Source organism: Lacerta agilis, chromosome 7 (genome assembly GCF_009819535.1).
Source record: "Lacerta agilis isolate rLacAgi1 chromosome 7, rLacAgi1.pri, whole genome shotgun sequence".
NCBI lineage: Eukaryota > Metazoa > Chordata > Lepidosauria > Squamata > Lacertidae > Lacerta > Lacerta agilis.
In genome coordinates this window covers 21,391,588-21,457,379 of record NC_046318.1, presented here as the reverse complement: position 1 = coordinate 21,457,379, position 65,792 = coordinate 21,391,588, and the positions used below count along the sequence as shown (strand labels likewise).

Below are 65,792 nucleotides of genomic sequence, written 5' to 3'. Positions count from 1 at the left end.
GGCATTTCCAGATGAATCCACCCCCCACCCCCCAGTTGTAACAGGGAATCCAAGCATCTCTTAGACAGCTAGCATGTATCTTGCAGGAAAGTCACATTTTCACAGCTGGAAAGTTTCATGAGGCTGAAAATGTTCACACACACACACACACACACACACGTATTGTATTGTATTGTATTGTATTGTATTGTATTGTATTGTATTGTATTGTATTGTATTGTATTGTTTCTTATGGTTCTGCAAATAATACCACGGAGCAAGGATGGGCAGGTGGCAGATCAGGATTTACCCATTGATCTCTGGATTGTATGTAGTAGATTTGCAAGTGATCCTGAGTGGTGCCCAATGCTAGTCCTACTCAGAGTAGATCTATTGAATTTAGTGGACATGGTTAAGGTAGGTTCATTAGTTTCAGTGGGTCTGCTCTGAGTGGGACTTAGTTGAATCCAACCACAGGCTCCCATATGTCACCCTTTTCTCTCCACCACCTCGGATTAGACTGCCAAGCATGGGGTAACGAGAGATTAACTATTATGAGATAGGACTGTGAGTTGAGTTTAAATTCCTCAGAATTCACTCAGAGGCATCCAGTTCTGTAGTTCTACCTGTGTGCTTTTTTTTCTTCAATAAATCATTTTTATTAGATTTTCCAATTCAACAGCCAATCATATTACATTCCATATTATTTATACAAATACCAAATTCTACCAAATTATTCATTTTAAATTTAATTTTTGTTTTCGGACTTCCCATGCTTCAAATGCGAGGAGTGCTAGTCTAATCAACCATTTCGTCGCCATCCAATCCAATCGGATGTTTTCGCAACAAGCGAGATAAAACAGATCAAACAAGGTTACTGTGTGGATTTGAGTCCATAGTCCGCTTCCATAAAATCACATCGCCCCCTGGCTCACTGGCGTTCTTATTAAATCCAAAAGTCTGATCGCAGGCCGCCGCCATCTTCACTCAGTCACAATAAAGTCCAAACATCATTTTTATAGCTTTCCCCTTCCCAGCTACTTTGCACTTGAACCTTTTCAGGAAAGAATTGCCAGTCATATTAAACGTTCGTAAATTGTAAATCATTTTAAAGGCTCATCTCTCCCTTTGATCCAGTGTTACGCAGCACGGGTTTTTATCTTGCAACATGGCGGATCCCAATTAGCAACATCAATCCTCACAGCCAAAGGTTTTCTGGGGAGCCGTCCAACTTTCGATAAGATGTTAAATTCTTCTTCTTCTTTGTCTTCTTAGCTTCTCAATGGCTGAATTATTTAGTGAAATACTTTTCCTCCTTTTGTTTGAAGCATGCCCAAGACTTATCATTAGTTTTCATTTTTTAAGTGTTGGGACTTGTGCGTGGATGGGTGGCTTCAGGGAGTGCCTTGCCTCGAGGGGGCTAAGCACCCAGGCCCTCCCTTCTCCTCCTTCCTCGGAATTCGGATAAAGTTTAATGGGCATCTGCGGGTGAGGCAGTTCTTCCCACCTCCCCTGGGAAGAATTTGGGAGGCTGCTTACTCCCATCACAGCCCCTAATTGCCCCGCGAGGGTCAGAGAGATGTTATCAGTCTGCCATTTTCCCAACGCACACAAGCGGAAGTCCTCTACCTGTGTGCTTTTTGTGCCTGGCTCTGGTTTGTAAATTTTGGAGTTCTTAAACAAAGTAGACCTGAGAAGCTCGAGGTCTGCCCACTGTTGCCATGGGCCATTTATTGGCCAGTTCCCATGACAGCACCGTCAGATCTTCTTCCTGTTATTGTCCTTGCACTTAATGAATGTTTACTTGAAAATATGCTTGGTCTTGCCTTCAACTGGTCTTCAACTGCAGTTCTTTACCTGTTCCCATAATGTAGAAAGGCAACCATATGTGAGAAAGTAGAGACCTTCTGATGTGCGTGTTAAGAAGAACATGTTTCTGCCTTGCATGCTTAGATTTGAGGTGCATCCACTCCCATTTTTACATACTGTTCTTTAGTTTGTTTGTTTTTATTCTAAAAGGAAGCTCATTCTCTGAATGTGGATTCATATGTAGCCAAAATGGTGCTGTACCCAAACAATAGGGAGAAATCATACATGCATAATACATCATTTTTATTTGTATGCCGTCTTTCTGTACTTCAAATCATGCTCAAGGCAGCTTATAACATGAGAAAATACATAATTACAGCATGACAAAAGTAGTCATAAACAATCAGTAAAACATCGAAGAATACGCAACCAAATCGAACACGTTGCACATAAATTATAAGATCTAAAATAAAGGTACAACAAATCAAGATCAGCAACAACCTCCTGCAACAAAAACCCCTAAACAACACACCAGCCCAAGAGTCAGTTTTTGTAGCTGGAGTCAACCAAGACCCCACCCTCCCAAGCCAGGTGGGAATGACCTGCAAGGCAGGAGACAGATCTCCCAGGACTCAGCAGGTTTGGGGAAAACCAAAGATTTGCCTAAGGACCAGAAGAAAAAAAGAAAAGCGTGGCTGGTCTTCCTTGATAGGCATCAGCATGTTTGACTGAGTGAAACATACATCTTTGAAGACAAAAAGACAACTATGTTTTATTTGAATGCTTGCTTTTATTAAGAATCAGGGGTACAGAAAAAATGTCACTCGCACTGAACACAGTGACAATGCTTCTTTTGGGTAGGGGGGGGATTTATGAGAAAAGTCTTGCACAAGCAACAATTCTAATCTAGCTGACAAAGGTCACCCTAAAAGATTAGCAAAACTTCCAGCAGTTTCCAAGAGCTTTTTGCCAGCAGAGCGCTGCAATCCCAGAGTCTGACACGACTGGACCTAGTGATCAGGGGTCCCTTTACCTTTACCTTTTTATGTAAATATTAGCATATAAAAAGGGTTAAGGGCTGGGGGGGGAGAAGGAGATTTAGGATTTAGATGTTTTATTCTGGATTAAACTCTGCTAGGTTTCAAGCACTGTTATTGTTGTAACGTGGGGATCGTGATTCAGCAAGTGATTTCAGCTCTAACATTGCAGGCAGGAGACAGCTTCTTCATGTAACACTCTTTATTCAGACAAACAAGACTTGGGAACTGAGGACAGAAAGACTGGCTAGAAAGGATACATTTTGGAGGGAACAATCTCAAGCAATCGCAAAGCTGCCTTTTGGTGGGAACCAATAAGACTGAGGATCCAAATTCAGCAACTTGAATGAACCAATGGTAGCTATTCCTTCTGGAACAGGAAGGCAGTTACTTTCCCCTAATGTGAATACAGACAATAGCAATACAGATATGATAACCCTTGAATCAATACACAACAGCTATAAAAGAAATTCCTGGCACCAAATGTCTCATGTTGTCTACCTCTCACTGTACTGTAGCTGTGTTATGCTTATCTCAGTTTTATTTCCAGCCACTAGAGTGCTACTTATTCTGGTCTAGCAAATTTGCCAAGGGCAATAAGGCTTTGGGTGCCTTTGTGCAGGACAAAATACAAGAAAGGGTGGTTCGCCAGAAATGCCTTTGGTTCCTGACGTGGACGCCTATCCCCTGGGCAAATGGGGGCCTCTGCTTCTTCACCGCCCTCCTCGTCAATCTCGATAAAAGTATCGTGGACAAGCTGAGTCAGAGCCACACCTTCTGTTGTGGTTGCGCTGGATAAATCTGCTTTCTCGGGATCAGTCAGAGGTGACAGGTCTAGGTATGCATTAACTTCGACGCTCTTTTCTACTCTGAACTTAGGGATAACCACTTCAACTTCTTCTGGCTTCAGAATGCAGGACCAGTTGAGCAGTTGGTCGTAGCTAAGTCCGTCTTCCAGCTGGAGGTACAAACAAATGACAGTGAAGTGATTGATACACTGACCAATAGAAGAAACCAGATTCAGAAATCATTGTAAAAATGAGCTTTTTGATAGGAAATAACCGCATGACATAAATTTGGCAACAAACATTGACACAAGAATATTTTCCTAGCACATCGTACCTCTAAATATTGTTTCAGAAATGTCATACTGACATTTGAGATTCAGTGCATGCACAATTTGTAACATGGCATGACATCACCCAGGCGGGGGCTGCTCATACAAGGGTAAAATTTATAAACAGTCAAATGGTGCCTTGTGACATTTCTAGAGTCTCAAAGTTGGTGGGACCAGTTTGCGATTTCCTGGTTGTGCTCTGTCCATTTACCTCAGACCACAGCAAAAATTGGTCCAGAAGAGAGACTGTGTATTGGAGTTGGGATCAGGGGTGGCACACCAGGGGTACCTCAGTCATAGGGTGGCAAAAGTAAAAGAATTTGATAACTGAGCAGCAGCTAACTTGGGAGGGTTCACACTGACTGCAGTTGGTAGTGTAGGAAATGTGTAACAGGAACTCAGTGACCACAGCTCAGTGACAGAGCTTGCCCTTTGAGTGTAGAAGCTCTCAAGTTCAATCGTTGGCATCTCCAGTATAGTATATGATGCATTTGAAACACTGCTACACCAGAGTAGGCAATGCTGGAATATTCACCTGGCCTAGTTGAAGGCAATTTTACATGGGTGAGGTCCAATGAAGTGCTTCTGCTAGTGCAAGGACTTCTGTTTCTGCAACTTAACTTCTCCTCCCTCTCCTCCTTTGTGCAGTCCAAAGTCCTTGCACTAGTGGAAGCACTTCACTGATGCCAAACTATGTTCCTAACTCTCAAAGATGAACCATAAACTGTGAACTGGCTTAGTGAGCTACAATGAATGTGTGTGCTCAGGCCCCAGAGCCCTCTTCAGGTGTGGACAACAACAGGGGAAGACAACAAATCCTACAGCTGGCAAGCAATAGGAATCCTCTGGATTGCCAAACCTGGCACAAAAATGAGGGGCTTTGCTTTTTGGTTTTGTCAGCACTACAAGCAACTTCAGTTTCAGAACCTGTTTGCAAAGGAGATATTAGTCCTATGAGAAGAGGGGAGAATCATCAGAATGTTACCTGTTGAAGAGATTCGGGGTCACAGTCTCTGGGCAGCAATATGAACAAACTCAGCTCATTGTTTCTGTAGGGAATCTCAAGCACCTGCACATCACATCCCTCAATTGTGCCGATATTATACTGGCCCTTCCGGTACATCAGCTGCACATTTGTGCAGACGTCCTGCGAGAAATATGAAGGAAAACAGAAAGCCAACTCATCTTTGTGCTCTGTGGATTAGTTTTGTTTTTGTCAGTAACGGATCTGCAGAAAACTCTGAAACGACATATTCAAGCTAATCAATTCAGACACATCTAAAATCCTTTTAGAGTTTCAAAACACCTGTTTGGCTCAATATGCTGACAAATTCAAATCATGGGCACCCATGAAAATTTCAAAACACCAGTCACATAATAACCTATAATCACAAGCAACAATATGCATGTTTTCGTTCTTAGTTTAGTGGGGTGGGGGGAAACAACAAGTGAAATGTTTTTAAATGATGACTTGTATGGTCATAATGAATACATTCCCTCTCTATTATAAAATTCTAGAACAGGGGTTCCCAAATTGTGGCTCATAGACCACCAGTGGCCCACAAGCTTCATTCAGGTGGTCTGCATAATATCTGTAAAAATACAATTAAAATTGCACAGCACTGAGCACAGACCAATGCAATAGATACAACAGACAGAAAAATCAATAAGTGGCCCACCAAGACCCTCTGCAATTTTCAAGTGGTCTGTGGGAGAAAAAGTTCAGGAACCACTCTTCTAGAACATAGACCCATCCAATTAAGTTGATTATCAGTAGGATCAGGAGAAATTTCTTAAATATTTATTCATATACCACATTACTAAATTCACAGACATCATTGTCACACAATGATAGGACAGTCACTATTTTATATGGTGTTTTAAAAGAAGTGGACCAATATCATGGAAGATAGGTCTACCTGTGGCTTTTAGCCATCATAACTAAACATGTAAACCTCATGTTCAGAAGCAATGGAGATTTGAGTAATGTTGAATAGAACCAGTGTTCCCCTCTAGATGTTGTGGACTACAACTCCTATTATCCCTGACTATCTGAGGTCACTGGGAGTTGAGAATCAAACAGAATCTGGAAGGCGCCATGTTGGCTACCCCTGTACTAGAGATAAAGAACAGAGGCCGACTGTTATTAAGAAAAGGCCACACAGATGTTGTGCAACCAACAAGAAGTTTACAAGAGCCGTATAGAGAAAAAGGGTCACACAAAAGGGAGTTGTTGGTAATAAAAACTGAAGAAGAAGAAGAGGAGGAGGAGGAGGAGTTTGGATTTGATATCTTGCTTTATCACTACCCGAAGGAGTCTCAAAGCGGCTAACATTCTCCTTTCCCTTCCTCCCCCACAACAAACACTCTGTGAGGTGAGTGGGTCTGAGAGACTTCAGAGAAGTGTGACCAGCCCAAGGTCACCCAGCAGCTGCATGTGGAAGAGCAGAGACACGAACCCGGCTTCCTAGATTACGAGTCTACCGCTCTTAACCACCACACCACACTGGCTCTCGAGTGCAGCTTAGGAGATGACACAGGCACTTTCTAAAATGGCGGGCAAGGGTGGTTAATACACTGTAGCCTTCACCACCAAGGTCTGCTTGTGAGTTTGTCTAGAAACAAGGAAATTTTAAAGTTCTTGCACCCTCCTTTGTTCACTTGTTCTCTTATTTAAAAACAAGAGAATTCTGCAGCGCTAGAAAATCCCAGAAAACAATATAGAACCAGTTTTATATTCTCCTTCCCAACTCATATGATCAACAAAGAAAGTGGTGGTTGAATCTTCTTTGAAACCAGGTTGAGCACTTTAAGTTCCATTATTCCTGTGTAGTTCATAAAGATCCCGTTGTTCCAGCAGAGCTTGAGTAACCTTTGAAACGTACCTGAAACCAGCAATTGTGCCACATAGACACAATTTCTTAGAGTCCTCTTCTTGCTCTGAAAACATTTAGAGCATAAGGAAATACAAAGCTCTAGGTATATTTCCGGAATGGGTATATTTCTGGAACCTACCTCAGTCAAGTAGAATCTATCTACTTTGGTGAGTTCTTTGTCAAATTTCACATCCCATTGCCCTTTAAAGTAGAGAGCGTTCACGTGCAGAAGTTGAGCAAGACAATCAAAGCTGTTCTTCGGGAGAAGATCCTGGATTTTACCTTTAAAACAACATTGGGGGTAAGGCCTTCTGTAGTTTATTTGTAGTACAGGAAGGAAGACTCACATTCATCCATCGTTACCAAGGGTGAGTCACCCTTGTCTGTTGTCTCCTTCACAGATGTTTACATTGGGATCACATCCATACCATACATTTAAGCATATTGCAGATTTAAAGGAGATTTGGAAAGGGCACAAGGGCACATGGCAGGGGGAGAGGGGGAAAGTCCTATTGCATCACAGGAAACATTGTGCTGGCTTCTGCCGGCACAACCATTTAGTCGAATATGGATGTGACCTTGCACTGTGACCTCTTTGAGGCAAGGACATATCTATTTTCTTACATCACCCTGTAAAGTGTCCTGCACATTGATGGTGCTGCATAAATATTACATACGAGAAGGCTTCTGGATCTTTAGGCATATGGACCCATTAATAATTAAAAGAAGGTTTCAGTCTGGAAAAGACATCATGCCCAGCCATATACCAATGGGATTGCGGAAATATTAATGTCTTCAGGAAGAGACAATCATTTATTTGCTTAAGGGAAATAAAACCTGCAAACTTGAATTTCTTTTTATTGCTAATATACGAAGTATACTAACTAAGAAAATGGTTGCTGCTACATTAATAGTAGTGTGTACTAATACACTTAGCTTCAAATAGATGGCATCAGATCACAAGCTATTCATACTATTGCATGCCACCCCAGTGTCCGAATGGTGCAAGATTCCATGGGTTCCAGGCACTTATCCAGGGTTCGAGTTTTCTCAGAATGAGGGACAGCGGAGACTGTGGTGCCTTTATGATCTATGGTTTATTTACATACATACACACACATATATATATATACACATACACACACACCCACACACACACAACCTGAGCCTGTGATGGAGGGGTTGATAGCATTGACACCTCAAGGGGGCCTTACTTCCCTCATAGTAGCAGTCTTGGATTAAAACAGAAATCAGGCATGTCTCTGTCTCTGTGGCTTCCCAGCCACCTGCTTCTAACTTCTAGCTAACATAACTCCCCTCTCAACTCTGGCCTTTGTCTTTCTAACACCCATTTGCTGTCTGGCACAGAGTCACTTCCTTTGTTATTTTAGCAGTCCATACTTTGGCTATTACTTCACCAGGAAGCTAGTCTAGCTATTCCACGAGTTTGAATCCTTGCTTAGATGTTAGCACTTGCTGGATCCAGGAATGAGAAGGGTCTTGCGGGCTTACAGCTTACTCCTCCCCCCCCCAAAAAAAGCCCCTTCATAATAATACCATGTGTCTGGACTTCAACCCAAAGGTTTATCAGCCTCCGGACTTCTTCTGGGGCATTGTGAATGTCAGCTCCATACACCTCGGTCAAGTACAGTTTCAGAGCACAGTACAGGAATTTCTGTATGAAAACAGGAATAATTATTTAACACATTACTGAAAGTTCTCTCTCTGTGTGTCTAGAATTAAGCAGCTAACAAGAAGCATTACCAATTTATCCAGGTTTAGCAAACCAGCTAAAGCATTTGTAACAAACAGTTTTGGAGATACGACGCTACTCTTTGAAAGTTGGACCGCATAATGAGCCATTCAGAAATTACCTGAAGGAAAGCAATGGACTGGTCTCCATAGAGCCGGTTGGCGAAGCTCAGCTCATAGTTGGTGCTGGGCTTATTGAGTTCTGCAAGGATTCTGTGGAAAGCAGTATGGACTGCTGCGGGTTTCTCACACTCATAATCAGGCACCTTCAAGGAACAAAACTAATGTCATTATATCATACATCTAAACATCTGAGCTCTGTGTGTTCATCACGTGATTAATTGCACATGTGACTGAGCCCTAAATGTAGTTATGTGATCTTATTTTATGATTTTGATCATTTGTGCTTTTTATAATTGTGATATTTTTGTAACCTGCCCTGGGACCATTTTGTGAAAGCAGGGCAGGTTACAAAAAATGATCAAAATCATAAAATAAAACCACAAAACTATAAAACCAGAAAGTTATAAGTAGTTATAAAAAAATTAAGTAAAAATAGCCTTGCAAGGGTATACTCTGTATTGCTGATGGGAAAGAGTGGTTTGCTTAAGGCTATCTGGTGGGTTCATAGCCATCCTTTGAAATTCACACTTATTTGAATTTTGTGGTGCATTTCTCCAATTAAAGATTGTTTACAAAAATGCATATATTAGGGGAAATTGTGCATAAAAATGAACATATAGGTGAATATAGCATATAAATGCATTGTAATAGGAGAAATTGCTTGCAAAGATGCATATACAGTATCAGTCAGAACTGCATGCAAAGATAACAAACTTTTTATAAAAGAATGGAAATGGTTTATTGAATATTTACAGATAAATTGTAGTAGTAGTAGTAGTAGTAGTAGTAGTAGTAATAATAATAATAATAATAATAATTTATTTGTACCCCGCCCATCTGGCTGAGTTTCCCCAGCCACTCTGGGCGGCTCCCAAACGAATGTTAAAACAATACAGCAGATTGTAAACAGATAAAAACATTAGCAGGATTAATGTAATAACCTGCAAATTTACAAGAGTATATATTTACAGTAGATAAATAAATGAGCAAGTTAAATGAACCTGGATATGCAGAAGATATTTAAAAAAATAATTTAAGCAACTGCAGAAAGAGGGGGAAGGAAGTCAAAATTTGGAAATGTTAAATTGATTGTAAAACTAATGAAATGTATAAATTTGAAAAATATAAATAAAAAACTTTAAAAAACTGCACGCAAAGATGTGTTTATTAGGAGAAATTTGCACTAAAATGTTGAAGAATTTTTATGAACATTTTTTAATGTATAAAATGCATTTATTTATTTACTTTGCAGAAATGTGGAGAACTGAATTTAAGATTGGAAAAATGAGAAGCTGGGAGAACTGAAACTGACACACCCTTCCACCCCTACTTCTGTGTAAACATGCTAGGATTGCGCTGTTAGAAGCTACACACAATATCAAGTCTCACTAGCTCTTACTGCTTAACTAATTCGCTTACATTTCCCAATTCAGGTCCATTACCTCTTGATGAGGACAACATGGAGATTCGGGTCTCTGCCTGCTGTCTGTAGGACTGCCACGTGGAGCTGCTCCTAGACGCAACCCCTCTTTAATATCTTGAGAGCGAAGGCCCTAAAATGAAACCGATGAACTGCTGTGTTCAGTGGAATGTCAAACGCCGTCCATTTAATGTAGTGTGGCAAAACAAACTATTAAGCAGTGTGCAGAGGCCCTTCCCAAGAAAACACAGAGCCAGTTGATGCATTGCAGTTGATGCATTCTCCCCTTCATAAGAATAATCTCTTCTCAATAGATCCCTTGACACATTCTAATTAATGCATGCTCCACCCCAACACACACAATTGGAATTGTTTGAGAGAGAGTGGAGAAGAGCATGTTAGACCAACCCCTGTCACTGCCCTCCATAAATCAGATAAATAGCTTCAGAAATGTGTGAACCTGCAACTTACAGATTTCAACAGCACCATAGCTTTTCCTACCACTATCTTTCCATTTTCCTTTTCCACATAGCAGAACATCCCCATCCTTATCTTGTTGTAAAGTTGTAGAGAACTTCCTTCTCTGGTCAACCTCTTCTTGCCACAGTTCCCTTTCTCCTGTGCCCTTTGCTTTTTCTGTGTCCACTTTTCTTTTAAATATCTCTTTCTCCATCTATTGCCTTCAGTTTTCCTGACTGTAGGCTGTCTGCACTTCCCCAGCTCCTCAGATGTATCCCCAGTCTTAACCATCTGCTGCGTGTGATTTTACCCCCAACTAAACTGGCAACATTCCCTTCTCTCCTATATTTGATATAATATTTGTATACTGCTTTTCCAACAACCGGTATAGCTCAAAGCGACTCGCAATAATCACAATAGCATTAAAAACAATAAACATTGCAATCACTGTATCTAGCAAGATAGCACAAAAATAAAGCAAACAGCAGCAAAAAGTTCATCAAAACAATTATATAATTGTTAGTCAATTGACTATGCATTGCTTGTTTCCCAAACTACTGAATACTTTGAGCTACTGGTCTAATTCAGCCAGTGTGAGGCTCCACGGCCACAAGCAAAATACAAGAAAGTTAAATAAAGAAATACCACTGTTGGAGAGGTACGAAAATATAAAGGAGTTCTTAGTCTGTCTTCCAAGCGACCATAGCTTCTTCTTGTTCTGAAATATCTTCTCCATACTGGAGCTCCACAGTCTTCAAGTTCATCCCAGTGAAGTATCTGGAATGGAATTGTAAGAAAACTTCAGTCATGAAAGTAAACACTGAGACAATACTAATTACTTTATTAATTGTGGGAAAGATAAAATGTGAACCCAAATCTTTACAGAGGAGATATTGTTCTTTCCCCTAAATAAGGATTCTTCCAAACAAACATACACATGGGTGCTTTTCTTTGAGACTATGGAAGAATTGGCTCATGCTACAAGGAGATACAGGTCAATCTCCCTGCTTTTGCTCCTTAGGAACTTTATTGACCCCCCCCCGCACCCCATTCCCAATGACACCCTATATATGGCTGATGTTTTGTATGTGGCTCAGGCTTACCTACAAATATACCTGTATTTTGCCTCACTCTTTCCAGGCACAAAGTCTGTGTCCTAGCTCCACCCTGTCCCATTACCTAGGGGTGATGGGAATTGTAGTCGCAAACATCTGGAGGGCCGGAGTTTGCCTATGCCTGCTCCAGAGCTTTCCCTGTGAAAACCTGCTCTTTAAAGCTGAATCAGAGCAAACAACTATTTGGGTTTTCTGTGTATTGCTGCTTGCTCCAATTCAGTGGTAAAGAGCGGGAATTCACAGGAAAAGCTCTGGAGCAAAAAAAAAAAAAAAAGTGGGGGCGCTCAGATGGAGCTTTAAGGTATGGGCCATGTATGGAAAGTGTGGAGGAAAAGTAAGTGTGGTTGAGCCCTCAGTGTGGGGACAGTCAATACAGTCCTACAGCTGTTGTTATATTATAGCTCACATCATCCCTGACCATTGGCCATGTTGACTAGGTCTGATGCAAGTTGGAGTTCAACAATATTGGCTATCCTTGATTTAGTGGCTTGCACATTTTTCAAGCCTGGCTTAGACCATTCATAATAAGATTCTTTGTTGTTGTTCTTTTAGACAATGAAGCCGTTAAACAAAACAACAATATAATGTGTTTTTTATGGCTATCCCTCCCCCATTAAAGAGTTATATCTTTCTTCTAATATCTTCATTTTCTAACTGATATCCCTATCCCCACCACCTTGCAGCCTGAAGCAGTACAATCCAGGAGGTCTGTCCCATTGTGCCGAATATTTTGATCTCCTCTTCCTTGGATTTCAATTAATCTTCTAACAGTAGAAGCTGTAAAGCATACTGTTTCATAAGAACTCAGAGTGATTAACATATATGGTTCTCCTAAGCAGAGTACAGGTCCAAACTAGCTTGGCTTACTAGTGGGGTTGTCTCATGTGTATTCAGACCAGTTGCTGACTTGCTCTACTTGGAATTATGCAATTGCTCATTCACGTCAACAATACACTTGAATGTAGCAAGACTAGGAATGTAGGAAGATGCCTTGTTCTGAGTCAAGATTGTCCATCTATCCCAGTGTTGTCTACCCTGGCTGACAGTTGTTCTCCAGGGTCTCAAGCAGACCTCTTACTTTAACCTTCCACCTTATCCTTTTAAAATGGAGATGCTAGGTATATAACAAGAGACTTTCTATGTGCAAGGCATGTACTCTACCACTTAGCTATGGCTATGGCTATGGCTACTCTCCAAAGACTGAATATAATGGGCAAATATTACAAACAGGATGAGGATGTTATTGTTGTTGTGAAATCTTCCCTGGCCTGTTTTTCTCCAGATGTTTTGGAAGACAAAAACATGGCTGGGGTCTGATGGGAGTTGAAGTCCAAAATATCTGGAGGGTGCAAGGTTGCTGACAGTTGGCTTAGAGTGCTGGGAAACGTACCTCTAGTGCATAATCTAAGGTGAAATTGCTTGTGCATATATAGAATCATAAAATTGTAGAGTTGGAAGTGACCACCAGGGCCATGCAGTCCAGCCCCTTTTAAAATGTATTTTTTTAAAAAAAATTGTGTATATGACCTGGAGCAATATTTGTGGAAGGCAATTAAGAAATAAATAGCTACTACTGCTGAATAACTACTACTAGAAATCTGGTGCACCTACTCATTCACTTTTTCAGATATTGTTAGGTTGTGGATTGTTGTTTTTAATGTAATAATATATATTGGGAAGGAAAAGATGTACAACTTACAAGGCAATTAATGCGCTAAAGTTGCACATGTAAGACTTCCTATAGACTTCCTAAGGTTGTAGCGGTGCAATTTGTTGTCGTTTTTATTGAGTTTATTTACAACACATGCACACACACTTGTCAAACTAAGCATGAAAATAATAATACAGCAGTGCAATTTGATACCTACCTTTTCCAAATGAGCTGCTGTATCACAACCAGATGCATAGAGGAGCAGGCCAACTGCCGCTGTGAGATTCATAGGAGAAAACAGGACATTTTCGCACGGGTGCTCATGGACCATTTGGAGGTAAAAGTCTATGGCAAACTTAGCATTTGCTTCACTGAGGGTGGTCATTGTGAAATCTGAATGTTCGGGGGGGGGGGAGAGAAGAGAAATAAGAAGAATAGGAACCACAAAAAGAGCATCTGTGGCTTCTGAATTGCATCATTTTGTAAGGTTCCACTGCATGAAGATTTGAAAAAAAGGAACCCCACTGCATTTCTTACAAGTTACACAAACCCACTGACAAATTACAGATTACCATATGCAGCCAAGCACCAGGTTATGCAATCAACCAGAATCAAGAGGTGCAGCATTTCCTGAACTCAGAATGCAGATGTGGGAATTGAATGGCTGGGTGCAGACATCCAAGAAACACTCTCCCAGCATGTAGGAAATCAGCAGGATGGGGAGAAAATCCTAACATATTTGTTTGCTTTCTGTCCAAGGGGAGACTTTAACAGGAAGTAGTAGTACCGTTAAGGAATAGCTCTACCATTTGAGAGTTGGTGTAGCATGGAGCATGGATAAAGAACATTTTTTTCAGCCCCCAAGAGTCACTTTCTCCCATGGGCAACCTTCCAGGGGCCACATACCACCAGCAGCCAGCGCCAGGCATTTCAACCAGGCAAGAGCAGATCTATGAAACCATGTGGCCTAGGAAGGTTTGTGGTCTGGGAAAGACAGACCTAGAGATCATGGGGGATGCAGTAAAAGCAGTACTAGAGTTAGCATAATCTCCTTCTCCAAAATGCCAGACACAAGGCATGTTAGCAATAATCATCTCCCCCACGCATTTCTTTAGCAACTTCTGTTTTTGCAAAGCCCCTTAACTTAATCCAGCATTTCAATAACCCTCAAAAAGCATAGACGTTTACCTTGCCTTCAAGGAGCCTAATGGAGAGTGATGTGTGTTCCTATGGACCAGGGTCATTTATAATGATCCTCTTCCACCTCCACTGGCACAGATCTAGCTTGCATCTACAAATCTTTAAGGAAGTATAGAAATTTAAACTGACTAATTATGCTGGTGTAAGAGGCATAAAATAAGTTTTGTTCACTGATGGTAATACTTGGTAATAATCACCATCACTGAATCTTATTTAGAGTACGGAGCAGACAGGTATGAAGTTAACAATCATGCACAGTGCATCTATAACTCGCCCACAGAAGCTTTACACTCCAACAATTTGAAAGCATTAAAACACACACACATACACAAATCAATATTATGAAACTATTCTTTAATGTCTGCAAGTGATTCAGTGTTGGCATTCACAATTAATGTGGCTGATGTAGTGATTGTCACATTTTTGATCTTCCGGTCATTCTTTCCTCATTGCCTTTATTCCATGGAACTCCTATAGAGAAGGGATGGGGAAACTGTAGCCCTCCTGATGTTGTTGGATTACATCTCCCATCATTCTTGATCATCGTCCATGCTGAGAGTTCAACAACCTCTTCCTCACGCCTTTTCTAGGGGGCTAGGGAAGTCGATCAAGCGGTTATCTGGATCCTCATTTCCTGCCTCCACTTGGGCCAAGTTCGAGATGTAGGTGGGGCTTCTCACTTGTCAATCCCCTGATGTCACAATGATATCAGGTAACCTGTTTTTCATAGTGCTGTGCACTGGGTTTTGCAAAGCTCAATGACCAGTTGATCAATGGTGCTTGCAAAAAAGTTCACCTGACTTCATTCAAATTTGGCATGGGACGGACGGACAGGGGACATAAGGAACGAGCCTACCTTTGTCTTGCAAGCCCTGAAAATCAGCTGGTTGTCAGTGCTTCAAAGAACTGGGTACTACACTATGGAAGGCCAAACAACTAATCATTGTGCTTGCAAAATGCTGTGCACACAAGCCTTTGCAGGAGCTGATGATCAGAGATGTCTGCAAACCCCCTTTCTGTGTGCCCCACACCTGACCTCATATAGCATTGTATGTGATGTTAGGTGCAAGACAGGTGCACATGGCTTGGCCAAAATAGCTTGGGGAGATACGGTGGGCCTAATTAGGCCCACAAGCCAAAGATTAATAATAATAATAATAATAATAATAATAATAATAATAATAATAATAATAATTTATTTATACCCCGCCCATCTGGCCGGGTCTCCCCAGCCACTCTGGGCGGCCTCCAACAAATACCAAAATACAATACAGAGTCACAAATTAAAAACTTCCCTAAACAGGACTGCCTTCAGGTATTTTCTAAATGACAGGTAGTTGTTTATCTCTCTAACTCCTGATGGGAGGGCATTCCACAGGGCGGGCGCCACTACCGAAAAGGCCCTCTGTCTGGTTTCCCTGTAGCTTTGCTTCTCGCGGTGAGGGAACTGCCAGAAGGCCCTCGGTGCTGGATCTCAGTGTCCGGGCTGAATGATGGGGGTGGAGACGCTCCTTCAGGTATACAGGACCAAGGCCGTTTAGGGCTTTAAAGGTCAACACCAACACTTTGAACTGTGCTCGGAAACGTACTGGGAGCCAATGCAGATCTCTCAGGACCAGTGATATTCACATGGAGCACTGTTGGAGCACTGTTGGACCTCATAATTGCCCTGTGTGAACTGGCAATGCATCCGATTCTGGAATACTCTCAATGCTCTCCAGGGGCGGCATAATGCAGTGGAAGATTAGTAATAGCAGAGATTGGTTAACTCATCTTCCAGATAGCCTGCCTGCCAAGATCCCTGAAAATCCAAAGAACACTGTTCAAAACCCTCTGTATCATCATCATCAGTGTTTCACTGAAAGTGCATAGCATTGTGTAAAAAGCAGTTTCTGGAGCTTTCTAGGAACTATTGCAGGGTGTCTTGTGACTGCTGTTGTTTTACGTTGTTACGCAACGTGACGGCTTGGTGTTTCGCGCAGCATCACCCTTGCGTGAAAAAGATGTAAGTGAAGATTGAGACTCAAGCACATTCATCACCTTCCCTAGATATTTCTGACTCACATCTGAGGATTTGGAATAAGGGCAAGGCGTTGCCAACCCTCAAAACAAACAAACAAACAAGGTAAAAAAAAAAAAAAAACACTCACCTTCTCTGAAAATTCATTAGAATTTTAGCAGCCTAGTCTTGATCTCTCCTAATGTGTCCTACGCTGATACATTAACAATAGAAGTCAGGTGCTCCCTCAAAGGTTTTTCCGGAACCAAAATTGCCTGCTGAGTGGGAATATATATGCAAGCCATGAACCGGGTGGTCCCTGGTTCAAATCCCACTGGAGTCAAGAACCCTTTGCATTTGGCAAACCACTATTGTCTCATCTGCACCCCTCCCCCCACTCACACACCTCTGATGTTGTTATAGCAATAATTGCCTGTTGCCTGCAAGGTTATTGTAATGACTGATAAGTCAATGTATGCAAAGTGCTTTCACAACCTGAAATTTGCTGTATAAATGCTTGATATTATTATCCTCAGAGTAGTTCTGTCTCCCCATTATGGGTGCAGTGCTACAGTGGCAACATGTACTAATAAGAGTACTGTATAAAGGTTGATGGGTGGTGTAAGTGCCATGTGCGGGTGCCCCTTTGCAACAGCCCTAAACGGCCTCGGTCCTGTATACCTGAAGGAGCGTCTCCACCCCCATCATTAAGCCCGGACACTGAGATCCAGCGCCGAGGGCCTTCTGTCGGTTCCCTCACTGCGAGAAGCAAAACTACAGGGAACCAGGCAGAGGGCCTTCTCGGTAGTGGCGCCCGCCCTGTGGAACGCCCTCCCATCAGAAGTCAAGGGAATAAACAACTACCTGACATTCAGAAAATACCTAAAGGCAGCCCTGTTTAGGGAAGTTTTTAAACTGTGACTTTGTATTGTATTTTGGTATTTGTTGGAGGCCGCCCAGAGTGGCTAGGGAGACCCTGCCAGATGGGCGGGGTATAAATAAATTATTATTATTATTATTATTATTATTATTATTATTATTATTATTATTATTATTATGTGGTAAAATGTTTGCCTTGCACAGATAATTAAAGGAGCTATTGGAAGTTTAGCGTTTAGCCTGCTGGTTGGCTGATATAACACAAACTTGGAAGACAAAAGTGGTGTGCATGTAGGGCCATGTAACTAAGCACTCAAAGATAACTAGGCATGGAGAGAGAGAAACACGTCTGCTGGCAGAAGAGAAATGGAGAGCTCTGTCCTTCTGCCAGCTTTTCTATTATTATGAAATGGGGGGCAGACTCCCCATAATCTCTGCATTCAGTGAAGTGTCCAAATTGGAGAAAATTTATATATTCCTGAATTTAGCAAAGACTGGGATTTAACACCAGCTAACTTCCTCATGAAGGGACGTGGGTGGCACTGTGGTGTAAACCACTGAGCCTTGGGCTTGCCGATAGGGGTGAGCTCCCGTTGCTCGGTCCCAGCTCCTGCCAACCTAGCAGTTTGAAAGCATGCCAAAAAGTGCAGTAGATAAATAGGTACCACTCCGGCGGGAAGGTAAACAGTGTTTCTGTGAGCTGCTCTGGTTTCGGTGTTCCGTTGCACCAGAAGCGGCTTAGTCATGCTGGCCACATGACCTGGAAAAACTGTCTGCAGACAAACGCCGGCTCCCTCAGCCTGTAAAGCGAGATGAGCGCTGCGACCCCAGAGTCGTCTACAACTGGATTTAACTGCCAGGGGTCCTTTACCTTTACCTTTTTAACTTCCTCATGAGGCCAACTTGGTGGTGGTGGGTCATTGGAGAAACAATTGTGCTGCTGGGCAGCCATTAGCCCCTCAATGGAAGTCATCAACCAGGCAGAAGCCAGGGACAGGGGGAGGTTGCCAGGGTTAAAAGGAGGGAGTGATGTCACCGCAATAAATGAGAGTGTCCCTTTGCAACAGATGTTTCAGGAGCAGGGGGTTTCTGGGAAGAAGGAACAGGAAGTGGGTGGAATTCCATGTGGGGACTGAAGGGCAGCAGACATGCTGGGTGCCTGAAGCAGGCTGTCATAGAGAGACACAGAGATCCCTCCAAATCCAATGCTTTGCTGCTGGAAAGACCAAGCCCCTCTTGGTATGTAGATCCTGTGAACTCTGCCTCCTCCACAATTCTCAGGTGGAAATTTGTGTGGATAAACCATGTTTCTTAAAGACACTAGTCTCTGCTCTGTGCCTCATTTCCCCCAAGGAATCTCAAACCCAAGACCCCTGGAATCTCTTGTGACCTCTCAGCAGAGATTGGGCTGGCCTGTAACTGTTTGTTTGTTAGCTTGTTAGTTAGTTAGTTAGTTAGTTAGTAAGTTGCATTTGTAGCACTCCTATTTCCCCAATGAGCTTAAGGTGGCATAAATGGTTCTCCCCCTTTTCAGTTAACCCCCCCCCACAACAACCCCATGAGGTAGGATAGGCTGAGAGGCAGCGACCAGCCCAAGGTCACCCAGTGGCCCAAGGTCACCCAAGGTCATAGCCAAATGGGAATTTCAAAATGGCAAGGAATGGCATGCATGTGATCACATGGAATTCTGTACAAGCAAATGTGTGGGGCTAGCAGAGGAAGGACACAGTAGAGGGTCACAGTTTAAAATACGAAACCATAGGGATGGGCAAATCTGTCGATTTTGGCTTTTCTCATTTTTCCAATATTAAATTCTGTTCTCCACATTTCCACATCGGTGTGATATTTTCGCCGCCCCCCCTCCATACAAATAAATAATCCTCCTAATAATTTCCTAATTCAGTGTGTCTTTGTATGCTGGTTTCACTAATATATGCATTTATGTGCACACTTTACCCAAGTATGTGCAATTTTGTGCACATCGCTCAGCCAGAGAACTGCACTGCAAAATTCAGGAAACTGCGAATTTTGAAGGACAGCTGGGTTCCACTTTGCGGAAGTGAAGTAGGTTTGTCTTTAAATGTGAACTGAGTTGAATTTCTCCCCCATCCCTAATGCAGGGTGATGATGCACAAAATAGGAAGGGCAGGCAGCTGTAAGAAAAATGAAGAAGACCAAAGCTGAAACAGGGACACTTTTAAGGAGATGCAATTCGTTGTGCATCTGTTACAAATTGACCTACAGTACACTTAAAGTATTAGTCAATGTCTGAGCAGTTTATAATAATTAAAGTCAAGCTTCTCCGAACAGACACATGTGCTCCTTTGTGAGTTCAGTGATTGTGATAAGAGATACGATTCTGTCCCTATTTCACAATGTATGCATTATAGCTAATGAGTTAAAGATGTACCTTCTCTCCCGACAATCTGGAGACGTAGAGGTAAGCACATTTCAAAACGCAGGATCAGGAGCCATCAGCAGAAAATAGCACAGCTAAATAACAAAGCAGGCACTACGCCGCCTTGGTGGCATCGTTGGAGGGTTTTTTGAAGTAATTAGCTCAACGGCAACCTCACTATCTTACAGGTGTTTCTACAACATCGGGGTACATCTGAGGCTGAAGTGACTACAAAAAGAAGATATAAATATTGTCTTCCTCACGCAAGTCCCGCTCATGCATGCATGCAGCTAGCAATGTTCCTTTGACCCATCCTCTTTAGAATCCAAGTGCCGTAGGAGCCAACTCCTAGGGACCGATGTCCCTTTGCTGCCCCCACCATAAAATATTTGAGGGGGCCTGCCCCCCTCCAAAGTTGATGGGCATTGCCATTCAAAGGGTTTGCGTGCGGCGAGTATTGCGATCAATTATGTGAAGCAGGGCTTACCTGCCCTCCCTCCCCCCCCAAAAAAAGATTGACACCTCTGCCTAGAACCAAAGGCAAGTCTCTTCAGGCAGAAATCAAGATCAGAAAGCGAAGGTGCAACAAACTGAAGCAGCTTACACACAAGCCAAGTTCATTAGCAAACCTAATGTTTCGGAGACTTCAAAGCTTCAGAATCTTTGATATGCTGAGGATGTGCTGTTATGCCACTGCTTGCCGAAACATTGCCACTGCTTGCAGGACATTTAGCAGCAGCAGCAGCATATTAAAGCCCTGAAAAACTCTAAGGTGTTGCGCTGGAGGAACAAAACAAGGATTCCCGAAACCTAAAAGTTAAAGCACTTTAATGGATGATATGTGCACATGCTAGTCTGGTTAGCCTACACCCAGCACTAGCTATTGTTGCTGGGTGTAGTTAAAAAACAGGGCTGTATAATGGACCAGCCGCTGAGCACAAGAGTGTCTCCATCATTAGGTCAACCAGGTCACAGGGTGCCCACTGGAAGGACAGATCCTGAAGTTGAGGCTCCAGTACTTTGGCCACCTTATGAGAAGAGAAGACTCCCTAGAAAAGACCCTGGTGTTGGGAAAGATGGAGGGCACAAGGAGAAGGGGACGACAGAGGATGAGATGGTTGGACAGTGTTCTCGAAGCTACCAACATAAGTTTGGCCAAACTGCGGGAGGCAGTGAAGGATAGGCGTGCCTGGCGTGCTCTGGTCCATGGGGTCACGAAGAGTTGGACACGACTGAACGACTGAACAACAACAACAGGTCACAGGAGCCAGTGTGGTGTAGCGGTAGACTCGTAATCTGGTGAACCAAGTTCGAGTCCCCGCTCCTCCACATGCAGCTGCTGGGTGACCTTGGGCTAGTCACACTTCTTTGAAGTCTCTCAGCCTCACTCACCTCACAGAGTGTTTGTTGTGGGGGAGGAAGGGAAAGGAGAATGTTAGCCGCTTTGAGACTCCTTAGGGTAGTGATAAAGTGGGATATCAAATCCAAACTCTTCTCTTTCTTCTACTGTACCAACTGCATTGTTGGAGGAGGTGGTGAAGGGGGTGGGAGTAGGCACATCTCTCCTAGAACATGCACTACAATGCCATGCCTAGACATTGGCCAACAGCAACCACCATGGAGATCATCAGCTCACACCCATTCTGGTTTATATCGCTCAGACACTGTGTGTGGTATCTGCAATGCATGGCTCACACTTGTGGCATTCCACCTGCTACCACCACCAACGACGACAATGGCAATTATGAGTTTGGGTAGTGGCAACCCACTGGCATGTGACACAATATTCTTCAAAGCTTTGGAAAGGCTGGAGTCTGTGCTGCCATATAAACTTTGTTGAAATACACCGTTGTTGTTTTTAAAGTAATATGCGGCCTATCAGAATCATTTCTATCTGAGAGAGATAGCTCAGTTGGAAGAGCATGAGGCTCTTAATTTCAAGGTTGTGCGTTCAAGTTCCACATTGAGTGAAATATGCCTACATTGCAGGGGGTTGGACTAGATGGCCCCTGTGGTCGCTTCCAACTCTACAAATCTGTGATTCTATCTGCTCAGGTCTCGCCTGTGGAGAGAGAAAGGAGGAGGGGAGCCCAAATTGCATGTGATACCCCAACACACAATTACTGGTAATTTCCCCCTGGCATCTGCTATGTTTGAAGATCCCAGCATAGTTTTTTTTTGCCACAAAGAATCAACCATGAAAAAATATTAATGCATAGTCCTGTAGATTTCAGTAGGGACATGAAGTGAAATATTCTGTCCCAGGAAAGGCAAGACTATTTAAACCAGAGGTGAGGAAAGCTAAGACAGCAATCCAATCCTATACACACTTACCTGAGAGAAAGTCCCTTTGAACTCAGTAAGGCTTTCTTCTGAGAAGGCATGATTGCTGTGTATATGATTTATATAAATGCATTTCCAGAATGCATCAGTTAAGACATTTTCAACCTGGACAGGGAATTATTAATCCCATTCTCTAAGGATGTATCAAAGCCTCCTTTGCCTTTTTTAAAGGATTATATCTGTAGGCACCAAATCCAAGGAGCAGCCGCAATAAAAAACACAAAACAAAAACAGCCCCTGAAGGACAGGTAATTATTGCAGGAGACTTGCACACCTATAGCTATTAAAAGAATACGGGGATTTAGAGCTTATGGTGTTTTGAAACTCATCCTACATCAAAGGAATTTTGCAACAGATATCAAATATGTAACATGACACATTTAGATATAGGCAAAGGGAACTGCTGAGTATACACTACACCTTAAGCACATTTGAAGCACATCTCCCCCCTCAAAGAATTCTGGGCATTGTGGTTTGTTAAGGGTTGCAACCCTTAACCCTTAAGCAACCCTCTCAGTCTCTGACTGAGAAATAGGTTATCTTAAGCTAAATATAAGTCAATATTTTTGAAGGCCCCTATTGTCATCAGAGAAATGTTGGAGAGTATAGAGTTATGCAACCCTTGAGCCAATGAGATAAGCAACTATACAACCTTTAGAAGATTTCTGAAGGCAGCCCTATGTAGGAAAGTTTTTTTAATGTTTTACTAGGTTTTTTAATATGTTGGAAGCCTCCCAGAGTGACTGAGCCAACCCAGCTAGATGGGCAGGGTAATAATAATAATAATAATAATAATAATGGCATAGGACGTCCCTATTTTCTTGGAGCAATGTTGGAGGGTATGGGACTATACACAACCTGTACAGGTGCTCCAAAATTGGGGAGATCAGGACATGGCCTAATTCTCACAGAAAAAGAACCTAGTCTGGAGACCAGCTATGCTGTAACCAGCCGTCTGCTCCTTGGTAGCATAAAAAACAGGGGTGGTAAAACGTCTTGAGCCCAAGGATCACATAACCACCTGGTGCTACCTGCAAGCTGAGGGCTCTGTGATCTAAACCACTGAGCCTCTTGGGTTTGCCAATCAGGTCGGCTGTTTGAATCCCCACGACAGGGTGAGCTCCCATTGCTCTGTCCCAGCTCCTGCCAACCTAGCAGTTCAAAAATGTGCCAATGCAAGTAGATCAATAGCTACTGCTGTGCCGGGAACATAAACGGCATTTCCGTGCACTCTGGTTTCCGTCATGGCTGGCCACATCACCCAGAAAGCTGTCTGTGGACAAACGCAGGCTCCCTCGGTCTGAAAAGCGAGATGAGCGCCACACCCCATAGTCGCCTTTGACTGGACTTAACCATCCAGGGGTCCTTTACCTTTTACCTTTATGTGCAAGTGGTGGGCAGCACCAGAACTCAAATGGGGGCAGAGCAATGAATGCAAATCTTACCTTAGTACGATAGGTTAGTTTCAACACAGAGAGACACACCCCTCTCTGAAGGCAAGGAAGAGGTGGTATCAGAGCTCAAGAGTCCAACCAGGAAGAATCACTCAAGAAGGACATAGAGCAGGTCTGGTGAGGGGTTTAGCCTGGAGTGGGTAGGTGGCTTGGTAAGGGTTCTGAAGGCCAGATGGAGAGCCTTGGAGGTCCATTTCCCTGACATAAAAAGACAATAAGAGCTCATATATAAAAGTGGCATGACTTGGAATGCCACCAGTATTGTAATTCAAGCATCCTTGACTGGGTATGTAGCATGTATTAATAAAACTATGACATATGAATTGGAATTAATTTACTGATTCACTTGTGTCTGTGTCCTGCTTACTTGTTGCTCAGCCACTCCCAGCAGTAAGAAAACCCTACTCTTCAGGGGTGCGACTTTGCATTAGCATCGTTATCACAATCTTTTCCATAAGCATGCTGAGATATTGCCTGTGCCGCTTCTGCCAAAATGGGTTTTGCAACTGACTTCAAAGCAGATCAGCATTATGCTCTGATGAATCAAATGGAGAAAACATGGCGGAGCTCAGGTTGTCCTAAATGCAAGAAACATTGCATGGTACGGCAAATTGGAAGTGTTAATAAAACAGGGAGTTATTCTTGCTATATGTGATATTTTAGGATCAGCAGGATAGATAGATTAATAGAAAGATAGAGTTATAAAAGCATCAAACAGCACTTCACACAAGTTTGTCTGGACCCTTTTTAGAGTTGAGCTAAAAATCACTAAAATAATATATGTGCTAGTGCTATTAGCAAAACAGGTATTTTATTAAAGTGACAAAATGTTTTAATTTCTTCCTTCACCAACTCCTGTGTTGCCAAGGTGGCAGTTATAGCGCCTTGAGGGTGGAATGTTCAGAAGCACTTCATTTGCTGAACATAAGTAATGGTAGCAACATAGATGTATATATAGATATCAATATAGCTAGATGCCTGATTTCATGAGGCCCTCATCATCATCTGACTTCCCAGGGACTGTGGCCCTTCTCTTGCTCTCTGGACGGCCACCCTGGGAATAGCTTCCTCACCTGCTTTGTGGGTGTGCATAAGAGTGGGTGGTCGATAGGACAGAAAATGAAAGAGGAAGAGCAATGCAGTTCTGCCATGCTGCAGCCCCTGCCCATCTTTGGCTCCAAGTCCTCCCATCCCAGGTTTTGGCTCTAGCCAGCATTGACTGTTGGCTTCCCCAGTTGACTTATCCAATGGATCAACAGACTTTCCTAAGAGAAAGTTTCCATACAGCAAGATACAACAGGCTTGTGTACAGGCTTGTTTACCTTCCCGCCAGAGTGGTATCTATTTATCTACTTGCACTTTGATGTGCTTTCAAACTGCTAGGTTAGCAGGAGCTGGGACCGAGCAACGGGAGCTCACCCCATTGTGGGGATTTGAACCACCGACCTTCTGATCGGCAAGCCCTAGGCTCTATGGTTTAGACCACAGCACCACCCGCGTCCCTTTTTTAAAAATTACAAGCCTTTTTTATTATTACAACCTTTTTGGGGGGGGGGGCATTGGCAAAAGCGCGCCTTGGGTTACAACCTGTTTTGGTTTACAACCGGACCTCCAGAACGGATTATGGTTGTGATCCAAGGTATCACAGTATGCATCTTGCACTATGTGCATGCCAGCTTTCAGTTTTTCAGTCAACATATAAGTCAAATGTAAGCTTCCAATTTTTCAAGTGCTGTGGAAATCCACACACACACACACCCAAAAATCCTCATTTCTAGGCAGATTTTCGGATATCTCCCTTCTCAGCCTTTCCTAGTAATTAGTGTGTCATGGACTATGTAGCAAAATGCCACCTTTTCGGATGACTGGAGATACAGTATCTTGAGGCACTTGTGGGTAACATTCCTCCTCCATGTTCTGAAGGGATAGTGTGGATTATGTGTGGACCAATTTTAAAATTTCTAGCTAATGTGGGAGTAGCTTTGGCATTTGGGGGTTTACTTTGAGTGCCTATGCCAGGGGCGGAATATAAAATGTTCATTTTTTAGATTTTGCTGGTCATTTGAATGCTTTGCATATGTACTAAAATCCAGGGCTCTTGCCCAGGACTGTGTTGTGTCCACTACATGCCTTGATGAATCATAGAATCATAGAATTGGAAGAGACCACAAGGGCCATCTAGTCCAACCCCCTGCCAAGCAGGAAACACCATCAAAGCATTCCTGACAGATGGCTGTCAAACCTTTGCTTAAAGACCTCCAAAGGAGACTCTACCACACTCCTTGGTAGCAAATTCCACTGTCGAACAGCTCTCACTGTCAGGAAGTTCTTCCTAATGTTTAGGTGGAATCTTCTTTCTTGTAGTTTGAATCCATTGCTCCGTGTCCGCTTCTCTGGAGCAGCAGAAAACAACCTTTCACCCTCCTCTATATGACATCCTTTTATATATTTGAACATGGCTATCATATCACCCCTTAACCTTCTCTGAGCATGTAAAAAATTGTCCATTTTTCAAAGGAAGAGGATTGACAATGAAAGAGGAAGGGGAACAATGGGTGTCTATAGGCTACATTGCAACATAGCAATATTTGTGAGAACATATAATGTGCTTACTCTTTATGTGGCACAGAAAGCACATGCCTTAATATACTTTATGTCACTTTTTGTTCTTAGGTGCACGTGAATTCATAAGCACCTTAACTCTTCTCTCAGACCAATGAGATACTAGCAGTTTTTGATCCTAGCATGCATGGCTGTGACTTCCATTTGTCTTTGCAAAGGGATTGTTCTCAAACACCCAGGCACCCTTGGATGGATGAACTGGCCCTCTAAGCCCGTACCTCCCCAACCAGGATTGTAAACCCTGCTCACCCAAATCCGAGGCTGATGATCCTGTGTATTTGTTCAGAAACTTTATTAAAAGACCAGTGGGCGTTAGCAAAACAAAACAGAAACCTTGCACTCAGATTGTGTACAGTGGTACCTCGGGTTACAGATGCTTCAGGTTACAGATGCTTTAGGTTACAGACTCCGCTAACCCAGAAATAGTACCTTGAGTTAAGAACTTTGCTTCAGGATGAGAACAGAAATCATGCTCTGGTGGCGCGGTGGCAGCGGGAGGCCCCATTAGCTAAAGTGGTACCTCAGGTTAAGAACAGTTTCAGGTTAAGAACGGACCTCCAGAACGAATTAAGTTCTTAACCCGAGGTACCACTGTATTTTCCTTCTTTATTTAAACTCATGGTACTGGAATCTAATTAGATGACTGTGTCAGGGCCAGGATTATACAGAAGAGGCTTACATTCAATGAAAATCTGGGAACCAAAGCTAACAATTCATGAGTCTTGCAAACTGTAATATGTAGAGTTCAGGAACATAGTTCAAGTTCACACATTTGATTGTATACAGCAGGCTGTTCCCAGAAGCTAAAGCCACTGATTTAGGCTACAATCCTATACACGTTTCTGCAAGATCAAGCCATACTGAAATCAGAGAGAATTGCTTCTGAGAAGACTTGCATAAGATTGCGCTGAAACAAGGGGAAGATTTGGCATCCAGGTATGCCTGTTATATCTCCTGCTTTCAGATGAAACAATTAGATTTTCGAACACTTTTTGTCTCGAAGAATAACATGAATGTATTAGAGCCTGCCTCTGTTCCCTTCCTGTAAGGTACTTATTCCAAGGAAGGTAGTATGAAGAGGAAGCTGATTCAGGGACACAGTGATTAGTGGTTAAACTATATACCAAACTGCTATGCTGCTGTCTTTCAATCTGCCCAGCATTTGATAGAGAAATCAAACTGGAGGTCCCCTCTTCCTCCCAAAACTCTTCACAAGTCTTCTGATTTGTGGTGCATTTGAATTCCTTCACAGGTGCATCACTAGTTCCTGCGGTTTCTTCTACACTGGAGGAAGAAACTGTGCTCATTATATTTGTATTATTTAAAAACAATTCCTCCTGGGGGCTTGGTGATCTAATCTGATCATGAAATGCTTTGTATGCTGGAGATAGCCATTCTTGGCTTGCAACCTCACTTTCCTCACTTCTTGGAAAGTCTTCACTCCAAGGAAGAAAGTCTGAAGAGATGTCGTCTTCTGAATCAAGCTGGGAACTGGTATCTGCCAGACTCTGGATCATATTCTTGTATGTTGGTCTAATAGAAGGAAGAAAGGGAAATGAACTTGTATCCTCTGCCTCGGAATCTTCACCTTCCGCACTACATCTGAATTCTTTCGGACTCTGTGGTGTATTTTCTATAACTTCTTCTAGAAGAGGGATGGGTGAAGGTGAATTTGTACGTGAAATATCAGTGCTTTCACTTTGAGGTAATTCCTCCAGGCTTTGAGATGAGTTCCTCTGATTTTTGTTCAGTTTTCCTTCCAGGGAAGACTGTTCTTGACTTAGAACCTCATCCGTTTCTTGGTTTCCTTCATTTCTGTGCACTGTCCCTTCCAGAGAAGACTGTTCTTTACTTAAAATCTCATCATCTTCTTGCTTCGACAGATTTTGGTTCATTTTCCCTTCCAGGGAAGATTCTTCTTGACTAAGAACCTCATCCTTTTCTTGGTTCCCCTGTTTTGGGTGCACTGTCTCTTCCAGGGAAGACCATTCTTGGCTTAGAACCTCATCATTTTCTTGCTTCCCTTGGTTTTGGTTTACTGTCCCTTCCAGGGAAGACCGTTCTTGGCCTAGAACCTCATCATCTTCTTGGCTCCCCTGCTTTTGGTGCACTGTCTCTTCCAGGGAAGACTGTTCTTGGCCTAGAACCTCATCATCTTCTTGGCTCCCCTGCTTTTGGTTCATTTTCCCTTCCAGGAAAGCTTCTTTTTTACTAAGAACATCATCATTTTCTTGCTTCCATTGATTTTGGTTTACTGTCCCTTTCAGAGAAGACTGTTCTTTGTTCCCCTGCTTTGGGTGCACTGTCCCTTCCAGGGAAGAGTTTTCTTGACCTAGAACCTTATCATCTTCTTGACTTCCCTGATTTTGGTTCATTTTCCCTCCCAGAGAAGGTTCTTTTTGACTTAAAACCTCATCATCCTCTTTCTTCCACAGATATTGGTTCATTTTCCCTTCCAGGGAAGATTCTTCTTGACCAAGAACCTCATCCTTTTCTTGGTTCCCCTGTTTTGGGTGCACTGTCTCTTCCAGGGAAGACCATTCTTGGCTTAGAACCTCATCATTTTCTTGCTTCCCTTGGTTTTGGTTTACTGTCCCTTCCAGGGAAGACCGTTCTTGGCCTAGAACCTCATCATCTTCTTGGCTCCCCTGCTTTTGGTGCACTGTCTCTTCCAGGGAAGACCGTTCTTGGCCTAGAACCTCATCATCTTCTTGGCTCCCCTGCTTTTGGTTCATTTTCCCTTCCAGGAAAGCTTCTTTTTTACTAAGAACATCATCATTTTCTTGCTTCCATTGATTTTGGTTTACTGTCCCTTTCAGAGAAGACTGTTCTTTGTTCCCCTGCTTTGGGTGCACTGTCCCTTCCAGGGAAGAGTTTTCTTGACCTAGAACCTTATCATCTTCTTGACTTCCCTGATTTTGGTTCATTTTCCCTCCCAGAGAAGGTTCTTTTTGACTTAAAACCTCATCATCCTCTTTCTTCCACAGATATTGGTTCATTTTCCCTTCCAGGGAAGATTCTTCTTGACCAAGAACCTCATCCTTTTCTTGGCTCCCCTGATTTTGGTGCATTGTCTCTTCCAGGGAAGACTGTTCTTGGCCTAGAACCTTGTCGTCTTCTTGGTTCCTCTGATTTTGGTTCATTTTCCCTTCCAGGGAAGATTCTTTTTTACTAAGAACCTCATCCTTTTCTTGCTTCCCTTGATTTTGGTTTACTGTCCCTTCCAGAGAAGACTGTTCTTTGTTCCCCTGCTTTGGGTGCACTGTCCCTTCCAGGGAAGACCTTTCTTGGCCTAGAACCTCATCATCTTCTTGGCTTCCCTGATTGTGGTTCATTTTCCCTCCCATAGAAGGCTCTTCTTGTCTTAGAACCTCAACATTTTCTTGCTTCCCTTGATTTTGGTTTACTGTCCCTTCCAGAGAAGACTGTTCTTGGCCTAGAACCTCATCCTTTTCTTGGCTCCCCTGCTTTTGGTGCACTGTCTCTTCCATGGAAGACTGTTCTTGGCTTAGAACCTCATCATCTTCTTGGTTCCTCTGATTTTGGTTTACTGTCCCTTCCAGAGAAGACCGTTCTTGGCCCAGAACCTCATCATCTTTTTGGTTCCTATGATTTTGGTTCATTTTCCCTCCCAGAGAAGGCTCTTCTTGACTTAGAACCTCAACATTTTCTTGCTTCCCTTGATTTTGGTTTACTTTCCCTTCCAGAGAAGACTGTTCTTTGTTCCCCTGCTTTGGGTGCACTGTCCCTTCCAGGGAAGAATTTTCTTGACCTAGAACCTCACAATCTTCTTGGCTTCCCTGATTGTGGTTCATTTTCCCTCCCATAGATGGCTCTTCTTGACTTAGAACCTCAACATTTTCTTGCTTCCCTTGATTTTGGTTTACTGTCCCTTCCAGAGAAGTCTGTTCTTGGCCTAGAACCTCATCCTTTTCTTGACTTCCCTGATTTTGGTTCATTTTCCCTCCCAGAGAAGGTTCTTTTTGACTTAAAACCTCATTATCCTCTTTCTTCCACAGATTTTGGTTCATTTTCCCTTCCAGGGAAGATTCTTCTTGACTTAGAACCTCATCCTTTTCTTGGCTCCCCTGCTTTTGGTGCATTGTCTCTTCCAGGGAAGACTGTTCTTGGCCTAGAACCTCATCATCTTCTTGGTTCCTATGATTTTGGTTCATTTTCCCTTCCAGGGAAGATTCTTTTTTACTAAGAACCTCATCCTTTTCTTGCTTCCCTTGATTTTGGTTTACTGTCCCTTCCAGACAAGACTGTTCTTGGTGTAGAACCTCATCCTTTTCTTGGCTCCCCTGCTTTTGGTGCACTGTCTCTTCCAGGGAAGACTGTTCTTGGCCTAGAACCTCATCATCTTCTTGGTTCCTCTGATTTTGGTCCATTTTCCCTCCCAGAGAAGGCTCTTCTTGACTTATAACCATATCATCTTTTCTCATTAAGTCTTCAGCATTAGACTGAGGAATTGTACCTGCTACAGTTTGAACATTGTGAGCTTCAGTACTTGGTTGTCTGTCACCTGCCTCAGAATCTGGAAGGGATGCTAGAGAAGAGCTTAGCTTCTTTGCTTCAGAATCCTCACACTCTACATTTGCAGCGCATCTGAGTGGTTGCATTAATGATGCATTGAGAGAATTTTCTGCAGTTTTGTTTATACAGTAGAAAGAAGGAAGCCTTGCATTTTCAGAAGCCAAGTTTCCATTTGTGAAGACTCCCCCCTGGTTTTCTGAAGTGCTGGCCGGATTGTGAAATGCTTCCCCTTCAGGAGAAGCATGTTCTTGGTTGAAACCATCCACTGCTTCAAGTTTTGGGATATATTGTTTCCCAGGAAGAATGTTAGAAGAAACACTTTCATCATTGTTAGACTGAGAAATAGTTGGTGTGAGAATGTGGGTCAAGTTGCTGTCCATCTCTCTGGCATCTGTCCCAGAAGCTGGAAGGGAATCTGGAAAGGAGAGCTCTTCCTTTGCTTCACATGCCTCACATTCCTCTACCAAAGGCTTATGCAGAGGTTCCTGAGCTGCAAATATAGGGGTGGGGAAAATATTAAGTTAATTTTTTGAAATAAGAATCAAACTAGATATGCATCTTTAGTTATTAATACATATTGCACCAAGGGACGTGTGGGAGAATTATTTTGCTTCACACTTTCATGTGAATCTACCCAATTCACACTTCCTGAAACTAGTTTATTATTAATTTATAAAAGTACTTCTATTTCGCCATATCATAAAATATCAAAGCGCTGAGCCAAGTATGTGAACCAAAATGCAGATCCCCTTCAAAAACCACAGTTCTCCAACTTTGCAGTTCTCTATCAAAGATGTGTATATTTGGGGGAAAGATGCACAGATACGTTGGTGAAAATAACATACAAAAATGTGTGCCAATAGAGTAAGTTTCCTGCAAACATCTATGTGCATATTACCATAGGTGGCATGACGTATTAGGAGAAATGCACGCTAAAAGGTGGTGGATATTATGAAGGACTTTTTATTTTTTTATTTTTTTATAAAAAATCATAAACAATGTGGAAATGTGGTGAGCTGAACTTAAGGCTGGAAAAATGAGAAAATGAACAGATTCATCCACTCCCAATTGCCTCAAACATGGGCAAAAAAAGAAGAAGAAGCTGAAAACAAGGCAAGGCATCAAATTCTACTCTCATACCTCCCCCAACTCCTTTGTCTTCCACTTCATGAATGGCTTTTTCAGGCATCTTGGAGCTCCTGCAATGCTCACCTACAGAAACACGGAAACGGAGGAAGAAAAGTTGAATGGTGTTACAAGATGGAATGCAATATGTTGTTTTTTTATGATGGTGCTTTGCTTTTATGTTTGTTTTGTTTTGTCGTTTAGTCACATCTGACTCTTCGTGACCCCATGGACCAGAGCACCCCAGGCACTCCTGTCTTCCACTGCCTCCTTGCTTTTGTAGTATAAATTACAAAAAAAAGAAGGCTTACTATAAGGATTTTGTGTCCAACTTAACTTGTAACTCACTCCAACTGGAAATATATATATATATATATATATATATATATATATATATATATATATGCAATTTATTTCTGTTCTAAATATTGCTTTTATACGGTGTGCAATGTTGGCTTTGCAGTAGCAAAACGGGTTCCTGCTTGTTCAAGTTGGGACAACTCAATTTCTACCTATTTCCCCCTACCTATTGCAGCCCCCCTATGCACCATATCCTGTACCAGATGTGGAGAACCTTTGGCCCTCCAGATGTTCTTTTGCTACAGCTGTCATTGTCGTCATCATCCCTGACCAATGCCCATGTTGCTGATTCTGATGAAAGCCAACATTATCGGGTGTGCAGTTCACAGTCTAGCCAGATATGTGCATGAAGGTGCCAGCTTCTGTGTATGCACACTCATCGGTGTTGCTCTTAAGCGCAACTGGATTAATCTAAAATATAGCAAGGCCGCTATGAGGTGAAATCAACGTCTCTTACACACCGCATAAGTCGGGCATGGTGCTCGTTCTCTGACTGGCTTCCGAGGCAGTGGGGTTTGTTGGCTGTTCCAGATCCTGTTTGGATTCTGATTTCATGCACTCTTTTTTATCTTGATTGAAACTGGACACCTGAAAGAAGAACAGCATTGCTGCATTGCAACTAATACAGACATGCTTTAATTCAAGCAGTGGGATGCAGTGTAAAAAAAAAAAAAGGTAGAAAAGCCTTCTCCATCCTGGTTCCCTCCAGATATTTTGCACTGCAACTCCCATCAGCGCCAGCAATGTAGCCATGTTGGCTGAGGCTGATGGGAGCTGTAGTCCAAAACATCTGGGGGGCGTAATTTCCTCGCCTTTGCTGCAGTAGTAGAATTCTTATCACAGGTTGCTCTCCAGGAGAAAGGTTTACATGCGCATAATGGAACTATGTACGCAACCAGGGCTCTCTTTAATGTTCTCTATGCTGCAGCTCCCACAGAAAGGAGGCAAGTGGCCTTTCAGCTTTTAAAATAATGAGTTTTATAAGAAATGGCTTCTTTGGATCAAGGTCAAAACCAGCAAATTAACCAGAAAATTGGGGGAGTTGTGGTTGAGTACTTTCTACGTCCTGAGTTGTTTTAGATGCTCATTGCTGCCTATGTGAAACTCACATCTTTGGTTGAGGTTTGGTGTGGTTTGGTGGGATGCTCAGTTGTTGCAAAGGATTTAAATGCCCCCCCTATAATACATCCATTTTATAAGACAACTACAACTTTTCCAGCACTCAAACCATTCTTTTGAATTGCTAAGAAGCTCTTATTTCCCTTCCTGCTCCATGCATTGATAGCTGCTCCATAATGTCTACCAAGATGCAATTCTAGCATATTTCCTTGGGAGTAAACTGCATTGAAAACAGTGGGACTTATATCTAAATAAATATCATTGCAACAGCCTTGATTATGAGCCTCACACTTGCATAATCTCCTATACCTGAACTATTATGTAAGCAATTTTTTTTCCAAATGGTAAACCCTTTTCACTTCAAAGTACACAGGTGTGTACACAGGGTGTGTAAACAGGGTGACCACATGCAAAAGAAGACAGGGTTGCTGCACCTTTAATCAAGGAAGGAAGGAATATTTGTTGGCATAAATACCCACCATTTCAATGCTACCTGCAGAGTTCCCTCTGGCACCATAGAGCAGGTGCAAAGCAGCTGAGAAATTCAAAGGTGAAAGCAGGATGTTTTCGCTGCGGTGGTAATTTCTCAGTAGGCGGAAGAGGTCAAGGTACAATTTGGCATTAGCTTCACTGGAAAATGCCATCATGCAATCTACGCAACCTAGAAACAAGCAGAAACCTAATCAGAATTACCTGGGTTGTTCCCAAGTTATAATTATATAAATTATATTCATGTCCCTGTGCCAATGACTCTGAGATACCCAAGCAGCTTACCTAAATCCATACTGTCTAAATAATATTGACATCTATGCAGTGGTGTAGCATAGGGGCATAAAGGGGGCCATTGTCACAGGTGCAAAATTCTGAGGGGGACACAGCCAGGTGCCCCTAGGCAGACACCAGCTTCCACAGGGATCCCTGCCTTAGCAAAGGTGGCAGAGCAGCTCAGGTCCATGATGAGTGGCCACAGACAAAGGTAGATAGGCAAGGGGTGACCCCAACATGGCCTGGCCCATAGCTCCTCTCTGCAGGTGTCAGAGGGATTTGCCCATTGAGGGCCACATCAGTTGGCTGGGCTCCCTCCTGCATGGGTAGGCAGGTGGTGCAGTGGGGTGGGGTGGTGCTCTGGCGGCATCTGCAGCTTACCCATCCCGGGCACTGGCAACCCATTGAATCTATGTTCTGGGATAGGGTGCTCTTATGATCAGGGCAAAAGCAATCTAGTGAGCTGTCATGTTTTCAAACAAATGTCAAGTACAGAATCATCTTTGAGGGTGCGTTGTTCAGCCAAGCAGACTTATTGCTATGACGTCAAGAGATTTCTTGCATGTGTGAATGAGCATTGCAGATCAAACACTATACAGAGAGCTTTTGTATCTTCTGCTCTAATGCAACACGTTTCAATGGAAGTACCGGTACCATTCATTCACTAAGGCTTTTACCTCAAAATCCCATGGACCTAGGAGAGCATCCTACGGGTCCTGGGGAAAATCAGTTCCTCCCACAGCAGAGAAAGAGCTCCAACCTTACAGAGGGATATCCATTCTCAGATTCCTGCTCCTTTCTGCAACAGTTCATATGATACCAGTGCCAGACCTTCAACATCAGCAGGGTCAAAAGTGCAGGGAGGGGCTGTGTCTCTTTGGGTAGAATGGAAGGGCTTGGATATGATTGGCATCAATGAGAAGAAAACTATATTATTATTATTATTATTATTATTATTATTATTATTATTATTATTATAAAAAAAACAATAACAGAAAAGGACCAGGAGCACAATATCATAAGCCTAGTTGGGCATTGGATGGGGCAGTCAACCACTTTCGGTTTCCACCATCACCACCTTAGAATTACAGCTCTAGTGGTGATGAGAGTTTTGGGTTGGATTATGGATGCTCCATAATTCATTCATTGTATATTTATTTATTTGTTTGTTTGTTTGTTTGTTTATTTTGCTGTTCCGCTGTAAATTTCATAAAGAAATTTGAATGGAAGAGAGAAATGATTTGTCAATGCATGGGCATACACATACATATGGGCATCTGCTACTCCCATTTCAGACATGTGGAAACAAAAAATGCAGTCACTCAACACAATGATGTATCAGTTAATTAGTGCTTCTAGTAGCATCTGAAATATTACTAAAATATTTACCTGTGGATCAGCTCAAAATGTGCATAGCTGGAAAGGAGGGCTGGTAAATGTTCTGCCCCAATTAATGCAATTATTAAGCAGATGTAAAGATAAACAATTCAATCTAGAGCTACCAAAGAATATGAAGGAAATTATGTTGAGAAGTTTCACTTAAAGTTGTCGATTCTGCTATATAAGTTACAACCTGGCTTAGCGTGTTTGGCACTAACAGAAGCAGAATCAAGCATTTTGCAGATTTTATATGTCAAATTCAACTGAGTGTGAAAGATACTGCATAAATATATATATACACACACACACATACCGACACGCACACATGCACAGGGCATTTAAAAAAAAACATTGCAAATTTCATAGGCAGATTTCTTAAAGAAATTAAATTATATAGGAAATACATTCATGGATAATAACATCAGAAATAATTCTTGACTCTTCAAATTGACCTGCAAATCCACTGAACAATGTCAAACACCATTGTATCCATTTCTGGTATAGCAAACTCAGGCTTGCAAACTAGTGGAAAAGAAACAGAAATGATGTTTCACTTCGTGAAACTTATTATTCCACTCAAAACCACATTTTAGTAATCTGGAGCCCATTCCAAATTATTGCTTTTATCATATGCATCTGCCGGAACGTTTGGCTCACAACCCAGAAAATTTCAACATACTGGTATATAAAATGTGTACTCAGGGCAAATTAGAGCCATTGAAATTTTCCTAAGGGTCACACTGAATGTGCACATCTCGGAGCTAGCAAAACACTCGCTCAGCTTACTGACACCCACTCAATATCTACAAGTGGATCATCAGCAAAGAGCAGCACAGTCATTTAGATTACATGCAGCAATCACAAGATAGGGATCTGTTCCTCTGTAAGCCTGGCCCCCGATTTACAGAACTGCCAATAAATGTTCTCCATATTCCCTTTCCAGACGAATGACTGGGAATAGTTACCTTTCCTTCTACAATGAAGTTCAGAACTAATCCGCCAGCTCTGCTTGCTTCTGACACCCTAGCCTATATAGAGAGCCTTTTCTAGCTTCAACATCCTTTGAAATGTTGTGCTCATTGATGACTTTATTAAGTATCATTTCCATAAAGAAAATGAAGGGCAGAACAAATAATAATAATTCTCTCACTGGAATGTTGCTGCTTTGTTGGTCTGAGGTGATGGTTTCCACCTTCTGTGGTGAAGGCAACAACCCCGAAGGTGTTTTGTTACATATTTAACATGTATTAAGGGTGTTCTTACTAAGGGTGGAGCTAAAGTATGTAGGAAGTTCAGGTACACATTGTTTCCTCTTGTGCTCAGCTCATGAGGGAGGGGGACAGAGGCTGTGCTGCCCCTGCAATATTGGCACCACAGCACTCTTTGAGATGGGTCTTGGAGCAGGTGGCAGTGGTGAGGTCAGAGGAAAACAGGGTGGAACTCACCATTGCCACACCCTGTGCCAATGAGCACAGTTCTGCCACCAGAAGAACATTGCTGCTTCTGCCTCCTTCACGAGTTATCACTGCTTCAGAAGCAGTTGCATGGCATGCTTTTCATGGACTTCTGTAACTTTTCAGATTGCTTGACTCCCATACCTGCCAAGCACCCTGTTTTAAGCGGGATGGGTTTCTTTGAAGGTGCCCTGGGCTCTGCCTTCGTCCAGGGAGCCCCAGTTTTGCGTGGCGAAAGAAAGCGGGCAGGCGAAGGAGAGTGGAGATTGAGCAGCTGGGTGGGAGAAGGTCTGCAGAGACTGGAAGGCTGAGTGGGTGAAGGAGAGCGGAAAGCAAGTGGGCAGAACGGTGCAGGCTATCCCGAAATGTTGGAGGGTATGGATCCCATGCTCCTACTTCAACATTTGAAAATTAGCAACTAGATGGGTAGCTGCACTCATTCTTGCTCAGTCCAGACATCCTAACTAGGCATGGATTTGTACTACCAGGTAGAAATGTAGGTCTAGGAATCATAGCTCAGTTCTTCATTTTCCATGTACATAAAGTGTTGGGCACATAAGGTATCAGACCATTAGTCACTCCCCTTAGCTTGACACTGGGATTTTATGAGGGCAGTGAGAATTCTGGCTAGTGGGACCTGTAGCAAGATGTTTTTGTGCAGATTTCTCCTGTTGAGGACTTCAAGCAGTAAGCCAGCCATGACCTCTTACAAACTACTCCATTCCATTCCCCCTCTCCCATTTTGTTTTTCCCTCAACAGAGCATGCAGTCCCTATTGGGCTGTTTTAGTTCTCCCCACATGAGATTTATTGTACTTTGACGAACCTGGGGGTTCCCAGTCCAGGTTCCCCCTAGGCTTGCTGATACCTCCCTCTTGAGTGTTGATGTTTTTGGATGTAGAAGGATTGGCACTCAATAAATAATTAATTCGCTATTAGGATGCCTATTATTTTTCATAATTTTTGTTGTGGGGGAATGCTTACAGTTCCTTAAACACAAGCAAAATGATGATTGATAATAATAATAATAATAACAACAACAACAACAACAACAACAACAACAACAACAACAACATACTGTTTCCTGTGTGTCTTCAATATAGCCACCCTGAGTCCTGTCAGGGAAAAATGTGGGCTATAAATAAAAAAATGAATAATAAATAAATAATAATAAATGGGGTGCGCATGTTGCGAGGTCACGAGTAGACCCATTGGATCACGGTGGCAGCTCCTGGCAGTTGGTCTGGCTTCACCTTCCCAGGTTGGGATACCTGTGGGCTCCACCTACTCTAGCAGCCGCCCAATCCTTGCTGGGGAGGTGTTGCCAGGGGGATTGGCCAGGTAGAAGGAGGGATTATACAGTACACACAATAGATAACACTAGTAACTATAGCTTCCTCTGACCCTGTTTCATATATTAGGTTGTATAGTCAATAGAGGTGTTTCTGAAAAACATCCTTCACATTTTGGAGACAGCTAAATAAGCAGGCCGGACCCACCACACCCCCTTCTTCCGCCAGTGCAGAGAAGATGTCAAAGTGGCTCTGTGGGAATAAGCAGTCTCTCCATCCTAAGGTGTAACCTTCACAGGGCAAGGCATGTGAGTCATAACCTCAGTCTGGGCCTAGCCTATTTCATTTAATGCCCACCCAGAATATGGCAGGCAATGGAGATGAACAGGACTTGACAAACTGTAAGAATATGCTAAATATTAAGCAGAGAGATAGTGTGTGGTGCAGTGGCTGAAGTTTTGGCCTAGAAATGGGGAAACCTAGATTCAGATCTTTGGGTTTCTTTCGCTACCTCTCAGCCTAACGTGCCTCATGGAATTGTTCTCCGAGGATAAACCTGTGAAGCTTTTACATTGCTTGTACATTTTATTCAAGTTGGCGACCCCTACATCTTTGTTCCTTTATTTTCAGTGTGTGCCTCCCTTTCTAAATGTTTTTGCTAGGGTTTAGCTTTTTGCAACCTCACCCACTCCTTTGGGAGGAAGGGCAGGATATACTTGTCACAAATATTCATAATAATAAAATAATAAAATGCTTGCTTCTTGTAAACCATCGGTCTCTAACCCTTTGACAATAAGGACACGGAATCAGGTCACATCGAAGATCCACTATACATGCCGGCTCTGGAGCAGCATGGATTTGGTAAGCCTCAAAGGGCAAGGAAAAAATAACAATAATTTTGGAGGGTGAGGCAAGGAAAAAATAACAATAATTTTGGAGGGTGAGGCCAACGTAAACCCACAAAGACATCACTACCATTTGTCTCTTCAAACTAGGGACAGGGAGCTTGGGGCTCTCTAAGTGTTGTTGGCCAATAACTCCCATCATTCCTCACCAACCACCATGTTGGTTGTGGCTGATGATAATCCAAGCCTGGGCACAGGGGCAGAGTTAGGGCGGGGCGTTGGGAGCGGTCCACCCTGGGTGCCACCCTGGGGGGTGACACTTGGAGCCCCCACCATGCTGAGCAAGGCTTTTTGCTGGGGAGGCTGGAGGGGAGAAGCATCACTTCCTGCTAGCTGGTGGCTGGCATGACACCACTCCCATCTTTCCTATTGGGCTTACTGGCACATCACACCAGGGTGCTGCCACCTAGAAGGCGCGAAGCTGCGATTTTCAAGGGGGTGACATTTGGCACCTCTACCTGGAGTGCCAAGCAAAGCTGCAGCAAAGTCAGTGGCTATAGGCTTGGGACTGACCACAGCCCTGCTAAAGCATTAGTTCTGCTTGCCGCCAGAGGCCTGGGCAGGCCGGAGGGTCTGCCTCTTATATACCTGCTGGGATTGCCTCTGGCCTGCCCCTCATCCAATGAGTAGCTTCTGGTCTGCTGGGATTGACAAGGCATCTGACCCTCACCTGAATCTCATAGCTCCCCTGACAAGTCTGCCCACCAGATACCAGGCAAATTAGGCCCCAGTGTTTTTGTTACAATCCCCTACTCAATTAAGTAATCAATTTCAATCTAGAATTTAAATTCTAAAAACTTTCTTATTTGTTAATTCGAGCAAGTAAACTGCTCTCACTTCATTACAAACAGTATTTCTACCTGCAACACACTTGAGCAAACCTGCTCCTCTTCTTTTCATAGATATTTTGTTGCCATTTGCAACTGTAGCTTCCTCTTATTAGTTATCATTTAACTCTTTGGGGAAATAATTAGCATCATGTGTCATGTGCATGGAAGTTGCCGAACCAATTAAACAACTAGAAGGATTGCTGTTAATAGTACCAGTTTTCCTATTACTTGGTGTTGGTGGATAGTTTTGATGAACTGCAAAAGCATTTTTAGCTTGCTTTCTGATGACACCCCAGAACTTTTGTTTATTAGTGCCACTTTGTTTTGTATGATTCCTTGCAAATGAAGGAAAACAACTTTTCTGCTTGTATATGTTGATAATATAATTTTGGTTACTGAGAACAAACAAGACTGTACAGAAACAAGATTGGGAGCAGGCCTGGCCAGGACATAGGTGTCCTGACTGTGACAAAGGTGACGTGTGTGCTTGCTTGCTTGCTTGCTTAACAGCTGTTGGGAAATTCAAGGTCCCTGCTCTCCCTACTTGTGGTCTTTGTACTGGACCTGGAGACTCCAATAGAGAGCATTCCATGTCAAGAATGACAGGACAGGAGCTACACAGAGCAGGGCCTTTTTACTGGTGTTGCCCATTGTATGCCTCACTCTTTCCAGTAAACACTGTTCAGTAAACAGTGCAAAGGCTGAGCTGAAGCGTTCCCTGCTGGTTACCTGCTTTCAGCAATAGGAGTCGCTGTTGGGTAGTACCCAATTGGTTAGCTGTCAGATTCTAGAGCTCCCTATTGGTGGCTCTTATGTAATTCACAAAATACAGAGTCCATACAGAGTCCATTCATAAAACACAGTGTTCATTCATAAAGCAGTAACATAAATCTCCATTGCTACATATTGGGTGTATATTTCAGGGGTAGAATGTACAGGTTTATGACCATGCTGTAGTGTAGTGCTTATGTGACTGTGAATAAAAGGTGTCATTGTCTCGGGGTTTGGGGTGGGGGAGAGGTGACAAAACAGATTTCCAATAAGTGTCCCCCCTTTATTTCCATAACAAGTCCTTGAGTCTGTACTCTGAATAGTGACACCACAGACCTAGAAGGTGCAGGGCTTGTCAGTCCAGCCCCTGCACAGTCTCATCAGGGCTGACCTTAAGGCAATTGGAGCAATTTGGCCAAATTGGGCCCTGCAGGCCACTCCCAAGGCAATCTAGATGGATTTTATTTATATCCATATGATTTTGCGGACTTTGGCTGTGCACTGGGGCCCTACCCCCCCCAAAAAATCAAGTTGTGTCCCACTGCTTCAAATTGGGGCCCCGCTGACTAGCCCTGATTCTCATAGTGGCTGGGCCTGAGTTGCATGAAGTCTTGGGTTTGCAATTTTGGGAGAGGGGAGACTGCAGCACTGGGGAGCGGGCAGGCTGGGGAGCCCCCTAGATTTAGAGGCCCATGTTGCCCTACCTTTGCATGAAGGCTTGGGTTTGCAATTTTTGGAGAGGGGAGACTGCCCGCTGGGGAGCAGGTGGGCTGGGAGGACCCCCTAGATTTAGAGGCCCTAGGCTTAGCCTATACATAAATCCGGTACTAGTTGTTATGCTTGAGGACTACTTTCGAAAATGGCCTTTCAGCCTGCCTTATTTGTTTTAATTGCTATGTAAATGTGGTGGGTGGAGATGCTCCTTTGGAAGCTGATGGACTGATCCAACATTATTGCCGCATTACTGCCATCTAGAAGGGCATATAGAGCAACAAAAGCAGGAAGCCGGGAGGGGGGGGACCCAGAACATTTGTGGTATGAAAAGTCACAGGAGTACAGGACATACTGTACACTGATTGGCAATTGACCAGTATGCCCATTATTAAACATCTGCAGACACAAACAGGATTGAAAGCAGGGGCAGTACCCAAATACCACTCTGAGCACAAGACAGGGTGAAGGTGTATTCCAAAGGACATATGGAGTAGCCCTTACTCTGTTTCTCTTATCCCTGGCTTATTAATGGCAAGCTGTGTTTTCTTCCGGTTCTGCAAATCGACCCAAGAACAGGATGCTGTTGGTGAATTTGTGTAGTATAAAGAAAAGAAAAGGATGGTCGGCCACAAACTGCACATCTGCCCGGCTCACTGGGTGCCTATCTCTGGGGCAATGCGGTGCTTCCCCTCCACCATCTTCATCCATCTCTAAGGCAACTCCATGCACAATCTCACTCACAGCCACCATTTCGGTTGTTGTAATTCCAGACAAATCGGCTTTTTCAGGATTGGAGACATTATTCAGGCCCAGAGCTTCCAAGAATTTGAGGGCTGGGGTGCTCATCTCAAGCCTGGTCTTGGGGATGGCCACGTCTACCTCTTTCACCTTCAGGCAGGTTTCAGAGGTCCACTCTAATAACTTCTCATAGGTAAGGTCCTCTTCCAGCTACAGGGCAAAATTTTAAGTCAGTGAGATTACAAAAGGATATTACAATTCATGAATGAGCTAGCAGATACCAAAATGTTACCTGTTGAAGAGAATTGGGGTTGTAGTCTTTGGGCAGCAGTATGAACACACTCAGTTCGTGATCTTTATAGGGGATCTCGAGCACTTGGAACTGGACCTGAGAGCTTTCAACTGTTCCCATTTTATAGTGGCCTCTTCTATGCATCAGCTCCACAGTTTTTGTTTCTCTCTGTAAGAAATGGCAAGCCTCATTTAATAATATAGTGAGACTTTCCTGGTTAGCCAGAGGCCATAACAGTGTTAAATCAGCAAGGAAACTGATGTTTTCAAAGGCAAATATTTATTATGAGTTATTTCTTGCATACAAGGTTTCTTTTAATGTTAATTTTGTCAGCTGAGGTCTTGCTCAGAATTGTCTCCACTTGAAATAAGGAAAGAGCCATAAGCAGATGCTCTACCTATAGACTGCAGCAGTAAAGTCACCAGTGTGTTTAGTGCCTATTATTTCTCCAGGCTGATTTCCATACCCTTTCCATGACTTTCCTCACATAAAAAATAGACATTCTATTCTACATCAGTGTCCGCCCGTCCTGCACCCCCTATATCAGGGGTTGGCAACCTAAGGCCCATGGGCCATAAGCGGCCCACGGGGATTGTTTAACCAGCTCACGAGCTGCCCTGAACCGAGCTGCCCGCTCGGCGAGTCCCCACACGCCGCGCTAAACCGGCGCAACACGGTGCAGAGACTCACTTCCGTGGCGCCAGAAATCGCGTCTGCTCAGATGCAGACGTCAGAAATCGCAGGCGCGGGCATGATCCGGCTCACGGAGGGATCTCTGCTGGAGTGAGTGAACCGGCCCAGGCGAGGTAAACCTTGCCGACCCCTGCCCTATATATTCACACTGCCAATGGAATATGGGGAAAGGGAGGGCCTGGCTGAGCTGCCCCAATGGCTGCTACCAAGAGGAGTATTAACAATACCATACCAACAAATGTCTTGGTAAAATGCGAGAGCCTTAGATGATAAAACTGCATGGCTTCCATCAGCCCGCCTTGGACGTCGAAGGAGGCACCCGCGATGGATATGTACAAGGCAGCAATGCAGTCTCTATGGTTGGCAGCTATTACCGCTAAAGGGCCTCTGTGCGCCTACTGGCACCCCTCCCCTCTCCTCCCCTCCCCATGGGTCCCTCAGTGCCACCATGAAGGGCGGGGCCTCCTCCTCCCCATGTCCCCGCCCTTTCCTGCTCCCGTTCCCTGCTTGCAAAATTCAGGAACCTGAGTGACATAGTGAGAAACCCAGAACCTTTGGGGCAGTTGGAGGCTATGTATTCAAACGTCAATGCTCCCTCCCTCGGAATCTGCCCCGCCATGCTGATTGCCTTTATCAGATAGCAGGAGGATAACACATAGCTGAAGTGCATGCATTGGAAATACCTCGTTCAAGTAAAAGGAGCTTTCTTTCGTGAGCTCCTTGTCAAACTGGACTTCCCATTGTCCTTTGAAGTAGAGGGAGTTCACCAGAAGCAGATCAATCAGGCATGTAATCTCATCATTGAACTCCGGCAGCAGGTCCTGGATTTTGCCTTAATAAGGAACAGGTAGAAACGGTTTGCTTTGCTTTACCATATTAACTTTCGCCTGCAGTCTGTCCATGGAGCATACCATAAGCCAGGCATAGGCAAACTCCGGCCCTCTAGATGTTTGGGACTACAATTCCCATCATCCCTAGCTAACAGGACCAGTGGTCAGGGATGATGGGAATTGTAGTCCCAAACATCTGGAGGGCCGGAGTTTGCCTATGCCTGCCATAAGCTTTGTGTCTCAGGGCTCCCCCCCTGCACTACAGTAGTAAGGCCTCATCTGCACTGTTTAATGCAGTACCATGCCACTTTAAACAGCCCTGGCTCCCCACAGCGAACCTGGAGTGCTAGTTTGTTAAGAATGCTGTGAGTTATTAAGAGGCCCTTGTTACACACTAACATTCTCCTGATTAAAATTGGGATGCACTTCCTTTGATGCCATGCTCCCGTGCGAGATATTATTATTATTATTATTATTATTATTATTATTATTATTATTATTTTATTTATCATTTATACCCCGCCCATCTGGCTGAGTTTCCCCAGCCACTCTGGGTGGCTCCCAACAGAATGTTAAAAACACGATAAAACATCAAACATTAAAAACTTCCCTAAACAGGGCTGCCTTCAGGTGTCTTCTAAAAGTCAAGTAGTTGTTTATTTCCTTGACATTTGATGGGAGGGCGTTCCACAGGGTGGGCGCCACTACCGAGAAGGAAATGTACTGGGAGCCAATGTAGGTTTTCAGGACTGGTGTTATATTGTCTCACAAGAGCGCAGTGCTAAAACAGGGCATTCCGGCATCCAATCAGAAGCTGGGGTGGCTTCTGTGATTCCGGGATGTCTTGGGAAAATAAGGACGGTTGAAGGGGTATGCTATTACCCTCACAGAGCTACAATTCCCAGAGTGGCTTAGCAGTCAACCCCTCTGCCCAAGGAACTCTGGTATGATACTGCACAGATAGGGCCTCACAAAGCAAATAAGTTACTTGGATTGTCTCTTTTCATACTTCCAATGTGGTGTAGTGCTTAGAGCAGCCTTCTCCGACCTGGTGGTCTCTAGATGTTGTCAGACTACCACTTCCATCATCCCTGATCACTGGCCATGTTTATTAAGGCTGATGGATGTTTTGGTCCAACAGCATCTGGAGGGAACCACAATTTGTGGGAGGAAGTTTCAGTTCTTAGGAACCCTATGACTCATGCACACTGCACATTCACAGCATATTTCCTTCCAAAGTCTCCTGGAAACTTTGATTCCCAATACCCTTAATAAATTACAACTTCCAGGGTTCTTTGGCAGGTGTTTTTCTTTTATGGTGTGCACACAACCAAATATTTTTTTAAAAAATAAAAATAAAAGCTTCAAGTGATAGCCAGATGACTTGCTCATACCATGTGTCCGGACTTCAACCCATAAGTTTATCAGCTTTCTGGCCTCTTCTGGAGCCTTGTGAAAGTCAACACCGTCTACCTCCGTCAGATACTGCTTCAATGCACAGAACAGGAATTGCTGTAGAGGAGGAAAAAGGCTTTTGAAGGAATATATCAAAGTCAAAAAGCTGACTTGACATAGCCAAGGGGTCTGCTTATGGACTGAGTTTCAAGATGGAGATTGCAGATTCTTCCCCAATGGGTTAGAGTTAGGGTTAGACTTAGAGTTAGGGATAAGCATAAAGACATAAAAACACCAACAACCAGGAAATTACATCATAACTTATATGGTAAAAAGGCAGGTACATGTAGAACTCAAGTAGACCAAAGTACGTCAACAGTGCAATCCTGTATGCATGTTTACCAACGAGTAGATCGGCCTAGACTAGAAAGGGTTCACGGCGTGATTAAGCTGAATAACTGCAGGGAATTGTGACTTATATAAGTTAAATTTGTGACATTCCCTTACCACTGAGATGCATCTGGCACCTTCCTTATATGTTTTTGTCATATGCTGAAGACACACCTCCTTACCGTGAGATACATATTTTAGGACTCAACTTTCTCTCTTGATTGTAATCTGTTTATGCTGCTTTGTATTTTTGTATTTGTAACCTGCCATGGAATCTCAAGGTGAATGACAGGTAAAAAATAATAACAAGAATAAGAATGTGAGGCTCCGACATTTCCTTGTCATCAGAGACCTATCATGATACCTTTTGACAATGGCTATTAATCAAGATAGCTCTATTTAATCGGAATAACCAAATTCTTCCACTAATGGTGCTTTTCATGCTGATATAAGAACAGCTGTAGCCACATCTTGCTGTGGAACACTTGTGTGAAATGCATCTTTTTAGCCCTCCTCTCAATTTAATTTGCTTATAAAGACCGTATTACCTCATGCGAACTGACCCAGGCTTAGATCTTCAGGGGAGGCCCTTCTCTCGGTCCTGCCACCTTCACAAGCATGCTTGGTGGGAACGTAGGAGAAGGCCTTCTCAGTGGGCGCTCCCAAACTCTGTAACTCCCTCCCTGGAGAAACTCAACTGGCTCCCTCCTTGCTGTCCTTCTTCAGGCAGGTGAGGACCTTCTTGTTCCAACAGGCTTTGGGGAGCTGACTGTTTTTAATGAAAGGGCTAGTGCCGTGCTGTTTTTATTGCAATTATTTGTACGTTTTAAACAAATTTTATATATGTATATAGTTTTAATTTTATGTATATAGTTTTAATTTTATCAACGCTCTATCAAAAAGACAGATAATCCTGAAATTCTGTCTTGCGCCTTAGCATTCCTAAAGAGCGTCTTGGTCAACTTAAGTTTGGAAAATGTCGTAAAATTTTGGGAAGCGTGAAAAGGTATCTGTGTTGGGTAGGGGCATCAGAGCCTATTGTACCACTGCCTTGAATGGCTTAAAAAAATTATTTGACAAATTCATGGAGGATAAGGCGATGGGGTGGTCATGTCTTATCTCCACCGTTGTTGGCAGCATGCTTCTGAATGCCAGTGACTGGGAACCACAAGTAAAGAAAATGCTGTTGCACTCTGGTCTTGCTTATGGGCTTCCCATATGCATACATTTGGCCACTGTGAGAACAAGATGCTGGGCTAGAGAGAGCCTGGGAGAGCTCAGTTGATTAGAGTGTGGTACTGATAACGCCAAGGTTGCAGGTTTGATCCCTGTATGGGACAGCTGCATATTCCTGCATTGCAGGGAGTTGGACTAGGTGGGTCTCTTCTAACTCTACAATTCTATGGTTCTAGGTGGGCCTTTGGCCTGATCCAGCAGAGAAGAAGAAGAGTTTGGATTTGATATCCCGCTTTTCACTACCCGAAGGAGTCTCAAAGCGGCTAACATTCTCCTTTCCCTTCCTCCCCCACAACAAACACTCTGTGAGGTGAGTGGGGCTGAGAGACTTTAGAGAAGTGTGACTAGCCCAAGGTCACCCAGCAGCTGCATGTGGAGGAGCAGAGACGCGAACCCGGTTCCCCAGATAACGAGTCTACCGCTCTTAACCACTACACCACACTGGCTCTCAGAGCTTTCTCTGTGCACCATATACCACCAAGCAAGAAACAGCAAGGTATCAAAGAGAAACCTACCTGGACAAAAGCAACAGACTTGTCTCCGTAGAGTTGATTGGCAAAGCTCAGCTCGTAGTTTCTGCTCGGTTTGTCAAGCTGAGCAAGGATTTTGTGGAACTCCTTATGGCTACCTTCGGGCAGCTCACATTCATATTCAGTAGCATCCTAAAAACACAACAAGAAATGGTGAAACACATCTTATTCTGGTGCTTAAAAAAAAGAGATGACCAAAATATTATCCCCCAAGAGTACCTGAACCAGGGAGAAACAGGTTAAAATCCCCACTGCACCACAAACCTCACTGGGTGAGCTTCGGCCTGTCACTATCTCTCCACCTAACCTGCCGCACAGTGTTGTGGTGAGGATAAAATGGAGGGACCATTTTCCTCATATAAGCCATAATAAATAAATAATGGTGTCTAGCTTAGAAGGAGAATTGTGGCAGGTGGCAAGATTTATGGCCCATTCCAGTGTCTTCGTTTTCTGCTCAATTTCATTTAATTCCACATTAGCAATGTGCTTCCACAAAGTCTTCAACAATAAAACCCTGCCTGCTTTCTGGGTGCACGCTCATCTGTTTAACACATCCATCCCTCAGCCACAAAGCAGTCCTGTCCAGTTGGTGTGATGTTGTTACAGGCAGTGCTTTTTTTCTAGAAAAAGAGGTGCCAGAACTCACCCTTGTTCTAGAATGGCAATGGCACCCACCTGAGAGGTGCCAGAGTTGAGCTCCTCTGAGCTCTGACTGAAGGGGGGGGGAAAGCTCTGCTTATAGGTCAACTTAAGCAGAAACCCTCAAACAAAAGATTGAATGCCCCCCTCATTTCTCAAGCACCTTTTGTGTTCAGAACAGAAGCATACCCTATGAGGGCGAGGTGCCGATTGAAGTTCAGGAGAAGGTGCAGCCGTGCCACAAGGGTGTGTAGCTGGGCCCTGTGTTTCCTGCCTACTGTCCACTGTCCCACAGCTTTTGGCAGTTTCAGGACATCCTCTTTTACGTTCTTCCTCTTTTTCCAAATGAAGTATCTAATGCAGAATTTTGGTTTGAAGTCATAAATAATATTGTGTTAGATGGAACATTTCATTGTGCAACTGTGTTCAGCAACCCATGCACATTAAGATGGCTCCCCCTTTTACATGGTTAGATGTATATAAATATAAAATAAATTTTGCTTTCTTTTTCTAAATTTGCAATCTACGTTTTCTAAATCTGCAATCTACATTTGTCTTTTCTCCCCAATTGCACAAATGTAAGAACAGACCGAAGAGGAAATCAAGGACAGGAAACATACCTCTTCCTCTTAGGCATAACTCATGCAGATTTTGGAGTTGTGCTGAAACTGGTTCCCACATTTTCCAATTCAAATGAGAATGAGTTGCACAGGTGCCACATTCTGGAAGCATGATGCACATCCCAAATTGACCCTGCCTTGCCATAAACATGAAGTGCAGACATGCCTTAAGAAGCAGGATGGGCACTTAGGCTATGCCAACTCTTCCCAACTTGGTGTCCTCCAAGGTTGTTGGACTACCGCTCCCAATATTCCTGATCATTGGTCATGTTGGCTGGGACTGCTGGGAGTTGGAGTCCAACAAGAGGCTGGGGAAAGCTGGTCCATGCCAAAATGCACTCAAATAATTATTCTACAAGCAAGGATCTCAGGCCCCATCTGTTTAAAGCAGCATTGTCCCATTTGAAACATTCATGGCTACTGAGAACTGTAGTTAAGGGGGCTGAGGAGTCATTAGGAGACCCCATATTCCGCTCACAGAGCTACAATTCTTAGAGTGGTTTAGCAATCAACTTCTCTTTGCAGACCAAGTATTGGTGCTATGTTTCTCGGAATGAATTAAGTAGGAATTACTCTTTAGCTACTTCCACAAACAACTGTTGTTCACTTTCCTTTTTCATTGTTGAATTCAGTGTTACATTCCGAAAGTTGTCACTGGCTAGATCATGTTAACAAAATGAGCTAACAAATATATCAATTGCAACGCAAGAAACAACGCGAGAAACAACATGTAGATATATATATATTTACAATACAAGAACAAGGGAGTAAATACAGTTGGTTTTAATGAAAATTTAAGTTAAATCTAATGAAGTGGAAAACATTGTTTTACTATGATGCCACATAGAAGTCCACATTTGAAATCTCTCTCTCTCTCTCTCTCTCTCTCTCTCTCTCTCTCTCTGGACTGTGTGCAGCCTTTTTTAATTTTTCAAAATGCTTATGCTTTGACATGAAAGCTCTTCCTACATATAGGAAAGTAAGAAGCGGCCTTATCAAAGCATTGGCCCATCTAGCTCAAATATTGTCTTTAAGACGATATTTTAGTTTCCTGTTAATTGTGTTACTTTGAACGTGTTCTTTATATTTGACTGCCTTCCGTTGTGCCTTATTCTGGTTTGTCTTATTTGATGTCTTAATGTGTTGCCAACCTCTTTGAGATTATTTCTTAGAAATATAATGCTGTGTAGAAATAAAATGAATTACTGCCAAAAATATTGTCTACCCTGGTTAGCAGCAGCTCTCCAGAATTCCAAACGGAAGTCACTCCCAGACCTACCTGGAGGTGCCAGAGATTGAACCTGAGACCTTCTGCAGGCAAAGCGGATGTCCTACCACTGACCTATGGCCTTTTCCTAATGAATATGACATTCATTGTTTAAAGTTTCTCTGGATCAGAGCTAGAAGCAGAAAGAACGGTGCTTTATTTCCAGCACACAATAAAGGCTTCTATCTGTAGCAAATGCCCATCATTTCTCAGCTTTGTAAATATAAATTAAAGCAGTGTCTTTGAATTTAAATTGAAATTAAAGTTTGCCCTTTGAATTTGGCTTCCAAAGACTGGGGTGGTGTATTATATCATACCTACCTTTTGCAGTTCATCAGCTGTGTGGCCCCTGGCCCCAGAAAGGAGGACTTTCAAGGCGACTGCCAAATTTACAGGAGAGAACATGATGCTTTCACAGCGCTCATCCTTGCTCAACTTCAGGAAAAAGTCAAGGGCAGCTTTTGCATTTGCTTCTGTGTGAGGAGAGGCCATTACAAAATCTAAAAGCAAGGACAGAGGACTGCAATTTTCAGAAATTATCAGGCATCTGGTTGGCAGCACTGAGAACAGCACGCTGGACTAGATAGGCCACTAGCCTAATCCAGCAGACTCTTCTCTTGTCTAAGGCGACTCGTGGCTGCTCTTTATAGTTATGAAGAGTTATAAGCTTTTAAACATCTTTCAATGTAACATACAGCCAAGGTGTGGATTTGAATCTAGGTGCCTCTGGTGTGAGCACAACTCTCTGCAGCTTTCAAGAGACTAGAAACGGCTTAGTCATGCTGGCCACATGACCCGGAAGCTGTCCGCAGACAAATGCCGGCTCCTCCGGCCTACAGAGCGAGGTGAGCGCTGCAACCCCAGAGTCATCCGCGACTGGACCTAACGGTCAGGGGTACCTTTACCTTTACCTTTTTACTGTTTAGCATCATAGCATCACCTACAGGCAGCAAGTGGAAGAACTCCCCCTTTCAGCCATACAGTGAAACTTGCTTATACAGTATTCTTCTGCTCAATCCCAACTTTTAGCAATGTCTGCCTCACACTACCCCTGTTTCATGCCACCTCTCTCTGCATACCAAAGCCCTGGGCGCCTCCACGGGCCACCTTTGGAAGATAAGTGATTAGAGAGAAGGTCTTTGGAGCCCTGGTTGTTAAATCCCCTTCTTAGACATACTGGGTTGCATCCAGACGGAGACTGCAATCCTGACCCCACTTACCTGTTAGTTAGGTAAAGGTTAAGGGACCCCTGACCATTAGGTCCAGTCGTGTCCAACTCTGGGGTTGCGGCGCTCATCTCACGTTACTGGCCGAGGGAGCCGGCGTACAGCTTCCGGGTCATGTGGCCAGCATGACTAAGCCGCTTCTGGCGAACCAGAGCAGTGCACGGAAACACCGTTTATCTTTCCGCTGGAGCGGTACCTATTTATCCACTTGCACTTTGACGTGCTTTCGAACTGCTAGGTGGGCAGGAGCTGGGACCAAGCAACGGGAGCTCACCCCGTGGTGGGGATTCAAACCGCCGACCTTCTGATCAGCAAGCCCTAGGCTCAGTGGTTTAACCCACAGGGCCACCCGCATCCCATTAAATTAGTAAGTCCCATTAAATTCAGTAGGACTGACTTTTGAGTACACATGGTTAGGGCTGCATTCTATGTCATATCTAACTTGTTCCGTTGATTTCAGTGGGTTCTAAAGTGTGATCAACTTGTTATTTTCCTGGCACCATCATTGTTATTGATTAGATGTTTAGATGCTAGATTAATTTAGGCGCTAAATATGATAGCCATCTTCAAATATCTCAAGAGCTGTCACATGGAAGATGGAGCAAGCTTGTTTTTTCCTGCTCTGGAGGGTAGGACCCAAACCAATGGCTTCAAGTTACAAGGAAGGAGATTCTGAATAAACATATGGAAAAACTTTCTGACAATAAAAGCTGTTTGATAGTGGAACAGTCTCCCTCAGGAGGTTGTTGAGTCCCCTTCCTTGGAGGTTTTAAAGCAGACATTGGATGGCCATCTGTCATGGATGCTTTAGCTGAGATTCCTGCATTGCAGGGATTTGGACTAAATGACCCTTGGGGTACCTTCCAACTCTATGATTCTATGATTAACTCAATTAGCTTTTCTCAAACTTTTAATGACAACTAGGGACTTTTTGGCTGAGATCATCGCATCTGTATGTCTGTACTCTTTGTGCGCTCGTTTAGTTTCTTGCTAATTCTTGATTTGTTTTATTGTTAGTGTTAGCATCTGAGATGTTTTCAGTTGAATAAGTTGCTTTGAGGGGGTTTTGTTATGGAAAGGCGGGGTGCAAATGTATAAACAAAACTGTCCAGTAAGTAAAATCACACTAACTCCACAAAGGTTGCTTAGATTGGCTAAACTGGCAGATCTAATAACAAGCCTACAATGGAAACTAAATTATACAAATTTCCATCAACAAAAGCAAGGGTGAGTTCAGCTTTGAAAAATAAGACATTTCTTTACCTGGTCTTCCAGGGTGCATTTAAGAGCTGCTTGACAGAGAGTTGGTTGTTGCTCACTGGAGAATATATCTATATATAGGCCTTTTCCACACCTACTTTATTTTGATTTGCATTTGTGAGGAACCGATGACTAAATATAATTTGCCTAATGAAGCCAAAAGTGGTGGCCTCAAACTCAGGATTTTTCTGTAATCAAGGAAAACCTTCACTTGGAATATCCTACAAACAACAGAATGGTACACTCTAATCCTAAACACCCTGAACCTAAACACATTTACAAAGAAGCGGCCTATTCCATTTTGCAAAGCACCCTCTTCATTATAAGATCAGCCAGGGCACAGGGAGGGAATCTAGTATGAAATGGGAAGAGGCGGCATGGGCTTTGGGTCCCATAGAATGACATTATGGTGCTCCAATCCCTGTTTCCACTTCAGGGGGGATTATCAGGAAACATAAGTTTTGTTTTGTTTTGCTTAACTCCCTATTAAATATAATTTTTAATTTCTGTTTTACAATTTAAAATAGCCTACTCATTTTACATCCTTAAGATATCAATTGCTTCCCTTCTTCTCTTTCCATGGTTCGTTTTGCACATCAGAGATTCCTGCATATTTATTGTTTAGAGAAGCTTTAAATGTTTAATAGATTATTGTATTTTAATATTCTGTTGGAAGCTGCCCAGAGATAATAAATTATTATTATTATTATTATTATTATTATTATTATTATTATTATTATTATTATACAAAAACTAAACCATTCAATATTCCATTAATGCATCCATCAAACCTTATTTAGACTGTTGAATTTATCTTAATGCTGCCAACGTTTTCAGGTGTACACAATTTCCCCCATATATTCAATAAACATTTTCCAATCTTCTCTAAACATACGTTCTTCTTGTTCTCTAATTCTATATGCTAAATGTGCAAGCTGCGCATATTCTGACAGCTTAAGTTGCCATTCTTCTTTAGTTGGGACCTCGCTCGTTTTCCATTTTGGGGCTAACAAAACACGAGCTGCAATAGTAGCATACATAAATAATCTCCCTCGTTTGCCCACTTGCTTGTTGTTGTTGTTGTTCAGTCGTTCAGTCGTGTCCGACTCTTCGTGACCCCATGGACCAGAGCACGCCAGGCACGCCTATCCTTCACTGCCTCCCGCAGTTTGGCCAAACTCATGTTAGTAGCTTCAAGAACACTGTCCAACCATCTCATCCTCTGTCGTCCCCTTCTCCTTGTGCCCTCCATCTTTCCCAACATCAGGGTCTTTTCCAGGGAGTCTTCTCTTCTCATGAGGTGGCCAAAGTACTGGAGCCTCAACTTCAGGATCTGTCCTTCTAGTGAGCACTCAGGGCTGATTTCTTTGAGAATGGATAGGTTTGATCTTCTTGCAGTCCATGGGACTCTCAAGAGTCTCCTCCAGCACCATAATTCAAAAGCATCAATTCTTCGGCGATCAGCCTTCTTGATGGTCCAGCTCTCACTTCCGTACATTACTACTGGGAAAACCATAGCTTTAACTATACGGACCTTTGTCGGCAAGGTGATGTCTCTGCTTTTTAAGATGCTGTCTAGGTTTGTCATTGCTTTTCTCCCAAGAAGCAGGCGTCTTCTAATTTCGTGACTGCTGTCACCATCTGCAGTGATCATGGAACCCAAAAATGTGAAATCTCTCACTGCCTCCATTTCTTCCCCTTCTATTTGCCAGGAGGTGATGGGACCAGTGGCCATGATCTTAGTTTTTTGATGTTGATCTTCAGACCATATTTTGCGCTCTCCTCTTTCACCCTCATTAAAAGGTTCTTTAATTCCTCCTCACTTTCTGCCATCAAGGTAGTATCATCAGCATATCTGAGGTTGTTGATATTTTTTCCGGCAATCTTAATTCCGGTTTGGGATTCATCCAGTCCAGCCTTTCGCATGATGAATTCTGCATATAAGTTAAATAAGCAGGGAGACAATATACAGCCTTGTCGTACTCCTTTCCCAATTTTGAACCAATCAGTTGTTCCATATCCAGTTCTAACTGTAGCTTCTTGTCCCACATAGAGATTTCTCAGGAGACAAATGAGGTGATCCGGCACTCCCATTTCTTTAAGAACTTGCCATAGTTTGCTGTGGTCGACACAGTCAAATGCTTTTGCGTAGTCAATGAAGCAGAAGTAGATGTTTTTCTGGAACTCTCTAGCTTTCTCCATAATCCATCGCATGTTTGCAATTTGGTCTCTGGTTCCTCTGCCCCTTCGAAATCCAGCTTGCACTTCTGGGAGTTCTCGGTCCACATACTGCTTAAGCCTGCCTTGTAGAATTTTAAGCATAACCTTGCTAGCGTGTGAAATGAGTGCAATTGTGCGGTAGTTGGAGCATTCTTTGGCACTGCCCTTCTTTGGGATTGGGATGTAGACTGATCTTCTCCAATCCTCTGGCCACTGCTGAGTTTTCCAAATTTGCTGGCATATTGAGTGTAGCACCTTAACAGCATCATCTTTTAAAATTTTTAATAGTTCAGCTGGAATATCATCACTTCCACTGGCCTTGTTGTTAGCCAGGCTTTCTAAGGCCCATTTGACTTCACTCTCCAGGATGTCTGGCTCAAGGTCAGCAACCACATTACCTGGGGTGTATGACACCTCCATATCTTTCTGGTATAATTCCTCTGTGTATTCTTGCCACCTCTTCTTGATATCTTCTGCTTCTGTTAGGTCCTTTCCACTTTTGTCCTTAATTGTGGTAATCTTTGTACGAAATGTTCCTTTCATATCTCCAATTTTCTTGAACAAATCTCTGGTTTTTCCCATTCTGTTATTTTCCTCTATTTCTTTGCATTGCTCGTTTAGAAAGGCCCTCTTGTCTCTCCTTGCTATTCTTTGGAAATCTGCATTCAATTTCCTGTATCTTTCACGGTCTCCCTCGCATTTTGCTTGCCTTCTCTCCTCCGCTATTTGTAAGGCCTCATTGGACAGCCACTTTGCTTTCTTGCATTTCTTTTTCATTGGGATGGTTTTCATTGCTGTCTCCTGTATAATGTTACGAGCCTCCATCCACAGTTCTTCAGGCACTCTATCCACCAAATCTAAATCCTTAAACCTGTTCTTCACTTCAACTGTGTATTCATAAGGAATTTGATTTAGATTATATCTTACTGGCCCAGTGCTTTTTCCTACTTTCTTCAGTTTAAGCTGGAATTTTGCTATAAGAAGCTGATGATCTGAGCCACAGTCAGCTCCAGGTCTTGTTTTCGCTGAGTGTATAGAGCTTCTCCATCTTTGGCTGCAGAGAATATAATCAATCTGATTTCGATGTTGCCCATCTGGTGATGTCCATGTGTAGAGTCGTCTCTTGTGTTGTTGGAAAAGAGTGTTTGTGATGACCAGCTTGTTCTCTTGACAGAACTCTATTAGCCTTTGCCCTGCTTCATTTTGATCTCCAAGGCCAAACTTGCCAGTTGTTCCTTTTATCTCTTGACTCCCTACTTTAGCATTCCAATCCCCTATAATGAGGAGAACATCCTTCTTTGGTGTCATTTCTATAAGGTGTTGTAAGTCTTCATAGAATTGATCAATTTCAGTTTCTTCAGCACTGGTAGTTGGTGCATAAATTTGGATTACTGTGATGTTAAAAGGTCTGCCTTGGATTCGTATCGAGATCATTCTATCATTTTTGAAATTGCATCCCAGTACAGCTTTCGCCACTCTTTTGTTGACTATGAGGGCCACTCCATTTCTTTTACGGGATTCCTGCCCACAGTAGTAGATATGATAGTCATCCGAACTGAATTCACCCATTCCTGTCCATTTTAGTTCACTGATGCCTAGGATGTCAATGTTTATTCTTGCCATCTCATTTTTTACCACATCCAGCTTACCAAGGTTCATGGTTCTTACATTCCAGGTTCCTATGCAATACTTTTCTTTACAGCATTGGACTTTCCTTTCGCTTCCAGGCATATCCGTAGCTGAGCGTCCTTTCGGCTTTGGCCCAGCCGCTTCATCAGCTCTGGATCTACTTGTACTTGTCCTCCGCTCTTCCCCAGTAGCAAGTTGGACGCCTTCCGACCTGAGGGGCTCATCTTCCAGCGTCATATCTTTTATATGCCTGTTGTCTTTGTCCATGGAGTTTTCTTGGCAGGGATACTGGAGTGGGTTGCCAGTTCCTCCTCCAGGTGGATCACGTTTGGTCCAAACTCTCCACTATGACCTGTCCATCTTGACCTGCCCATAGCTTCCCTGAGTAATTCAAGCCCCTTCGCCGCGACAAGGCAGTGATCCATGAAGGGGTGCCCACTTGCTAAAAGAATACAAAGACCAGGTGACTGACTCATTTGTAAGAGTCATGGTTCAAAGTGAAGCATCACAGCAATCAACATTAGAAGCCTTCAGGCATGGGTGTTCTACCTGAGTAATTAATAGGCTATTATTAAGGTTAACCATTATATCACAAGGAAACGTTACAAGGAAAACATGGGATTTGCAAACCCATCTTTCCCTTGTGGCATTAATTTGGGAGTTATCCAGGACACTTGCCGTCTGGTGGAAGGTCAGTTTTCTCCTGCAAATTTTCACCAGATGATATTTAAGAAGATCCCCTCCCCTATCAATGTCCCAAAAACAGAAAGGAGCCCTAGCAGAAGAGAACTGGTATGTACAAGCAGAGATCTGTCCATTTTTTGTTTCTCTTTTTTTGTAAAAAAAAATAAGTTAATTTTCAAAAGCTTAACATATATATTTCAATACATAATAAATTTAAAATTCCTTCCAGTAGCACCTTAGAGACCAACTAAGTTTGTTCTTGGTATGAGCTTTTGTGTGAACACGAAAGCTCATACCAAGAACAAACTTAGTTGGTCTCTAAGGTGCTACTGGAAGGAATTTTATGTTTTGTTTTGTTTTGACCATGACAGACCAACACGGCTACCTACCTGTAACATAATAAATTTATATTTTCTCAACTTCCTGCCCCATTTTCCACGGCGTTTTAATTTCCCCCCATCTGCTGCGCAATACCTTCTATTTCTTATACCAACACAGCAATTGTATTCTCTAATTCCTGGTGTTGCTCATATTTCAAATCCTGCTCGCGAGTTCATCAAATGATGATAATATTTCCTTAGATAGTCTGAAAAGGGTTCCCATTCTTCCACAAAGCAGCCATCATTAGATTCTCTTATTTTGGCTTTTTAACTGCCATTTCTGCATAGTCCATCATCTTACTTATCCATTCTTCTTTGGCGGGAACTTCTTCCTTCCATTTTTGTGCGTAGATAATCCTGGCATCTTTTGTTTCTCTCTGCGTCTCCTTTTCCCAGTTTCCAGTTCTCCACATTTCCACATCACTTTGCAGAAACATTTGGTCCTCATAGAAATTCATTGGCATTTTAGTGCAAATTTCTCCTACTACTGTATACACATATGCATTTTGCCCAATATATACATTTTTGCAAAAACCATTCTCTCTAACATAATGCATTTTTATGCATACTTGGCACTATAGAATTAGGAGAAGTGCAGTTTCAGAAGGATGACTCTGTTTTGGTGCACATAATGTTTCAGAAAATGCAGTTTAGGTTGCTATCCTTTAAATATGAACTGAATGTCACATTTGAACTGGATTTATCCCCCATCTCTAGGTACAAGGAAAATTAAGCACCTCCGCCCCCTAGATTTCTTCCCCACATGAATTCCTTGTCATCACAGCAAATGTGAAGCTGGAGCTACTTGTTTGCCAAGATAATATCTCCCTATACAAAGTTTTAACTTTAATCCCCTAGTGTTTTTGTTTTTATGTGTATTCACTGTATACCTGAAGGAGTGTCTGCACTCCCATAGTTCAGCTCAGACACTGAGATCCAGCTCCGAGGGCCTTCTGGCGGTTCCCTCACTACTAGAAGTGAGGTTACAGGGAACCAGGCAGAGGGCCTTTTCGGTAGTGGCACCCGCCCTGTGGAAAGCCCTCCCATCAGATGTCAAAGAGGTAGTAGGATTCCTTAAAGGTGGCAAGTATTTGCTGTTGTGTGAAATTCCCAATGCAAAACCAGCAGAGGCTTCTTACCCATTCACAACTTTAAAGTCACATGTAGGCAATGTCCACTTTGAAAGCTATGAGCTTATAAGTTGCAGGTATGGTTTTCTAAGACTTCAGTTCCAGTGCTGAATATTTCTTATTGAGCTTCATGGTATTTCCTCCCGAAAGAGCAACAGCAAAATTGTATAACATGGAAACTTGGTCTGTATTTTTTTGCGGTTTTTATATTGTAAGCCACCCTGTGATCTTCAGGTGAAAGGTGGTCTAGAAATTTAATAAACAACAACAATAGTTTAAAATAAGTAGGTATATGGCCATTTAGGATGAGCCATCACAGATGTGAAATAGGAATCATCACAGGTGAAATAATGGTGTCAAAAAAAATGCTACGGCATGACACAACATTGGATGGAGAAAGGCAGGATGTTACAAAGGGAAGGTCTGGGTTATCCTATTTAAGGCATCTCAAAGACAACTATATATGTGCACAACTTAAGAAAAGCAGGCTAGATCAGGCCAAAAGCCCATCTAAGTCCAGCAACCTGTCATTGCACTGGCCAACATGATGCCTATGGGACGTCCACAAACAGGGCATGAGCGCAACAGCTCCAGTTTCCAGCAGCTGGCATCCAGAGGCATACTGCCACCAACAGAGGAGTTGGAACATAGCAATTGTGGCGAGTAGCAGCATTTTATAACAGAATTACAACTCACCAGTAGCTTAACCAGATGAACCCGCCCCACCTTGTTCAGTCAGAAATGGCACAAGTTGCCTGAGGCAGAAAATCCAAATGGCAACACTGGCTCATAAAAACATAATAATAAACTACATCGTTGCCAATTTGCTGTTCCTTGACGGTACCCCGAAACCATAAATCACCTGAGGCATGCTGCCTCATTCTAACAAAGAACATGGCCTGGTGTCAAGTTTGGGAAACAAGCCTCTGTAGTTGCATTGGATCAAACCACTGCAGCTCTGCTTAGTCATGGGATCAAAGTCTAAGGAGCGCTCGTCAGTTGCTCTTCATCTCTTCCATTTGCATTTCACCTCAACCCAAAGAGCCTGATCCTTTTTGTGGCGCAATCACCAGGCGTCAGCTACTTAGCAATTTCAGCATGGAGATGGAGATTCAGAATCGGTGTTCTGGAATGCACAGCAGAAGAGGGATAACCAAAGCGTACTGCTGTGTTCTCTCAGTTCCTTACCTCCTTCAAACTCAAAATGATCGTAAGAAGAAGATGGGGAAGGAAGAATCAGGGGCAGACCCACGTCTGAGAGCTGTCCCTGGCAAACTGCCTTCTAGTGTGTTGCTTCCAACAACAATGCTCCCCAGGGGGTTACCAGCAGGAGAAGATAGCAGCAGTGCTCTGATTTGCCATGGATAGCTATGACCACGACACCGCCATTTTAATTGCCCACAATGTCCCAACATAACTTTGCTCCCAGGCAGTGGAGGGATGGGGAGAGGGTTTGTATCGCCACGAAAAGAGGTCGAAAAAGTACACCAATCTGCATAATGTTTGCATGTAGTAATTTATATGTACAGGTATGAAATTAGGAGACCATTGCTATAATTGAAATTGTAACGCACTGCATCTCACCATGGTGGGGAAGACATCAGGTGACTTCTGTGCTTGACCAATCTGCTGACCAGGTGCTGCTAAATGTTGGTGGGCAATTTCAAAGTTCCTGGTCTCCCTTTTTATTAGGGCGGCACACAGACCACCACATGGTTTGATCCAGGCTGAACTGGCTAACACCCAACCCAGATCCAGCCTGGAATGAGTTTGTGGAGTTCAATTTTGTTTTTGAAATCCTAATTATAGATATAGTCAGCAGGGGGCAGTGGAAGGAGACACTGGGTCATCTTCACACGCATCCCAACTGACAGCAGGAGGATTCAGTCTTGCTGGGGTCTGCTTCACCTTGCCTTTAGGGATCTTGTTGGCAAAACGGATCCTTGCACCCTTTGCACCTAACACTCTGACCCCTGAATTCCTTGGGTCTGGGCAGATCTGTGTGGTCCAACAGGGAAATACAGGGGTGTTGTTGTTCAGTTGTTCAGTTGTGTCCGACTCTTCGTGACCCCATGGACCAGAGCACGCCAGGCACGCCTAACCTCCACTGCCTCCCGCAGTTTGGCCAAACTCATGCCAGTCGCTTCGAGAACACTGTCCAACCATCTCATCCTCTGTCGTCCCCTTCTCCTTGTGCCCTCCATCTTTGCCAACATCAGGGTCTTTTCCAGGGAGTCTTCTCTTCTCATGAGGTGGCCATGGTCATCACAAACACTCTTTTCCAACAACACAAGAGACGACTCTACACATAGACATCACCAGATGGGCAACATCGAAATACAGGGGTACCTTCCCTGAATTCACCCCAAGCTTGAATCTCCCACGAACTGACCCAAACCATTTCAGGAGTTGGCCAAATCTGTTGCACAGTCCCACTTTTTATCCTACCTTATCTTTCAACTGAGGGACCCAGGTGGCACTGTGGGTTAAACCACAGAGCCTAGGGCTTGCCGATCAGAAGGTCGGTGGTTCGAAACCCTGTGACGGGGTGAGCTCCTGTTGCTTGGTCCCAGCTCCTGCCCACCTAGCAGTTCGAAAGCACATCAAAGTGCAAATAGATAAATAGGGACCGCTCCGGCGGGAAGGTAAACGGCGTTTCCATGCACTGCTCTGGTTCACCAGAAGCAGCTTTGTCATGCTGGCCACATGACCCGGAAGCTGTCCGTGGACAAACGCCGGCTCCCTTGGCCTATAGAGTGAGATGAGTGCCGCAACCCCAGAGTCGGACACGACTGGACCTAATGTTCAGGGGCCCCTTTACCCTTTATCTTTCAACTAGACTGGACAGATCTCAAACAGAGGGCTGTCCTCTGGCAACCAACCCTTTGACAACCTACATGGCTACCCTAATTTTAAATGATCACCTCTGGCACTAGGTAATCCCAAACTCAAGAATGGCAGTGGCAGGGCTGGCTGGATCAAAGCATGGTGCTGATGTTAATGCTGGTAGGTCATGCTTTGTGCCAGGATCTCTGCAGCTGCCCGTGGGTTCCAGACACTTGACACTATGTCCAGAGAAAACGAACGACTCGTTTATTTCAAAACCCATCAGTTAGAAATGGGAGCAGAAAGTCTGAGAGAGGGTGGAGCTGAAACCATTTTTCCTGCTTCATGTGCATACATACATGGAAACAATGCATGCTATGTATTCATAGACCTTGGCATATGCATTTTGCATATTCATGTGCAATAGGCATAAAATTCTTAAACCGTATTTCTTATGTGTGCCATTGACTCCTCTCACTTCCTGTGTCTCACTCACTGGGCAGTCCAGAATATGCAAGGCGAGAAGTTGATTTCCTCATCTGATGTGGCGCTGCAGAGCAGCAGTGGGTCAAAGGTTGCTTTGAACAGAGCTTTTAGACCCAAGCTGAACAGTTTCATGTACTAGCAATGATTCCCCCCCCCCATCCCATTTGTAAATGCCTGGAGCTGGATTAATGCCATGGGGACTGACTCTCACTGCTACTCCATTGGGCAGGTTGGACCAGGATGGGGGCCAGTGTAGCAAAGTCACCCGGAAGAGTGCTGGCTTCTGGATAAATAGAGCTGATAAATGGCACCCAAAGAAACAGAACATGCCATGAGTGGGTACCTTTTGTATACAGGTAAGTGCAGGTGTCAGGGTTGAAGAATCTCTCCCTCCCCTCCTGATGGTTTCGAGGAGCCGGGAGAAACAAGAAGGCTTTTTAATTATTATTTATTCAGTCACTGCGGTAACAGACAAAGAATTCCAGTCTTGCCTCCATGATGGAGTTGCTCACTCTGGCTCCTCCTTCTGCTCCTCCCCTCAACAGCATCGGCCCCTACAGAAGCCCCCCCCCCTTGACAAACGCCACTGCGTACGTTACTCTCGTACCCTTAACAATAGTCGCATTCTAGGGGCCAGAGGGTCCTCTGCGCTGTCTAATGAAGTGTTCTGCCCTATCTCTGCATAGCTTGGCTGCTCGCCAATCTCTGTCTCCTTATCTGCCTCAGAGCTTGGCTGCAATTCAGTGCTGTCTGTCTCTCTCTCTCTCCCCGTCAGCTCCAGGAGAAGGAGGGGGGGAGACCCCCGCCATTCCTCTGCCTCTTCATTCCAGTCCCTGCCAGCAGGGAATTTTCAATACATGCAAAATTTCATATGGGAATGTTGGAAGATTCGGGACAGATAAAAGAAGACACTTCTTCACACAGCACATAGTTTAGCAGTGGAACTCTCTGCCATGAGAGGCAGTGATGCCCACCAACCAGGATTTGACATGGAGGAGAGGACTATTGCTGGCTACTTGTCATGATGGCTTCTCTCTGCTCTCCCGTGTGTGTCTGTGAAAATAAATCAACTGAATCTCTACAGCATGTAATGTTCAATTGCCCTATGTACAGTTCAATCTGTGCCAGTATATTAAATCCGATAATTCAGTCCATTGCTGATAAGCCAGTTGACCTACATCTTGCTTGGGTTCTGCAAGATGTGGACCCTTACATAACTCTACAGGTTGCTAGATTCCTAACAGCCGTCATTTCGTATAAGAGACGAAATGGGATGTTAGCCGATTTTTGACAATTATAAATATGTTTTCCAAAACGAAATTAGACACTGATTTTAGTCTGATGCCTAAATGTTAACTTTAAAATTTCTCTGAGATATGTTTTTTACGGAAATGTTAATATTGGTCCTTGCGAGTTGTGTTATCTTATTTGCGGCTTGTACGGTGCCGTTGTTTTATTTGATTCTCGTTTGTTTGTTCTGTTTTGTATTGTATGATGGGTGCAAATGCCGAATAAACATCTATCTATCTATCTATCTACTCTCTGCCTTCACAGTTGCAGGCAATCCTGCTTCTGCACGCCACCTGCTGGAATCCACAAGAGGAGAGAGTGCTCTTGGGCTCGGATCCTGCTTGCAGGTTTCCCACAAGTATCTGGTTGCCCACTGTGAGAACAGGATGCTGGACTAGATGGGCCAGTGGCCTGATCCAGCAAGCTTTCCTTATGCTCCTACATTAATTTCTTAGCAACTACACTCAAGTTTGACCTTCCATTTGGTCCATACACCTTTTTTTTTTAAACAAAGCTTGTTTTAAAAAGTTATCCAATGCCCTTGACTGTACAAAAGGCAAAAAAAACACAACTTTGTAATACTAGCAGGAGAATACAAATAAATGCAGTCAATGCACAGCTAGACTTTGAGCCCTACCTTATAAATATTTGAATCTCAAACGTCAAAATGCAGTTGCATCCAGAAAATTACATGTGTGCAACTGGATGGCATTTTTGCAGATTCGCAAGGAGCACAAGTCTGTCTGACATAGTAGTAAAAAGACATACGAAATTAAATCATCATGAAATACAAGATAAAAAGTAAATGAGGTCGGCATCATAAATTTATTTATGGTGAATAATCCTCATGTGTAATGTAATTTAATGAAGAGATGGATAAGGAAGTCAAAGAATGAAATCACTTAACAATTTAGCCGCACCGTGGTAAACAGAAGGCTAGAAAAAATAAGTTTATATATTTTTAAAAAATAATAATTTATGTAATAAAAATATATTTTGTCTAGAATGAATTTGGAAGATATAGAAGCAATTTGGTATATATATGTGTGTATTGGTATAATGTACTGTAATTGTGTAAGTGTTATTGTGTGTGTGTATTTTATATGTAAGTGTGATTTATGTGTAAGTGTAAATGTTAAATGTGTAAGTGTAAATGTTTAACGTGCATGTGTTTGTAAATCTGTATAATAATAATTTTTTTTTAAAGTCTGTCTGCTTTGATCTTCCTGCAACATATTTCTTTTTTGCATAGTAAGAGGTCGCAACCCCACACTTTGCACAACATCAACCTTCTTTCCCTCTTAATTGCTTCCCCCTGAACCTCTGATGGCCAGGAGGGGAATTAAAGGACCAAAGAAAATCTGGCAGCACCCTGACCGCAGGACAGGGATCCATTTTGTCTCCAAGGAACATAAGCAACAGCAACCTTCTTCCCAGCTTTGTAGGTGGTTTACCCAGACAGAATTGCCATCTTATTCACAATGTAGACAAGATGAAAGACAATAAAATGAATTAGAAGGCTTGACCTAATGGTTACATAATATGACTGCCCATGTATGCAGCTGCTGATTCGCTTCATTTCATTAGGGTTGTTGGAAGAAAGATCGGCCGCCAACCCACCTTGTCATAGCTTCTCCTCCACCACACTGTTTTTCCAAGAGTGTGTGTGTGTTTGCTTGACTATTGCAGATGAAAAGGTGGCAGTTGTCTCCCAAGCATCACACTTTTTTTTCCATTAGCCCCTTGAAGGGGAGGGGGAGGATAAGGGCAAATTGTCGGTATGCCCACACTGGTGCGCCACGCCCCAAAGTTCCCGTTAATATTATGCAGTATTGTTTTCAGCTCCTGCTAAGCTAAAATCAAAGCAAAAATCACATTCTCCCAGGCATGTGATTTTAGCATACAATTTTAACATGTGGCTTTAGTTAATATACTTGTTTTAAAATTTGCTAGTTTTATATTAAGTTTTTATGTGCGCATGTGTGTAACTTGCTTTTAACGCCTACTTTTATTAGCATTTTAACGAAAGTTTTAGAGTGCCTTTTGTAAAGCACTTGGAGGTCTTAAGTTTGAATAAATGGCATGTAATTGTGGGAGGAGGAGGAGGAGGAGGAGGAGGAGGAGGAGGAGAAGAAGAAGAAGAAGAAGAAGAAGAAGAAGAAGAAGAAGAAGAAGAAGAAGAAGAAGAAGAAATAAGAAGCCAGATGTGCACTCTGGAAAAATGCAACATCCCTGGCTGTGCAGAAAGCCCACTGCAATTCTTAGCTTAGCTGATTCCGTAGCACTGGGTGTTCTACGTCTGGAAAAGTTATCCATTGCCAGTATATTCCTCATATGAGATTGTCACTTCGGGTTACTCCGAGTAACCCTGAAAGTTAATGAAAGCTAATTGCTTCATGATCCCTAAGCTATCATTAATGGAGATTAGCAGAGCATCCGTCTCTTCAGTGTCTGCCTTGTTGGCACGTATCGCTAGAAATGGCAGCAGGAAGTGTGCATATAGAAATGTCTTCCCTGTGGGGATTAAACCAGTCTGTGCTTTCGGGAG

The 65,792-nt window shown here is 43.2% G+C and overlaps 2 protein-coding genes across 2 annotated transcripts; both read right to left on the bottom strand.

Moving 5' to 3' along the window:
* Positions 1–3,290: 3,290 nt before the first annotated feature.
* On the bottom strand, positions 3,291–9,205 carry LOC117049724 (serpin B3-like). The gene is made up of 6 exons (XM_033154584.1): positions 9,146–9,205; positions 8,693–8,836; positions 8,376–8,493; positions 6,958–7,100; positions 4,928–5,089; positions 3,291–3,783 (listed from the first exon to the last, which is right to left on the bottom strand). Exons 1-6 carry the CDS (start codon positions 9,203–9,205, stop codon positions 3,391–3,393), a joined length of 1,020 nt encoding a protein of 339 aa, XP_033010475.1. The 3' UTR covers positions 3,291–3,390.
* A 32,803-nt stretch (positions 9,206–42,008) lies between these two features.
* LOC117049720 (leukocyte elastase inhibitor-like) lies at positions 42,009–51,300 on the bottom strand. The gene is made up of 7 exons (XM_033154578.1): positions 51,291–51,300; positions 50,435–50,613; positions 47,573–47,719; positions 45,431–45,548; positions 43,890–44,038; positions 42,514–42,681; positions 42,009–42,431 (listed from the first exon to the last, which is right to left on the bottom strand). Exons 1-7 carry the CDS (start codon positions 51,298–51,300, stop codon positions 42,009–42,011), a joined length of 1,194 nt encoding a protein of 397 aa, XP_033010469.1.
* Positions 51,301–65,792: the final 14,492 nt, after the last annotated feature.

Coding starts and splice junctions, on each gene's coding strand:
- LOC117049724 (XM_033154584.1), bottom strand. CDS start 9,205: ATGGCTATGAACCCACCAGATAGCCTTAAGCAAACCACTCTTTCCCAT. Junction 8,494..8,692: donor AGTCCATTGCTTTCCTTCAG/GTAATTTCTGAA, acceptor GTTTTCATACAG/AAATTCCTGTACTGTGCTCT. Junction 3,784..4,927: donor ACCCCGAATCTCTTCAACAG/GTAACATTCTGA, acceptor TTGTACCTCCAG/CTGGAAGACGGACTTAGCTA.
- LOC117049720 (XM_033154578.1), bottom strand. Junction 47,720..50,434: donor CAGCTGATGAACTGCAAAAG/GTAGGTATGATA, acceptor TTGTGTTTTTAG/GATGCTACTGAATATGAATG. Junction 44,039..45,430: donor GGTTGAAGTCCGGACACATG/GTATGAGCAAGT, acceptor TTCCTTATTAAG/GCAAAATCCAGGACCTGCTG.